At 41.7% G+C, this 72,089-nt stretch overlaps 1 protein-coding gene and 1 long non-coding RNA gene across 3 annotated transcripts; one reads left to right on the top strand and one right to left on the bottom strand.

Moving 5' to 3' along the window:
• Window positions 1-18,572: 18,572 nt before the first annotated feature.
• On the bottom strand, window positions 18,573-23,424 carry ptp4a1 (protein tyrosine phosphatase 4A1). The gene is made up of 5 exons (XM_072250597.1): window positions 23,135-23,424; window positions 22,177-22,269; window positions 21,756-21,886; window positions 21,051-21,125; window positions 18,573-20,146 (listed from the first exon to the last, which is right to left on the bottom strand). The coding sequence occupies exons 1-5, from the start codon at window positions 23,237-23,239 to the stop codon at window positions 20,029-20,031; spliced, it is 522 nt and encodes a 173-aa protein (XP_072106698.1). The 5' UTR covers window positions 23,240-23,424; the 3' UTR covers window positions 18,573-20,028.
• An 8,575-nt stretch (window positions 23,425-31,999) lies between these two features.
• On the top strand, window positions 32,000-41,472 carry LOC140193196 (uncharacterized). Of its 2 annotated transcripts, none has more exons than XR_011884663.1 (4): window positions 32,000-32,135; window positions 33,938-34,076; window positions 39,718-39,875; window positions 41,258-41,472. It is a non-coding gene; the product is annotated as an uncharacterized lncRNA (long non-coding RNA). The 2 variants fall into 2 exon arrangements; XR_011884661.1 differs by lacking the exon at window positions 41,258-41,472 and adding an exon at window positions 40,654-41,111.
• The last annotated feature ends 30,617 nt before the right edge of the window (window positions 41,473-72,089 follow it).

Below are 72,089 nucleotides of genomic sequence, written 5' to 3' on the forward strand. Positions count from 1 at the left end.
AGACAGAGAAAGTAAGCCCGCGCTCAATAGTACTTAGATTCAATAGTACTTAACTAAAAAGGCTATGCAGGGAGAAAAAATGAGGTATGAACGAAAGCTAGCTAGGAATATGAAGGAGGATAACAAAAGTTTTTTTAGGCATGTGAAGAGAAGGAAGATAGTTAAGAACAATGTTGGGCCCTTGAAGAATGAATTGGGAGAACTTGTTATGGGAAACAAAGAAATGGCAGACGAAGTTAATAAGTACTTTGGATCTGTCTTCACTAGGGAAGACACAAGCAATCTCCCAGATGTATGGATGGGCCAAGGACATAGGGTAACAGAGGAACTGAAACAGATTGACATTAGGAAGGAAACGGTGATGAGTAGACTGATGGGACTGAAGGCTAACAAATCCCCAGGTCCAGATGGTCTGCATCCTAGGGTACTAAAGGAGGTGGCTCTGGAAATTGCGGATGCATTGGTGATCATTTTCCAATGTTCCTTAGATTCAGGATCAGTTCCTGAGGATTGGCGAATGGCTAATGTTATCTCACTTTTTAAGAAAGGAGGGAGGGAGAAAACAGAGAACTATTGCCCTGTTAGCCTAACATCAGTAGTGGGGAAGATGCTAGAGTCCATTATTGAAGATGAAATAGCGGCATATCTTGATAGCAGTGGTAGGATTGGGCCGAGCCAGCATGGATTTACCAAGGGCAAATCATGCTTGACTAATCTATTGGAGTTTTTCGAGGATGTAACCAGGAAGATAGACACGGGAGATCCAGTGGATGTGGTGTACCTTGACTTCCAGAAGGCATTCGATAAGGTACCACGTAGGAGATTGGTGGGTAAAATCAGAGCTCATGGCATTGGGGGGAGGCTATTGACATGGATAGAAAACTGATTGGCAGATAGAAAGCAAAGGGTAGCAGTGAATGGGTGTTTCTCGGAATGGCAGGTGGTGACTAGTGGGGTGCCACAGGGCTCAGTATTGGGACCACAGCCGTTTACGATTAACGTCAATGATTTAGAGGAAGGCATTGTGAATAACATCAGCAATTTTGCTGATGATACTAAGCTGGGTGGCAGTGTGACATGTGATGAGGATGTTAGGAGAATTCAAGGTGACTTGGATAGGCTGGGTGAGTGGGCAGAAACTTGGCAGATGGCGTTTAATGTGAATAAGTGTGAGGTTATTCACTTTGGGAGCAAGAACAAGAAGGCAGATTATTATCTGAACGGTGTGGAGTTAGGTAAGGGAGAAATACAAAGAGATCTAGGAGTACTTGTTCATCAGTCTCTGAAGGTGAATGAGCAAGTGCAGCAGGCAGTGAAGAAGGCTAATGGAATGTTGGCCTTTATTACAAAGGGAATTGAGTACAAGAGCAAGGAAATCCTTGTGCATTTGTACAGGGCCCTGGTGAGACCACACCTGGAGTATTGTCTCTAGGAAGAGGTGCAGTCGACATTTCAGGCCGAGACTCTTCGTCAGGACTAACTGATGGAAGAGTGAGTAAGGGATTTGAAAGTGGGAGGGGGAGGGGGAGATCCAAAATGATAGGAGAAGACAGGAGGGGGAGGGATGGAGCCAAGAGCTGGACAAGTGATAGGCAAAAGGGATACGAGAGGATCATGGGACAGGAGGTCCGGGAAGAAAGACAAGGGGTGGGGGGGACCCGGAGAATGGGCAAGGGGTATATTCAGAGGGACAGAGGGAGAAAAAGGAGAGTGAGAGGAAGAATGTGAGTATAAAAATAAGTAACAGATGGGGTACGAGGGGGAGGTGGGGCATTTTAGACACCTCCCCCTCGTACCCCATCTGTTACTTATTTTTATACTCACATTCTTTCTCTCACTCTCCTTTTTCTCCCTCTGTCCCTCTGAATATACCCCTTGCCCATCCTCTGGGTCCCCCCCCCCGCTCCTTGTCTTTCTTCCCAGACCTCCTGTCCCATGATCCTCTCGTATCCCTTTTGCCTATCACCTGTCCAGCTCTTGGCTCCATCCCTCCCCCTCCTGTCTTCTCCTATCATTTTGGATCTCCCCCTCCCCCTCCAACTTTCAAATCCCTTACTCACTCTTCCTTCAGTTAGTCCTGACGAAGGGTCTCGGCCTGAAACGTCGACTGCACCTCTTCCTAGAGATGCTGCCTGGCCTGCTGCGTTCACCAGCAACTTTTATGTGTGTTGCTTGAATTTCCAGCATCTACAGAATTCCTGTTGTTTCCCGGAGTACTGTGTGCAGTTTTGGTCTCCAGGGTTAAGGAAGGACATCCTGGCTGTGGAGGAGGTGCAGCGTAGGTTCACTAGGTTAATTCCTGGGATGTCCGGACTGTCTTACGCAGAGAGGTTAGAGAGACTGGGCTTGTACATGCTGGAATGAAGGAGATTGAGGGGGGATCTGATTGAGACATATAAGATTATTAAGGGATTGGACAAGATAGAGGCAGGAAATATGTTCCAGATGCTGGGAGAGTCCAGTACCAGAGGGCATGGTTTAAGAATAAGGGGTAGGTCATTTAGGACAGAGTTGAGGAGGAACTTCTTCTCCCAGAGAGTTGTGGAGGTGTGGAACGCGCTGCCTCAGAAGGTAGTGGAGGCCAATACTCTGGATGCTTTCAAGAAGGAGCTAGATAGGTATGGATAGGGGAATCAAGGGTTACGGGGACAAGGCAGGAACCGGGTACTGATAGTAGATGATCAGCCATGATCTCAGAATGGCAGTGCAGGCTCGAAGGGCCGAATGGTCTACTTCTGCACCTGTTGTCTATTGTCTATTCCTTTGATTCAAGAGCAAGGCAGAGATTCTCCGAAGGGCCTGGGGTAAGAAGAGGGTGCTTTGGAACGGGAAGTTAATATATTTTGATCATGATTACCCCCTGGCGGTCCTACAAAAATGGAAGGAATATTCCGAAGCAAAAAGAATATTAAAGCAAGAAAAGATTAAATTCCAAACCCCATACCCTGCTAAACAGAGTATTTTACGAAGGAGAGATAAAGCTATATCAGACAGTGGAAGAGGCGACTACAGACATGAACAACAGAGGACTGCCCGTAAGCATGGTCAAACCAAGGGAGAGTCTGTCTGAGCAGTTGTTCCGATCTGCTGGGGAAATAGTAAGAGAACCGAGAAAGCGGGGAAAGGAGGAGGACGAGAGAAGGATATTAGAAAGAGACTGTGGGTTCTCCAAAGACAGCCCTCACCTCCTCCAGAAGAGCCATAATGTTTGGCTAACCTTAAATGTGCTGATAAACTAAACAAAAGCAAAAATGGACGGTGCTATACCTATCTCAAGAAATATGTATTATAATATGGATTTTATATTACTCAATTTACTTTATCATTCATTCACTCCTTTCTCCCCACCTAAATGAGAATATATGTGTGGGAGGAATACACAGGGAAATCATTGCTGTGTAATGGACATAGATTTTTTTAGCAACACACATCAAAGTTTCTGGTGAATGCAGCAGGCCAGGCAGCATCTCTAGGAAGAGGTACAGTCGACGTTTCGGGCCGAGACCTTTTGTCAGGACTCTTTTACTTACTTTTATAGGTACTGCAGCGGGGGCCCTCAACTCACAGGTAGGAGGGGCTATTGCCCACGGCTAGATGTTTCGTCTAGCTCAACCCAGGGTCATCTAGACACCCCAGCCTTGGAATCACACCTTTGTTACCTTTTTTATTATTCGCGTTTCTTGGTTCTTATTTGTTCAGGGAGTAGATCGATTAAGTTATATTCTGCAAATTTCAATGATATACCAGCAGATAAATACACATGGCTAAGGACATAGTAAAATTCATTTCTTTTAATGTCAATGGGCTGTTAGATCCAATCAAACAAAGTAAAATTCTATCAAAAATGAAAAAAAAACAAGCCCATGTAATATATTTACAGGAAACTCACTTAAGTGATAATGAGCATGGAAAATTAAAGAGAATGGGCATCACTAATTTGTTTTTCTCCTCATCCAAATCAGGACATTGAAGAGGAGTTGCTATTCTCATCTCAAGCAAGCTAAATTTTGAAAAAGTATTCAAAATGGGAGATAAGGAGGGCAGATATATTCTGGTAAGGGGGAATATAGATGGAAATCCAGTTATTTTATTGAATATATACACACCCCCAGGAAGTGATATTAGTTTCTTCCAGAAAATTACTAATATTATGGTAACAGAAACAGAAGGTCTCTTGATATGTGGGGAAGACTTAAATTTACAATTACAACCAAAGTTAGACTCTTCCAATAGAAAAATTTATGAAATAAAGTCCTTACATAAGAAAGTTAACACTCTTTTTGAGGATGTTGGTCTAATTGATATATGGAGGGATCTTTTCCCCGACAGAAGGGATTATACTCATTATTTTGCCCCCATTCCATATATACAAGAATAGACTATTTCATAACATTTGGAAAAGATAAAGACAAAATAAACACCTGTGGAATTGGGACAATAGATGTAAGTGACCATGCACCTATATATTTATCTGTTGACTTTGAGCTACATCCAAAGAATACTATTTGGAAACTAAAGTCAAGTCTACTCAATGATCCCTATCTTAAGGAACAAATTAAAAAAGAAATTGCTCTTTACTTAGAATTCAATGATAATGGAGAGGTTTCACCCCCCATTCTATGGGATACTCTGAAGGCTGTCTTAAGAGGGAAAATTACAGTGGTATCTTCATGTAAGAAAAAAATAAGGAATAAAACATTAGAGGAATTACAAAATAAGTTGAAGGAACTAGAAAAAAATACAAATTGAGTTTGGCACAGGATACACTAGAGGAAATTTTAAAAATTAAGAATGAACTTAATAGTTTGGCTACACAAGAAATTAGAAAAAAATTAATGTTTCTGAAACAGAGACACTATGAAAGTGGATCTAAATCAATGAAAATACTGGCGTGGAAAATGAATAAAAATGATAGCAGAAAATACAATTCATAGAATTAGGGATCCAAGAACAGAAGTGATAAAAAAATAAGCTAAGTGAAATTCAAGAAGCTTTTGAAATGTTTTACAAAACGCTATATTCCAAAGTTCAAGGGGGAAGCATAACCCAAATCGACACCTTCCTGAATTCTTTAGAATTACCCACTTTAAGTAAAGAACAAAATAGAACAATGACTGCTGACATAACTGAAGCTGAACTAAAAACTGAAATTAGAAGCCGTAAATCAAGCAAGTCACCAGGATCAGATGGATATATGGCAGAGTGGTATAAAGAGTTTAGAAGTGAGTTAATTCCTGTTTTACTCCCCAGACTGAACTGGGCTCTAAGAAAGGAGCAAATGCCACCCAGCTGGAAGGAGGCGATAATCTTAGCTATACTGAAAGAAGGCAAGGATAAAATGGAATGTGATTTATTTAGACCAATATCTGTTCCTAAAGTAGATTATAGAATATTTACCTCCACCATAGCCAAACGATTGGAAGAGTTTCTACCCACACTGATACATAATGATCAGACAGGTTTTATACAACAACGCCAAACACAGGACAATATACGAAGGACACTTCACATTATCTTCCATATATAAAAAAAATTAAATTGAAGCAATAGTGATAAGCATGGACGCTGAAAAGGCATTTGATTCGGTTAATTGGAATTTTCTATACAGAGTTTTACATTGATTTGGTCTACATGACACAATTATTAAAACTGTACAGGCACTATACGACAATCCTCCTGCCAGGATTAACATCAATGGATATTTATCTAATAGTTTTACCCTAGAAAGGGGCACGAGACCGGGTTGTGCATGCTTACCGCTACTCTTCGCATTATATCTGGAACCATTAGCTCAATACATCAGACAAAATGAAGATATCAGGAGAATTACTATTAAATGGACAGATCATAAATTGGCCTGTTACACGGATGACATTTTGATCTATCCAGGGCAACCAACATACTCTTTACCTAAATTGATGCAGTCCTTTAAACAATATGGCCAATATCAGGATACAAGATCAACATAGATAAAACCCAACTACTTTCAGATAACTATTGCCCACCAAGAGAAATTGAAAGTAGATATCCTTGAGCATGGCAAACAGAGTCTGTCAAATATTTGGGCATCATTATGCCAAAAGATTTGGCAAAATTATCAGAATGCAATTATCAGCCCATATATAAAAAAAATTAAGGAAGATATAACAAGATGGAACCTAATTCCTTTTCTTGGTCTCAATTCAAGGATTGAATCTATTAAAACGAATAAACTGCCCAGACTCTCTTTCAGAACTTACCAATGGAGATTAACCAAAATCAATTCAATGAATTGAACAGGATGCTATCAAGATTTATATGGCAAGGTAAATTGAATAGGAATAAGGAACCTTGGTTCTCAAGGGATATTGCAACTCTGATAAAGAAGAAGAGGGAGTTGTATGAAATGTATAGGAAACAGGGGGTAAATTAGGTGTTTGAAGAGTATAAGAAGTGCAAGAAAATACTTAAGAAGGAAATCAGGAGGGCAAAAAGAAGACATGAGGTTGCCTTGGCAGTCAAAGTGAAGGATAATCCAAAGAGCTTTTACAGGTATATTAAGAGCAAAAGGATTGTAAGGGATAAAATAAGTCCTCTTGAAGATCAGAGTGGTCGGCTTTGTGCGGAACCAAAGGAAATGGGGGAGATCTTAAATAGACAACACACATAAAAGTTGCTGGTGAACGCAGCAGGCCAGGCAGCATCTGTAGGAAGATGTGCAGTCGACGTTTCAGGCCGAGACCCAGGACGGGTCAGGACGAAGGGTCTCGGCCTGAAACATCAACTGCACCTCTTCCTACAGATGCTGCCTGGCCTGCTGCGTTCACCAGCAACTTTTATGTGTGTTGCTTGAATTTCCAGCATCTGCAGAATTCCTGTTGTTTGAGATCTTAAATAGGTTTTTTGCGTCTGTATTTACTAAGGAAGCTGGCATGAAATCTATGGAATTGAGGGAATCAAGTAGTGAGATCATGGAAACTGTACAGATTGAAAAGGAGGAGGTGCTTGCTGTCTTGAGGAAAATTAAAGTGGATAAATCCCCGGGACCTGACAGAGTGTTTCCTCGGACCTTGAAGGAGACTAGTGTTGAAATTGCAGGGGCTCTGGCAGAAATATTTAAAATGTCGCTGTCTACGGGTGAAGTGCCGGAGGATTGGAGAGTGGCTCATGTTGTTCCGTTGTTTAAAAAAAGGATCGAAAAGTAATCCGGGAAATTATAGGCCGGTGAGTTTAACGTCAGTAGTAGGTAAGTTATTGGAGGGAGTACTAAGAGACAGAATCTACAAACATTTGGATAGACAGGGGCTTATTAGGGAGAGTCAACATGGCTTTGTGCATGGTAGGTCATGTTTGACCAATCTGTTGGAGTTTTTTGAGGAGGTTACCAGGAAAGTGGATGAAGGGAAGACAGTGGATATTGTCTACATGGACTTCAGTAAGGCCTTTGACAAGGTCCCGCATGGGAGGTTACTTAGGAAAATTCAGTCGCTAGGTATACATGGAGAGGTGGTAAATTGGATTAGACATTGGCTTGATGGAAGAAGCCAGAGAGTGGTGGTAGAGAATTGCTTCTCTGAGTGGAGGCCTGTGACTAGTCGTGTGCCACAGGGATCAGTGCTGGGTCCATTGTTATTTGTCATCTATATCAATGATCTGGATGATAATGTGGTAAATTGGATCAGCAAGTTTGCTGATGATACAAAGATTGGAGGTGTAGTAGACAGTGAGGAAGGTTTTCAGAGCCTGCAGAGGGACTTGGACCAGCTGGAAAAATGGGCTGAAAAATGGCAGATGGAGTTTAATACAGACAAGTGTGAGGTATTGCACGTTGGAAGGACAAACCAAGGTAGAACATACAGGGTTAATGGTAAGGCAATGAGGAGTGCAGTGGAACAGAGGGATCTGAGAATACAGATACAAAATTCTCTAAAAGTGTCGTCACAGGTAGATAGGGTCGTAAAGAGAGCTTTTGGTACATTGGCCTTTATTAGTTGAAGTATTGAGTATAAGAGCTGGAATGTTATGATGAGGTTGTATAAGGCATTGGTGAGGCCGAATCTGGAGTATTGTGTTCAGTTTTGGTCACAAATTACGGGAAGGAGATGGGTATAGATAGAGTGAATGCAAGCAGGCTTTTTCCACTAAGGCAAGGGGAGAAAAAAACCAGAGGACATGGGTTAAGGGTGAGGGGGGAAAAGTTTAAAGGGAAAATTAGTAGGGGCTTCTTCACACAGAGAGTGGTGGGAGTATGGAATGAGCTGCCAGACGAGGTGGTAAATGCGGGTTCTTTTTTAACATTTAAGAATAAATTGGACAGATACATGGATGGGAGGTGTATGGAGGGATATGGTCCTTGTGCAGGTCAGTGGGACTAGGCAGAAAATGGTTCAGCACAGCCAAGAAGGACCAAAGGGCCTGTTTCTGTGCTGTAGTTTCTATGGTTCTATGGTAAGGTAAAAGGCCTAGGGTTTGTCTCAAAACTTTGCAATTAGCCAAGGAAAAGGGGGGATGGGGCTTACCTTCTCTTAGAGATTACTATTTTGCAGCACAGTTGAGAGCCGTGATATGCTGGTGCGACCCATCGTGTGACACTCAATGGAAAAACATTGAGGAGAGGATACTCTCCATCCCCATACAGGCAATTTTGGCTGATAACAACTTAGAAAGTTACATTAATACTGTTGATAACCCATGGGTGAAATGGTCTCTTAAAATTTAATTTGAATTTGCACAATACTTTAGAGACTGGAGGTCACACTTTCAGGGGTGATGCAAGGAGCACAAGCAAAGTGGAAGTAGTTTTGTTATTAAGGTTGTGTCGTATGGAGTTTTGAAGGTCAAGTATCACTGATTCAGAGACACTCTTTATGCTGAATAGAAATGTGTGCGTATTGCAACACGCCCAAGTGACCTATTGAAAAAGGCTCTTTTGTTGCTTTGAGCTATTCTGGCAAGGCCTTCTAGTCAGAAATGGCTTCCTGTGAGCATTTCTATTGAACACTGGCGTGTTGGTACCAGGGAAACTTGGGCTACAAGGTTACAGATTTGTCCTGAAAAACTCATCTGGTTCATTAGTGCTCTTTGGAGGGTGGGGATATATGCCATCTTTATTTAGTCTGGCCTGTTATGTAATGCCAGACCTTACAACCTCATTGTCTTTTGACCATTGTGAGATAGTCCATCTCCAGCAACAGTGCTGACCCGGCCTGTGACACCGCATCCTTTAATGATTGAACATAAAAATTCATATTTGATATTGATCTGTCCTGTTATATATATTTTTTTCATTTTATGTTAGCTTACCTTTTCCTGTTCTTAAGGACATTGAATAAAATGGCAAGCAGCATCAGTGTAAGTTGTGTATGGTTTCTTTGCAGAAAACAAGCCAGCTAATTGAATGGTCTTTCATATTCCATACATCTTCTGCAGGGCATCTGTTACATGGCTATACTAGTGTCCTAACCACTAAACAGCAACACTCCAGTCTTCAAATCAGTGGACCAAAGGGTTTGATGCTCTCCCATATGAATTTTGGACCAGCAAATATTTTTTAAAAATTAGATATTTGATTAGCTGAATTTAAATTTTGAAGGCTAGAGCTGCGGCTTTTAGGTCCGGGGATACCAGTCGCTACACGGAATCCAGGTGTGAACTCTGGAAAGCCATTAAGGGCGCCAAGAGGCAACATCGAGCCAAATTGGAAGCCCAGGCTAACTAGAGGGATGCCGGTAGACTATGGCAGGGTCTAAATGAGATCACTGGGCACAAAGAAAAGGCTGGAAATATCAATAACTGTGGCGCTTCCCTTCCTGACGAACTTAACGTATTCTAAGCAAGATTCGAACAGAAGAGGAGCATCCCGCTCCCTCCGGATGAACCAGACCTGGTGGCATCGAGATTCATCGTTACTGAGGAGGATGTTAGAAGGGCCTTTCTGAAGATAAATCCAAGGAAGGCAATGGGCCCAGATGGTGTCCTGGGACGGGTTCTCCGGGCCTGTGCAAGTGAGCTAGCTGGAGTGTTTGCTGACATCTTCAACTGCTCCTTGCTTCAGTCTAAGATCCCCTCGTGTTTTAAGAAGGCAACGATAATCCTGGTGCCGAAGAAGAACAAGGTGGCATGCCTGAACGACTATCGACCTGTGGCTCTGACATCAATTGCTATGAAGTGCTTCGAGCAATTGGTTATGGCACACATCAACCACAGCCTACTGGTCAACCTCAACGCTTTGCAATTCGCATACCGGAGCACCAGGTAAATGGCAGATGCCATCTTTCTGGCCCTACATTCCTCCTTAGAACACCTGGAGAATAAAGATGCATATGTAAGGCTCCTTTATTGACTATAGCTCTGCCTTTAATACCATCATTCCAAATAAACTGATTCCTAAGCTCCAGAACCTGGGCCTTAGCACTCAGATCTGCAGCTGGATCTTCAACTTCTTCACAGACAGGACCCAGGCTGTAAAAATAGGGGACAAGCTCTCCTCTACAATCACTCTGAGCACCGGTGCCCCACAAGGCTGTGTACTCAGCCGCCTGCTGTACTCACTGTACACCCATGATTGTGTAGCCAAATTTCCATCAAGCTCAATATATAAGTTTGCTGAAGACATAACAATTGTAGGCCGTATCTCGGGTAATGATGAGTTTGAGTACAGAGAGGAAATTAAGAACCTGATGGCATGGTGCGAAGACAATAACTTATCCCTCAACATCAGCAAGATGAAGGAATTGGTTGTTGACTTCGGAAGGAGTAGTGGACTGCACGACCCAATTTACATTGGTGGTGCACAAGTGGAACAGGTCAAAAGTTTTAGTTCCTCGGGGTCAATATCACAAATGACCTGACTTGGTCCAACCAAGCAGAGTCCACTGCCAAGAAGGCCCACCAGCGTCTTTACTTCCTGAGAAAGCTAAAGAAATTTGGCCTGCCTCCTAAAACCCTCACTAATTTTTATAGATGCACCGTAGAAAGCATTCTTCTAGGGTGTATCACAACCTGGTATGGAAGTTGTCCTGTCCAAGACTGGAAGAAGCTGCAGAAGATCCTGAACACAGCCCAGCACATCACACAAACCAATCTTACATCCTTGGACTCACTTTACACCGCACGCTGTCAGGGCAGTGCTGCCAGGATAATCAAGGACACAACCCACCCAGCCAACACACTTTTTGTCCCTCTTCCCTCCGGGACAAGGCTCAGGAGCTTGAAGACTCATACAGCCAGATTTGGGAACAGCTTCTTTCCAACTGTGATAAGACTGCTGAACAGATCCTGACCCGGATCTGGGCCGTACCCTCCAAATATCCGGTCCTGCCTCTCGGTATTTTTTTGCACTACCTTAATTTCCCTTTTCTATTTATGATTTATAATTTAAATTTTAAATATTTATTATTGATTTGTAATCCAGGGAGTGTGAAGTACAGAATCAAATACTGCTGTGATGATTGTACACTATGGTATCAATAGTTTGGCGACAATAAAGTAAAGTAAATTCCCCAGCTACTGTGGTGGGATTTGAACTTGCGATACTGGGTCATTAATTTAGGCTGATGGATACTAATTTAACAGTTTAACCATTCTACTACTTTGCATGACATACCCAAATAATATGTAATTAATATAACAGAATATATAGTAATAATATCATGCAATTTAATCTATCTCATTATTACATGAGGGCTTAAACAAGTGATATGATATCACCTTATCACAAACACCTCAAATTATGCAACATAGAATGCAATAGGAACTACCTCTTGGATAGTAATGACCCATCACAAACAATAACTGCAGTATAATACACAACATATTAAAAATTTTTAATTCAACCCTGAAGGTATTCGCACAAAAGCTTCGGGCCAAACAAACGGTACAATCAACATTCTTCTATCCTGTCAGTACTCATCTTGCAGATCAGTGCAAGACTGAATTACATGGCACTTGTTCAGCAATGACGTGTTTCTAGGGCACTTTCTGAAGTAGTTCTGTGGTGCAATCTAGCTGATGCTGTACAAAACATCATGTAATTTTAATGCTACTAATTTAAAAGCAGTTAAAATAATTTGGGAAATCCAAAAGACAAGGTGCAAGTGCAAAGATTTCAAAGTAATTATTTCTGTATGTTGCTGATTACAATGCTTCTGATTGTGAAGTCTTCTGCATTTGATTGTCAGCTAAATTGTTTTAAATGAGAGTGAATGTAGATGCTACCCATTGACTAGTGAATAATATTAAATGATGTGGAGCCTCGCCTCTGAAACAGAGGACATCATCCAACGTGCCCGTATTTTGGAACTATACAGTATTAGCTGCAGTTTATGCATTTAAATGCAAATGGCTTGCACCAGAACACAGGATGCCCATTGCTTTGTTTTGGCTGTGGGGACACACTAATTATGACTTTTGAACATCTTTCTGAAAAGGAATATTAAATTATTGGGTCAGACTGTATACACAAACTTGTGTAACCCTGAAGTAGTTTAAAGGGTGAACAAGCTGATTAGAGAAGTTGATAGTGGAGGTAGTTTCATTTGTGTATACCAAGTGCAAGCCAACAATAAAAATCTAACCTGGATGCCCAACTGCTTTACATCACCACCTTAAGGGTCACCATCAAGTAAGGCAGTTGAATCATGTGCATAAATCCTCTAGCTGAAAAAGTAGTCAGACACATGTCCTCTCTAATGAATGACTGATGCCTCTACAAATCAAGGGTGGGAGCAAGGAACTGGGGCCTGTTTTGCTGTTGTTTTGTTGCTTCTTGTGGTTTGTTTTCTTGTGTTCTATGTTCTGCCAAGCATTATGGGCATGCTACGTTGGTGCCAGAATGTGTTTCAACACTTTCAGGCTGCCCGCAGAACACCCTTGGGCGGTTTGGTTGTTAATGCAAATGGCACACTTTGGAAAATAGACTTGATAAATAGACTTGAATCTTCACTCTGAAGAAATACTCTGCACTTGGCAGCTTTGACTTTCAGGAAGAGTGCCTCTATCTCGGACTGACTATAGGCCATTTAACCCATGTCAGTCATCATCATAACCATTTACTCCCTCCAGTATGGGAAGTACCATTTACAAAAGCTGTTGCTGCTGCTCACCTAGGTCAATCCAAATCCAGTGATCTCCACCACCAACATCCCATAGAACATCATCAGATTCTCGTCCAATCACGCAATATCCTAAAATGGAAATAAATTAGCATTCCGTCATCACTGAGTTGAAATCCTCAAACTCCCTCCCTGGCAGCAAACTGGTTCAAGGTGGCGGCTCACTACCAGAATTCAAACACAAGGATAAAGGTCAAGTTGATAAATTAATATGACAGTCTAATTTGATAGCAGCATCATTGCTGATTGCTATCAGCACTGATTCCTGTAATGTCCTGAATTTTAAGTTCATGATCTCCCTGAACACCTGAATAATCTTATTTTCCAAAGAATGAGACAGTGTTTTGGAGTTGGACGGTATTTGGTTATACCACATTATATTTTAAGCAGATGGTAACCAAAACTCTTACCCTTTCTCTCCAATTTGCAGATTGGACACACAGCATGCTTTAAACACCACACAAAAGGATATTCAAGAAGTGCAGGGTAGAAACAGAATTAACAAGTACAAAACTGCAATTCTTTAAAAACATGTCTTTCTAATGTGCGTGTCTCTGACATGCCTACTATGTATTTCCCCCATTAAGCTGAAGATAAGCAGCCTTCTTGAACCACTGCTGAAACAACTGAAGGACTTGTCTTTATCAGAAGGCAGGCATGACTCAATCACAATGTTTTAGGAATGGAGTTACACACAGACCATCTCATGTGAGAATAGATTTCCTTCCCTGAAGAACTCCAGCAAATCTTACGACATTCAGAAGCCAAAAAAAGTTTTGTGGCTATCATAAAGGTTAGCTTTAAATTCCAGAGGCAATTAATTGAGGTGTGTCTTATGCAAAATGAGTGTGGCTGTTTTATCGCTGCTGCTGCATAGGAAATTCATATTTCCATGTGACGTAGGCAGATATTTGACCCATCAGGTCAATGCCAACTCTCAGAAATCCAATTTTCCATAACACAGTGGAGGAACTCAGCAGGTTTGACCCCAGCATCTGCAGATTATTTTGTGTATCTGATTTTCCATTCTGCATGTAATCTTTCCTACAAACTTACCCTTTCTCTCCAATTCTTTTACCATCAACCAATATAAGGGTAATTTCTTTTACAGTAAACAATCAATATGTAGGATGTGGGAGGAAATTCAAGCACTTGGAATGCATAAGTTAGAGTATGCAAAATCCACACCACACCAAAGATCAAAGACGTTTGTCACTGTTGTTATAAGGCAATAGCACTCCCTGTTCCTGCATTGTGCAAACTGATGATCTAACGTGTGGGACAGCTCACTAGTATTTCGAAATGCTAGAAATTTGACTAAAATTGGAGGCAAAGCTGATTCGAAGGAGGTGTCATGTAGGTTCATCACAAAGCTGAGACGCAAAATGTTCAAGATAGTGTTGGTATTGTTGTCAATGTTGAGAGTGAACAATCTGGGTCCTAGAGTGAGGCACTACCCGGTGCTTGGAGGATTTAAACGCCAGCCCAGGTGGTCTGGAAAGCCCGAGGGTCAGGTTGATTTCACTTGCTCTTTGATGACTCTCATTCCTCTCTGTGGCGATAAGGCTGTGAACCGATTCAGCAGCTGTTGTCTTGAGTTTTGCAGCATTTTTGCTCCACTAATATGATGAACTGAAATCGAGGCTTGGGCCTACTTCAGCAGCTCTGGGGAGTGGATCTGAAGACTCAGTCTGATTTGGAATGCTGTCATTTGCTTCTGTTTACATGATGCATGTACACCCACCCCCCCCCCCCCCCCGCCGTGCTGTGGTTACAGTTTTTACTTTTAAAATTGGCTTCTTCAGGTTTCTTGTTTTGTGGCTGCCTATAAGCAAACAAATCTATGTATAATTTATGCATTTTCGATAATAAATGCACTGGAGTATTTGACTAGTTTGTAAGGGTGGCAAGCAAAAATAGAGGATCAGTAATATTCAGGGTTTTTCACTTGTTGTATCCATGGCATATAACAGGTAATCAAATTATAGCCTAATATCATTGGGGCAGCAGACCAGTTAACTACTAAACTAAAAAATCTAAAGCACGTAATCAATAAACTTCCACAGCAACTGTGGAACTAAACTAAAATTCAGTTGTGGGTATGGAGGATACCACAGCACCCAGGGAGAACTGGGATAGTCCTAGTGAATGTTTAAACTTCACTTACAATCAGGACCGACCAAGTCACTTTTGATGCACTAAATATCCTAATTTTAAAAAGGAGAACCTTTAAAGGCACCAACAGTGTGCCAGTGTGTGATTTGAGTATCTCAAGCTGATCTGGGATTTTCATAGACAAGTCTCTCGTACTTAGAGCAGGGTGCAAAAAATGAACATCCATTGAGAGCAGTTCTGAGGGTGAAAATGCCTTGTTAATGAGAGGTCAGAGAATAGCCAGGCTAGATCAAGCTGACAGGGAGGTGACAGTAATTCAAATAACCACCTTACTATAAAGGTGTTACAGAAGGGCATCTCTGAATGCACACGTTAAACCTTGAAGTGCACAGACTACAGCAGAAGACCAGATCAGATTTCACTCCTGTACCTAACAATGTGGCCACTGTGTATGTTCTTAATTTAGACTTGTGGAGAAAAGGCAGTCCATGTAAAATCAAAGTGCTGGACAGCCACCTACAAGGCTATTACCTTAGGAGGTTGCAGTTACAAAATTTGTAGGTGAAACTTATGAAATGGCTTGTTTTGATCAATAAATACTTAAATACAGATGAACTTCCCACCCTAATATGCCTACAAACTATTTGAATAGCTTAAAAAGCATCAGGAAGGGTCCGTGTAAATTAATTTATATACAAAACATGTAAAATTGGTGAAGATGCACATTTTTTGGTCAAAGATTAGTCCACAGAAATGTATATGTACCCCTATTTATCCAAGCCACAGAACAGTAGAATACAACATAAAATGACTTGAAAAGTTATTGGCATGTAACTGTTGTTCCCTATGTTGCCTAATTAGTCATAGTCATACTTTATTGATCCCAAGGGAAATTGGTTTTCATTACAGTTGCCCAACCAAGAATAGAGTATAAATATAGCGATATAAAACCATAAATAATTAAATAGTAATATGTAAATTATGCCAGGAAATGTCCAGGACCAGCCTATTGGCTCAGGGTGTCTGACCCTCCAAAGGAGGAGTTGTAAAGTTTGATGGCCACAGGCAGGAATGACTTTCTATGACGCTCAGTGTTGCATCTCAGTGGAATGAGTCTCTGGCTGAATGTACTCCTGTGCCCACCCAGTACAGTATGTAGTGGATGGGAGACATTGACCAAGATGGCATGCAACTTGGACAGCATCCTCTTTTCAGACACCACCATCAGAGAGATAAGACCCATCCCCACAACATCACTGGCCTTACGAATGAGTTTGTTGATTCTGTTGGTGTTTGCTACCCTCAGCCTGCTGCCCCAGCTCACAACAGCAAACATGATAGCACTGGCCACCACAGACTCATAGAACATCTTCAGCATCATCCAATAGATGTTAAAGGACCTCCGTCTCCTCAGGAAATAGATGGCTCTGACCCTTCTTGTAGACAGCCTCAGTGTTCTTTGACCAGTCCAGTTTATTGTCAATTCATATCCCCAGGTATTTGTAATCCTCCACCATGTCCACACTGACCCCCAAGGAAACAGGTACCTTAGCCCTCCTCAGGTCCACCAGCAACTTAGTCTTTTTCACATTAAGCTGCAGATAATTCTGCTCACACCATGTGACAAAGTTTCCTACCATAGCCCTGTACTCAGCCTAATCTCTCTCACTGATGCATTCAACTATGGCAGAGTCATCAGAAAACTTCTAATTAGCACAGCATTTGGTGCAGTGGCAATGTTAGTGATGTTAGGTCTCTTAGAATACACGGTACCACCAAAGGAGCCATCAACAGACATTCATAAGTGAATTCGCGCCAGATATTGAGAACTATAACTTACATTGTGGTTGTCCATCAACAGCAGGCCCTCCAGGTATCCTCACCTGGTTTAGCCCAGCTGTTGAAGTGGGGTACCAAGGTGTGGCCACTGTCACATGCAAACAGATACTTGGAGCCACAAGTGAGAGGTTAGTGTCCAGTTGGGACCAAAGTGAGTAGCCCTAGAATAGACATGACAAGCCCCTTCAGAAGTGCTACCCCTCCCCAGACAGCCCATGCAAACTAACAGCACGGTGACATATACCATAGTGCAACTTAACACTAGAGACATAACAAACTGAAAGGAGGTGGAGCAGAGTAATGATGGTGCCAAACAGAGGCTCCTTTGCTTGCAACTTCTGAAACAGCTCTACTTCCATCTGTAATATCTTTATTTTTCCCTTTCAGGTCTCTTTTGAAGACCTGACCTGGAGTTACATGCTGACTTCAGTTCTTTGTGGGAATGGGACCTATGCTCAGGGTTTTATAACTGGCCGCTGTTTGGCACACCAAGCGCTTGGCCCAAGAGTCTGGCTCATATTCGGAAACCTAAGATCTCAGGGCTCTAGAGACAGGCAGATCAAGGTTCGGTGTCCCGTGTGTCATCAGGGGAGTCAAAACATCTACGGCTGTGTGCCTGGAAACCCAAGATCTTCAGGCACAGATCTCGAAAAAAGCGACATAATGGACTTTTAACATTGTGAACCACCAGGTTGTTTGTTATGTCTCCCCATTAGCTAGGAAAACAGAGGCACCTCCTTCTCCCTTATTAGGGAAAGAGAGCCTGTGGTATGTTGCATACCGGGTGAAAAACAAAATCTGTCTTTTCTATTGCTTTGCTCACGCTCGTGTGCTTGGTGGCAGTGCTGATGTTTTATTTGCCATTGGGATTGTTGCTTGCTGCCGCTTACATGTGGGGGGGGGTAGGGGACATTGGGGTTCTAACATTTAGCTGTTGTCATTCTTTGGGGCACTCCTGTTTTTGTGGATGGTTCTGAAGAAAAAGCATTTCAGGATGTATATTGTATACAGTTCTCTGACATTAAATTGGACCTTTGAACTACCATTGATATACCACTTGTTACCTGCAGTCAAAAGTTAAAGGATGAAGCAGATTCTTCCTTTATACAGAGACCCAAGTGCAATGTATGTATATGTGAAACACAGGCCCGACATTTTACATGAAATGCTTTGAAATGAATTTACTATGCATGTCACTGACCTGAACTTGATGCTGCTAGGCTTTGTCAGGTATAGTCAACCCATTTAAACAGTCTTCATCAGATGATGAAAGTAATGAAGAAAATCTAAAGAAACTGTTCAGTTTCTAAATTCAGAAACTCAAAATAACCAAATGCTAGTATCAGCATAGTTCAAGTTACCAGATCACAGTATAAAGAAGCTCACTTATTCAGGCTAAATCCTATAATTTTAACATGGAACAAAGTTCTCAAATCTTCCAATTTTGAGTTGCCTGGACCCAAAATAAATGCATCTTTCAAACATGAAGTAAACAAAATCTGCAAACAAAAAGGCCACTTACAAAGATTTGCTTTTTCCCCCACTTTATTTCAGATGACAAAGCTCTCGCACTAGATTTTAAACAAGCTGGTGAATGCTGGCAAATTATTTCTCCCACAGAACTATACCACACGCTCCCAAGACAGTATAAATATGGTTTATCTAACATTAATACAACATTGCTTCAAATTACATAATTAAATGATCAAGTATCCAAGTATTAACTTATGCAATCAAAAGGCATACAAAATATTACAGACATCATAGCCTGCATAGTTTAAGCAGAAACTCAAATTATGCTTCTGACAAGTTGGTAAATTTCCAATATTACATCAAGATTACAAGTTTCAGAAAGTTACTGTACAATATGAATTTAGCTACAACAAAGCATTTCTACCTTTAAAAAAACAATTACTCTGTATGTAACAGGCACACCCCAGTGTACATTTTCTGCACAACACAAAAGGCAACATACCAATATTAGATAGCACCCCGCCCCCCCCCCCCCCGCCAAATCATTGTCTCAGGCTCTCTCTTTGGATCAATTGTGGAGTGCCAGTAAGGCTTCATTTTGAAAACTTAAAACTCGTGTGTGCTTCTATATGCTGAGCTTTGCAAAATGCATTTGAGTGAACCAAAACGTTTGGGACCCTAGTGTGACAAAGGGACAGATTTGAATGAATGGTATATTTTATGATTCAACTAAAATGCATTAAGCCTTTTTGAAACTATAATATAGATAAGAGGGCATTCAAATGTACTGTTGACTCTTAAGTTAACAATTTCTTTTGAAGTAACGTAGACATCTGTTGTGCAGCAACTAGATCTAGTGCGACTGTGAGAGGGCATGTAAACAGTGTTGAAACATATCATGATCAGCCAGCAGAGTTAAATCTTTTGGCGTTAGCGTGCAGAACACTCAATTGAAGGATCTCTGTACACGATTCATGTAGCATTGACCAATTCAGGCAAACTTTCAATGAGATATCAAAAAGCCAACAAATTGTTTAGCAATGCACAGTGTCTCAGGGTGCAGGGTGGAAGTGAGAAGGGAGGTACTGCTCAAGAGGTTCCAACTTTTTACAGACATATGGAACATCGTAAATAAATTGTGGCAGCAATTTGTTGCTTAATTTAGCCACTCTACTTCACATCTGTAAACAGCAAAGGTATACATGCTGTATTTCACAGCTGTTAAAACAATTAATGTGGACAAGAGTCTATACTTTGAAACCAATTGTGGAGGGACCCTCTTATTCTAGTTCAGAAACATACAGCAGCAACTTTTTAAGCTCACAAGAAGTGGATTTGAAGGCAAGAATCTCAGGGTTTAAAACAAAACATCATCTTCGTCGCTCAACTCCTAAGGAAGCACCAGTAGACATTACAAAGCACATCTAAAAACTTTACGTTCTTCTGCTGAATTAGCCAAGCTGGCCATCTTCAATGCCTTCAAATGCATTAAGTGATCAATCCTCTGGTATTATTGGATGCAGCAGTTATTCCGATGACCATTTGAATCCTTGAAGCGCAGACGCATTTTGGGACGGTATTTCTCCAAGTACAGGAGCTGCTTACTATTAAAGGCCCCACGTCGTTTCCTGTTTTAAAATACAAAAAGCTTTATAAGTGCTTCCATGCAAGTGGCAGTTTTCTACCATTCAATAAATTGCCTAAAACAAAGTCCTTCAGTTATTCTACATTCTCCAATACTAACATTAATCACTGTATTTAGCTACTTATGCTTTATGTTCTAAAAGTACTAGATCAAGCAGTAACAATTCTGCCCAGCAGTAATAACAAAGTGGATAGATGATATGCACAGCATATGGGATAACTGCCATATTCCTAGAGCATTTGGGTTTTCTTTGCTAATGCTTAAGTGTCTTTTAGGAAAGGAGATGGTGGGGGGGGGGGGGCGGGGTGGTGAGGGAATACATCCAATGCTACCATTTAAGCAACGTTTTACAGTCTGTGAGGCACCAAAGAGGTAATTGGCACACATACTTCAAACTGTACACATTAAATGACAAGTAAAGAGAAGTTAAAGGTTATATTGGTAAGATGAGAAGTAAAATTAGCAGAGGAAGAGAGTGGGGAACTTGTGGTTCATGTTCTTTGTATGTTGCAAGAAAATTAATAGGAAAAGGAACTTTAAATGGTAAGACAAGCTTCCCCCTCTCTCTTTCTCAAAGGAATATTTAGCACAAACTAGTAATTTACTAGGGAGCATTTGAAAATAGTTGAAAATGCAATGTTCGGGAAGCAACATTTCCAAATTTCTTAAAGGGTGAGAAAACAACTGCTTTCATGCATGCAGTGATGAAATAGATATCAACTCAATGCATAGCATACATCAATACTTTAACACTAAAAGATCAGTTTCATATCTTTTGGTAACAGTGAAGTTCCTTGACAAGTTAACTCTTTGGAACTTATGATTTTTTTGCTGAAAATAACTTCATATCAGCACAGATTTTGCTGGACAATACAAACTTCACTTACTGTCGAATGAACTGAACGGCATCTTCATACTTCATGCCACATTCAATTAGCGCCAAGGCCACCAGAACTGGAGCTCTGTTTAAAAACATTTATTTCAGTTATCTTACATCATGTCACTACTTTAAAAATTGCTAGTGACATCCATCATGCTTCCAAACCTACCTGTTATAAACCCAGAAACTTATTCCCCATAAATCATAAAGCAATTCCCACTACAGAGTAGTTGAAATAAGTTATGCTCCACTAATTGCTTTATTGTTGGACCTTTCTCAGAAGAGATCTGCCTCAGAATTCTACTCTTCCCTGCTGCCTTTAAATCAATATACACCAGTCTTGTACCCTAAAGTCTCCAGGCATCTTATGACCCCTTGATAGAATTCCATGGAAAATAGTGAGATCAAACCAAATTTAAGGAAATTAGTGATTATTTGAGATGGTTGCATAAGATTCTCTTAGAACCATGTACCAATATTACTCCAATGTCAACAAAACATTCACAATGTCCGCATTCGAGTGCTTCATTATTTGGTCCTTGCTCCATCTTCCTTCCTGACTAGGCTAACATTTGGCTCAACAATTAATTCTCTGTTCCAATGACATTTTCCCCTCCTCTCTAGAACAAGGATTTCCTCTGAAATATTCTATACAAATGAAGAATATAGGCATTATCCAAAGACTGTGCATTAAAGAATGTAAAATACACACCGTCCAAGTCCTGCCACACAATGGACAGCAACACAACAACCAGGCTCTTCTCGGAACTTAACTCTCAAAAGGCTAAGCCAATCTTCGACAATCTGGTTGGAAGGTGGAGCACCATCATCAAAGGGCCAGTCCTGTTAAAGAGACAGTTCCGATTGTTTTAAATAAGCCAATTTACTAGTTTATATCAACATATCCATTACCCAAATATAGTTTGTGCCAAAGCTTTTGCTAATTGGACTTGTATTTTGGCATCCTTTATGTATCTATTGAGTATAAACCAAGGTAATTTGTAAAATTGTCTTCTGCCAATTAAGGGGAATTACAGGAAGGTTTAACAATGTGAGGCAATATACACCAATTTAGCACTTGAGAGTTATTAAAACAGAAATGACAATTGACAACTAAAATCAGTTTTACTCACCAAAAACTGAATGCCTTCTTTTTCAACTGGAGATGTATCATAAGTTGCTTCACATACTCTAACAACTGTGGTAACACTGTATTTCTTCAATTCCTGAAAAATCATTTGGTATGGTAAAAGACCCATGGTAGATTTGATAGCAACCAGCACAATGTATTGCTTTTATCCAAAATTTTACTAATTAGCCCCCTGGATTTTGCTCTATTCCAAGTCAAGGGTTTTAAGCCTTCAATGTTTCCTGAACTCACCATTTACTTTCAAACTGCAGTATTTGCTACTCAATGAGCACTTGCTCTGGAGTACAACTAAATACTCAACTAAAGATTGCAACTTTCATGGCTCAATTATCCAAGGATGTGCTTTAAAAGACACATGAAAAGAACAGTCTTCTATAAAGGACTGAATGGGGAAAGAACTTCAATCAAATTTTATCTAGAAATTTCTCAGTGTCAATGAGTAAACTGAATTAGTGTCATGGGGCAACTTAAAACTCCAAAGCCCAGACACAAATTCCATAAATAGAAACCATCTATTCCTCTATTAGCTTTAACTGCTTTAGTGTCCCAATCACCCATCAGCAGGCTGATGCAACTGTCAAAGAGCAGTGTCCTACAGCTGAACTATACCCAATTTCAAACAGAAACATTGCATATGTCAATGATTCTGATCTTCAGAAGATCAATTGTGGCAAATAATCTCATCAGGCAAAACTGAGATAAAAGAAAATCAAGAGCAACCCCCAAGAGCATTACATGGATCACAATGGCATCAATGATCATATGGTCTGTGCAAATTGCATTTCGACATTTTGTTGGTAAACTACATATCCATATAGAAACTTGAGACTACTATTTCTGTTAGTGGGACAAAAACACCAGGAAGAGGGCAAATCCAATGAGTGGAAAATTACCAGAATACTAAATGATAAACATTTAATTCCTTCAAAATGGATTCTCACCTCTATGAACTTATTTAAGGTTGCATTGGTAGGGTTGTGTGTGATCAGGAATCTCATGTTTTTGTAGGTAATTTCCACAGGTGCTGGGCGATTCATTCGAGCCATTTTCTTATAAAAATGCACAAATCTTAAAAAGTGAAAAAACTATCTGGCAAAAAAAAGCTGAAAATAAAGGTTCAGTTCTGTCTAATTCCACCGCCAATGAAGTGCTTACACTTTTGAAGGCTTTTGATGAAGCTCTTGACAAGCAGCAAATCTTCAATCCAGTAATACTGTGACCAACAAAAAATACAGCCCACTTGAGTTACCCCATCCAGATACAGTCTCCAATGAATCTTCTTCTATTACTCCCAGTTGCTGGTAATCTGCTCTTGAGGGGGTTTATTAAGTGGAATAGTAGTAGACTTCTACAGTTCACTTGTCTGCATAGATGTCGTGCTGTGCCTGGCAGTAGTCTCCACTGCCCTTCAGAAACTCCATAAATGTGTGACCTAGAACACCACAGAACTGCTGCAATGAAAAGAAAAAGACATTAACTAGAACATTTTATTGGACGTGTACATTTTTCTTTTCCTATATTAAGTGGAAGTAACAGTAAAATATTCAAAATCTTCCAATAAAAAGTTAGTAACTACAAATAAAAACATGTTGATACGATACTGGTCTGATGGAAGTTGTCAAGGCTTTGACTAATACAGTTAAATGTATCAAGAAAATTGAGTAACGATAATTTCAGAATTAGAAATACCATTTCAAAGCCAATCAATTCATCCAGGATATCTACTTGGCAAAAGCATTTTGTTAAAGCTACAGATTTTACTTGCTCCTCCATCAGAACTCTACAATTAGACTTTAAAATGCAAATCCACAAACCTGTCTACTTAAGACAAAAAAAGCTTTGTCTTGAATGTCCACGTATTAACTTCCAATTTAATAGTGATTTGAATTCCATGCAAATGACCAGTGAGAATGGACGAACGTGCACACACACACACGCGCGCGCGCTTATATACACAATAACAATGTTTGTTCCTCCAGCAACAAGATGTTGGAATGCAGATTAAAAGTCAGTAGGCAGGCAGAAACCAATGGAGTGTAACTCTGTGTACAAAGTCCTGTGTTTTTTATGTTACCATTAGGAAGTTCATTTCCAATCTCATTCCGCTTCAATACGCATTTTCAAACCACAGACTGCACTGAAGATTTCTAGAAGGGTTTTGAATCACCTAACACTAATACATTTCAAGTAGATGAGCTCGACTTCAACAATTCTCTGTTTCAGTACTTCTCCATTCTGTTAATGCAACAGAATACAAAGATTAGCACTGTTAAAGCAAGACAAGGAAATTAATTCCAACTGGATAACATAGCATTCAATTATATTAGATTGCATCAAATCTAGTTACAACTGATTTCATCACTTCAAACCCTGAAACCTTGCTGAGAATCTTTTAACTATGTACAGCAAAACAAGCACCTTACATGAAACTGAGCACTTTGATGGAAGTATGTAAATTTATAAAAAGAAATTGTCAAATGGAAGCAAAGTAGACAAGAAATAACTTTATGTGGCACGCCTAAATGTACTTAAACTCTCACTGAATGCTGTGCGGACATCTACATCTGTTCAAGAGATAAGCACATCTACAGCATATTCCAAATAATCTTGCCCAACATACAGCACTACAAGGAAATAGCTACCATCTAGATGATTAGATGAATCATTCAGGTTGGTAAGTCAACTGCAAGTTACCCCTTGTGTAAGGAGGTATCGCAGGTGGGGTTGGGGGTTTCAGTGGGAACACAGGAAAAGCATGACAATTATAATGTAGGATCAGTACAAGAGCATGCTTGATGACTTGAGCAGACTCAGGTGACCAAAGGGTTTGCTCCCATGTTGTATGACTACAGCCTTTAATATAAACCTCACTAACAAAATAGTGATTTTAACAAAGGGTACTTCTGCTTGCTGTCATGCACAGTGAACTTTGACGATAGAAGACTTTGCCTTCCAATCAAATGATAGAAAGCCTTAGACAACCAAGTGGTCCCTAACCAATGTTGATGGCTCACATTCCACTTCAGACACCAAGAATAAAATCAAAGTGAAGATCACATGCACCCCTGAGTTCTGTCTGTCTGTATCTTGTTTTACGGCGGTTGGCATCCAGCTTAATGGTGCATTACCGCCACCCTCTGCTCCAGAATGTGCACTAGACATACATTCTAAATCCCTTCACCCAATCGCGCGCGCGCACACGCGCACACATTTTTTTTATATATACACACACACACACACACACACATTATATATATACACACACACACACGCCTACACTTCCCCCTCCCATCTTTGACCATCCTAGTATCCTATTCCTGTTTATTCGTTATATTCTATAAAAAAAACCCTGTACCCCTTAAAAATGCTAAAAATACCCAGACTTGTGCTCTCTCACCCATGCCCAGCAACCCTCTTAATGTGAATTCCTGCATCCCCAACTCCCTTAATTTATTTCTCATCATCTCTCTCTGTATCCCATACTTCCTGCAACTCAGAACTACATGTTCTACTGACTCCTCTTCCTGACATTCCTCACACAATCCTGTCTGGTGTTTCCCTATCATTTTCAATGTTTTGTTTAATGCACAATGCCCCAGCCTTAACCTAGTCCACACAATTTCCTCTCTTCTGTTTCCATTACCTACCCTAGTAACTGCAACACTCTTTTGTATTTGATATAAATGCCTCCCTTTCCCCTCCCTGTCCCATCTTTCTTGCCACATTCGGTTGACTTTTTCCCAGATTACACACTTAACCTCTGCTTTACTGATACTAATGTGATACATTTTCTTTCTTTAACGCCCTCTTTGCCAACTCATCCACCCTCTCATTCCCCTTCACCCCTACATGTGCTGGAACCCATAGAAATTTTACCTGACCTCCCTGATTTGCAATTCTTGTAACTAACTGAAGGACTTCATAAAGTACATCTTGCCGACTGTTTGTGTGAAAAGACCTTAAACTTGCTAGAACTGAGGATGAATTTGAACATATCAATGCTTTGGCTTGTCTGGCTTTCTGCACCCATTGCAACGCAACCAACACTGCCAGCATCTCCACAGTAAACACCCCTAACTTATTAGATGTTCTTCTGCTGATTCCAATTTCTTTTGCTGGTATTACCACCCCAAACCCTGTCACTCCTGTTTCAGGTTCCTTCGCACCATCCGTATAAATGTGAGTATAATCACTATACTTTTCCATCACATGACAGTTAAATGCATTTACCAAATCTGTTTTATATTTTTCTTTCCTTTTTACCTCTAACAAATGCCAGTCTATGTCAGGCCATACAAGCTTCCATGGAGCTACAACCGGATAAACTACTGAAGAACTTATCCTCAGATCAAACACACCACATTCTTTTGCGATATCATTCCCTACCCAACTAAAGGTATCCCTCTGAAACCTCCCATTTTCCCAGCACTCCTGCAACACTCCTTTAGTAGGGTGAGAATCATTGTGCCCCTGCAAGTTAGCCCAGTAGTTTGCCATCAGTTGCATCCTTCTTAGTTCCAAAGGCACTGAGTTCCACGACTGAATTTTTGTGCATGACTGGAAAAGGAGGTCTTCTACAGCATCCTATAGCAAAATCTGAGGAGTTAGCATCTAACCAATGCATATCCCCAAATGAAAATAAACCTATTTTCTTCTGTTTGCGAGAGCACGCGCAAGGTATTTGCAGCGTACAATGAATTCTGAAAAAGGATACTTTGGTCACGGCAACCAATATGGAAATGCAGCAAATCATTATCAAATGGGATTAAAAGTTAAAATATAAAAAATAAATATAACAGTCTAATAGAGAAAGTACCGAAGGACCAATCACTGAATACAAATTGCGAAGCTCAAGAAAAGAACATGTTGTTTCCACTTTCATACCAGTGAAATGACCATGACCAACCTACAGGGGTCAAAAACAAGCCTTAAATGGCTCAAAGCTTCAGATCTGAATACTGGTCAAGAGTAGATTAGTCATGAGACACAAGATATGAAGCAATACATTGAAAAAAGGCCTACATTCGAACAATTGACAAAAGAATTAAACTGGGTGTAAACTGAATTATCTAATTTACATCAGGAATTTACCAAATTACAATACTAATCATTATTAAAGAGGACATCAACTACATGAAGGTCACAGAACTTGTGCCTGAAAAATGGCCATTCATTGGAACCAAACTACCTAAGGTGATTTGAACTTTTGTAAAAAGTTAAAATAAATATCAACTTGCTCACTGGCGGGTTAAAAAAAAATCAAAACATACACAGCAGCTAAATGAAGCCCAACTCACAGGTTGAGTTCGTGGCGATTTATAATTTACCAGTAATTAAATGCTGAAATAGTGATAGTAATCTTTTCCAGTATGTTAAATAGCAGTTTGTTCAGTACATACCTATTAGCCCAGTGCATTCCATTTTTGAGTTGAGCAACAAAGCAACCCAACCAATGAATACTGAAGAGATGCCTAGCATGGTATCATAACCTTCGTACAGTGTGAAACTCCTCTACGACCACTTGTGTTTCTCTAGTTGTGCTTTCCTCTCGTACCAAAGATTTACAGGATGGTACATTGCTGCAAATTGCTCCATCATGCAGTTGAGAGAAAGAATATTGGAATGGGAGTGGAAGAAATGCAGAGAGTATGGCTGGTTCTTCTGACAGTAACAATCCAATTAAGCAAATTGCACTGCAGACAAGACAAAATACTATGCACGTTACATGATTTTAGTGATGACAAGTGCACAGAAGTAAGGTGCAAACTCAGCTTCATTCAAACAGGTCATGTCTGACAATGGTTGGTTCTGATACATTAGAATCTTCTGAGTATATCCAGCATGTACTGTTTATATCACAGAAAGTTCAGACTGGTAAAATGGTATGAATGAAAACCACTTTGACCCCTGGCTTTACTGTTTGAAAGAGATTAAAAGGGTATGTGGCTGATGATAGGAGTAAAGAAAACAAATTGAAGAACTACAGTTTAGGAACAACCAAATCAAGTGATCAAAACAAGCACTGTAAAAGGGGAAAAAGAACAGCAAATGTCAGCAATGTAACACATCCTCTTCAGACAGAAGTGGTCAATTACCATGGTTGCAGTCTGACATGTATATAGAATGTATTGCAATTAGTTGCATAGGCCTTAAATTTTTGCTTGAAATTCAAAAAAAAAGGAATGCCAAAGATCAAGAGATATTTATTTTCAAATTTATCTGGTCATGCATTGCTTTGAGTTTAAATCCTCATCATAGTATTCATGTCCAATAGCAATTTTTGCCCTTTCCAAAACTGAATCTGTTCAAGCTCTAAAACTTGCTGTAGATAACATACCGTGAATACCACCATGTTTTCTCATGAACAGCTCCCCAGCTCTGCCCAATTCCAGCAAATACTTTACTTACACCTACAAAGCTAGTCATTATCATCCTTGCATTGTTCTTGAATCCTGTTCGGATTTTATTGCAATAGGTATAGTACATAAATATCTTGGCCTTTTGGGATTCAAATAGCTAAAACCAATTCTCACAAAGAACCATGATTCCCTTTATGGTCAAAGACAGTTATAATTTGTTTCCACTTTCACCTATATGCCAGAAGTGAAAATCATGTCAACAATTCTACAAATATGCTAACAAACCAGGTGACAAATTATGTTTGAACTCAAGCAACTTGATTTAAGCACCAAGAACCAAAACTAATGAATCAAGACAATGAACAAGTTTATTTTTTGTAAGAAGATAACTTGTGCAGTTCAGGTATTTCCCTTTAGACAACAGCTCCACCCAAACCCTGATCACATGTGAAAGATTTTGCAGACACTCTCAAAATCAAGTATCCAAGTCCATCTTTCTATAGTCGCAGTCATCAAGTTACTGCATCACTTGTCATTTGAAAGCACTGAAGCTCAAACACAATTTTAATGAATAAATATTCCTTGAAAACTGTGCGTCACAGGGAAATTCAAAAGGCAGGTCATGGCTAGAGGTTTCACGTGCAGTCTAATTTGTTTAGCAGAGCAGTACAAAAAGATACAGTCAGTGAAAGCAATCATCTCCTGGTTTTCCTGATGAGGTAAAAAAGTGCATGAGGCACTTGGAACAATCCTCTATCTTGCTGTTATTTTCAGGTTAACTCATCCATGTTCCTGAAAAGATGTCTTCACTAACTTCATACGGGCCAGAGAAAATGAGTTACTAATATAATAGCTCCTATCAATTACTTTGTTTTTGGAAAGGATTAATTTAGTCTGCATCTGAACTGAGGAAGCAGTGGCACCGAATTGGGACCACACAAGTTTTAGACTGAATAAGGACAAAGACCTCCTTCTAGGGTATTAGTGAACTAGATTGGTTTTCACCATAATCTGATCATCACATGTTTACTGTTACTAATACTGGCTCGCTCTAATTCCACATTTATTTAATCACTTGGATACAAATTCTCTAGCTACCTCATTGGGATTCAAATTTATGTCTCTGCCAAGGTGAACTCCAAATTCTGGCAGCAGGTTTATTCCCTTTACTGATTTTTTACACCCTTGTGCTTTTGTCTACGGAATAACCCCAGTCCCAATGTAAAATGCCTAACTGCATTTTGCTAAATTCTTAACATGACAAAGCTAGCAATTTAGATTGAAAACATTTTCTTGTACCAGATATCTTTCTTGAAAATTTGCACAAAGCATCACTGTAGCAAAGTGCAAAACTGCTTTTGAACTGTAAAGCAAGTGACTGATGCAGAGTGAAGCAGGACAGTAACCTTAAACAGATTAGAACAAGGTCCAAGATCAAGATTTTTTGTTCAGGAAGCAATGTTCCACTAATTAAGGAACAAAATACACAAATTAAAATTCAGATGTAGTGGGAATCTCACTTCAAACAAGTTTGCAGTTAGGAATTGGCATCTGTGGCAAGTGAGCAATCTTTGTAACTCAGTCAAATCTATTCAAACAATGCATAGCTGCATACTCTATTGCACATATTTTGGAACTACACCATAGAATTTGTTACAGGATAAAAGCAGCTTTCACGAAATATTACTTCCCCCATAAAGTTACTTCCTAAATAACATAAGGAACTATTTGGATACTTTTTGCATTGATGTTGGTTGTTTTTTAAATTAAGGAACTTTAAAAGGGATAAGTCTTTCACAATCTCTCCTTCACACTTGACAGTCATGCCTCAGAAAATGATAAGGGAATTCCACTGCCATAAAGTAAAAAGGCAAGGCAGCCAAGATTCGAGCAACAGGTGCACTGACTCGAGAGCTTAAAGACTGAATTTAAGGGATGTCAAATACACTCAATTAACATCACACATTGGAACACCAACATATACTAACTGGTTGGCATACACCAAATTAAACTGCATTACGGTACAAATCAAAGCCATCCATTTTAAACTGAACTACCGTTGGGCAAATATTGAAATCTTCACTCGGCCAGCTGAAGGTGGGGACATGAGTTAACTGAACACAATCTGACGGCCACCATGCGATTTTACACGTTGCGCGGAGTCGGAAGCCCACCGGCGAAATTTCCCAGAAACAATGAGCACACTGCCTGCACAATCGGCACAAAAGAAAACCACCCAGGCTGAACTTTCGATTGAAACGGGTCGCAGAGAACAAACGTGCACCTGCAAGGCGTCTCTCACGAACCAGGGACACGCCACGAACGCTTTGCCAGCAGGGAAGTGCACGGTAATGCGTCTCCGGTGTTGTACATTGCAGGAAACGTGGCAGCCGAAGGCGATGAGCATGGCAAGATCCCTGCACTGCGCCGAGCCAACAGAGGACCGTCACAACCGGCGGGGCAGGGCGCTGACCCGCCCAGGGAGGAACAGCCGATAGTGGAAAGCTGCAGTGCAGGCGCACAGCAAGACTCCACAGGCGAACCACCGGGACGGGTCGCAGGAAGAGGAGCTCTTTCAGGGGTGTGGGAAGAGGAGGGAGATCCTGCTTCCGGCCATGGTGTACTACTTCACCGTGCCACGGGCAGGGGAGAGGTGGCCCGGGCTTCCGCCAGCCAGCCACGTTATAAAGGCAGAGGAGCCATCTTAGCGGCGCCGGGTGTGCGCGGAGGGACCCGCACTCTCAACGCCACCGGAGTCTGGGGGCTGCGTGAGAAATCCGTGTAGTGGTTGGTAACGTAGAGGGGGAGGGGGAGAGAAACCTAATAATCCAACAAGACCCCCACCCCCACCTCACACACACGTGGACTCGGGACTTAGCCGGCGCCCTTCCCCCATCATCTACGCCGGGGTTTGACAACCCCGACCCGGTCGCACCCTCTTCCCCACCACGGAACAGGGGGCCACCGTTACCGGCGCTCCAATCCCCCACCCTCCCCCTCTCAATCCGCCGCACGCTGCACCTCGCACCCGCTCGGGAATGCGCGTGCAGCAAGCGAGGGGCGACGCGCGCCCCCCGCCCGCCCCGGACACGCGCTCGCCGCTTACACTTACAGGGATGTGCTTACTCATTGAAGTACGAGTCTCGCTCAGGCGCCCCGCTCCGCTCCACGCTGCCCAGGCTGGCCTTTATTTTTTACTTCTGTGTAGTTCAGCTTCCGCCGCCGGCGTTTCTCCTCTCGCCCGTGGCTTCGCGCAGCTTTCTCTTTTTTTTTCTTGTTCTTCGTCCTCTTCTTCCCCCACCCCTCTTCCGTAACAAACCTCCGTCCCAGGTTCCCGCGTCAACCTCCGCCCCCGCCTGCAGTTCGCCTTTTTATAACCTTCCCGGCCGCTGACGCCACTACTACGCTATCCAGTGCTCCGCCAATCATAGAGGCGTGCAAAAGTGAGAGAGGGAGGAAGAGGGGGGAGAACGCGGAGATCAGCCGGTGCGAGCCGGTTAGCGCGAGTTGGCCTGACCCAGGTTGGGACGGTCCGCCCGGGATCTCTAGTTTTGTAGGAGGGAGCTGTGTGGGTGCTCTACTGGTTAGTCATGCTGTGTAATGCTTTTTTTTTGCTTTAACATATTCGCGAGAAAAATATGAAAAAGAAAGAGAATGCCAAAAAAAACGCAGAATTACGTGTGCTTCGGCGCAGAGCTTATTATCTGAAAATGTCACTTTCGTATTTCTGATGTGGTCACGAGTGGTCCTAATGTTATAAATAAATGCCCTCATATTTTGGAATTGCAAGATGGAAAATATACTTAAGTATCTCCTAGCTTCCCTGCTCTTCCGTCCCCCCCCCCAAGCCCAGATCGTACGTGAACATTGTAAGCGAAAGTTTGCATGATAGAGTGCTTCCAAGACAACTGGATCACGATTTTTTGAGTTAGGTAATGGAATCGGGAAGATAGCATTTATCCCAACTCGATGAACATAAAATTAAGTGATAAAGGAAAATCTGAAGTCCACAGAAACATACAAATTACGATGTCCAATGAAACTTTGTGAAAATGAAAGTCAGACACAAAATAATTTGAAGTTTCCTTTGGAAATCTGTGAACACATTGAAACAGGTGTACAATGACTCCCCCTCCCCCTTTTGTTAACGTCTATTTCGCAAACTTATTGTGATAAAGTATGCTATTTTTAGGAGAACTCAGCGAAACATATTTCAAAATGAAAGGTCAACAGATTCTAAAGAATATTAAGATTAAATAAAACATAATGTATGAGAGACAACAATCTTTTGGAACGATACATCAAAATACATGCCAAATTAAACCCACCATAAATCTCAGAATGAAGCTTGCAGGGCTAAATTACTATCTACCTGAATAATATAATGGAAACTAAGAAAACATCTGCAAAAGTTACATATTTTTCAATTATAGTTTATGATCATACTTTCCAGCAGGCTGTGTTACATTGCTGTCTCTCTAAATAAAATATTTAGAAGTTCAATAATATTCAATTCCAATTGCAGATAAATATTTCAACTATTTGTAAATAAAAGGAAACATTAGATTATAACTTCCAAATGGAAATTGCAGATGGTAATGATAAACGAACTATGTTGTAGCTACAAAAGCAATGCTGGAATCACTATTTAAAACAGGAAGTGTCCCAATTGCTCAGGAGGTTAAGTAAGATATAAGGGTCAATGTACTTCTGCAATTTTTTATACTTAAAATGGTGACTTTCTTCTAGCCTAAGTATCACCAGAACTTTCTGTTCATAGACAATGCCCTTCTGCTTTGTCAGTCACATGATGCAATAATAATGAAATTAATAATAATCACAGCAATTGATCTTTTTTCCAATTAGGGGACAATTAATTCAGACAGGTGAGATAAACCCCAAGTGTGCAGAACTTTCAAAGCCAAAGCTTCAAAGTCACTTGTTGCTCCCAAGCACACTAGAATCACCACATGCATGTATCAACTTTCTTACATCCCAGAATATCCTCTCACATTAATAATAGCTCCTCCATCTTAAGTCCTCAAAGAAAACCGGCAACAAGCAGAGATTATGGAACTTTAGTACATAAGAAACAGGAGTAAGACCCCATGAGCCAACTCTACCACTATGTAACTTAAAAATGAATAGATGTATACAGTATATGGCTTATTGTTATGTCTTTGTGCATCTTCATATTGTATGTCTTGTTAAATGTATTGCACTGAGGAAAACTAACTATTCACTCCGTAACCATAGTATTTTATAATAAGTATAATGCAATTGACTAGTAGGATGCCATAACTGAAATAGTAACTCCAAACTGAAATATTAAATACAAACTGGGATTACAATAGTTGTATTAACTGTTTGACATTTGTTTTACAGCCTCCTGACAAACTTGAGGAAGTTTGCAGTGAAAACAAACCCAGTATCATTCTCCAAAGCTATTTATATGGAAAGACCAATTCACTCGTGAGGGTGATGAAAACAATCCAGCAAGTATAACTAGACTTGAATAAATTCAGTAAGGAATCCAGGATAATTTCCTTTTCCCAAATAATGGAACATACCAGAGAACTTTCTTTATCCCAGGAATGGAGCACACCAACATATAGAATAGTTGAGATGAATAGCATAGAGGCAGTTAAGAGAAAATTCGATAAGAACACAACAAAAGAAGAAATGGAAGGATCTGGTAATTGGATGAATTGAACAATCAGGAGGGAAGAGGCTCCTGCAAAGAGAAAAATAGTGAAATTATAACGCATACAATAAGCTGGAGAAACTCAGCAGGTCAGTCAGCATCTATGAAAAGGAATAGTGAATATTTTGGGCTGCGATCCTTCATCACTGTCATCTTCCACTGGAAAATTGTAGGTTTCTATCTGCTTGATAGACAGATTGTTGCCAATGCAAGAATAAATCCTATTCTTTCAAATTAGAAATAAATTTTCCTCAACAATGAGCCAAAAAAAGGAGGAAAAAAACCATGCTGCAGTGAAGATTAGGAACAAATATAAGCAGGAACAGGAGGAGCAAAATAAAATGTTTAAGAGTTATACAACTGTAGGAGACAATGAGCAGAAGGGCAATGGAGGGTTGTAAACAGGAAATAATAGCACTCTAATAACACTCAATATTATGCATTATAGATATTCCAACCTTGACTCATTGGTACCGCTTTCACCTCCGCTTCAGAAAGGTTGTGGATCCAAATCTCATTTCAGAAGTTTAACTCAGTCTGGCGCCGGAGGGCAGTACTAAAAGAAAGAAAGATGGATTTATTTAGTTCTGTTTGCAGTCTTAGGAATGAGCCAAACCACCTGACATGACCAGCTAGTTACTAGTTGCTATGTTTGGGAGCTGCTAAATTCAGCAGCAGCTCTGTGGTCCTGGATTCATTTCCCTTTTTCCAGGGATTTGAATACCTAATCCAGGGGACACCAGCCTGTGCTTGGGGGAAATCCAGCCACTGTCCTTGAGATCAAACATTAGAGGTGGAAGCAACAATATTCCTGGACGAACTCAGTCAGTGAAGCATCATCTTCGGGATGGCGCTGGGGGGTGGGGGGAGGGAGGAATTGTCCACCACCTTTTAGGTCTAGTCTACACCGGCATCAAGAGGGTGGGTGTGCCCTCTGTTTTCTCAAGTGGATGCAAAATATCCTTTGCCACTATTCTGTAAAGCAGGCGAGATCTACCTGACCCTTATCAGCTCTAAGTCAGCATCTTCATCGTATTTCCGTTTGTGGGGGCTTGCCGTGCGGGAACTGGCTGCTATGCTTTCTATCCCTAGCCGCCGAAGTTGTGAAGGGCGGTATATAAACGGGACAATGAAATGGTGCGAGAGCACATTGAGGCACCGCTTTGTGGAAAGGAATGCCAGCCAGAATATGTTGGCCGTAATGCAACACAAAGTAATCTCGAACAGGTAGTGTGATGTGAATGAGTCACTGCAATATTTTTATGCTATATGCTGTTGGTGTTGACGTGTTTAGTGCGTGATCCTGAGTCACCGCTTAATTGGCCAGAAACCCGATCGCTTAAGTTCAGAAGACTTTATTTCACTCACCCAGATCGGATGCAATAAATTGTTCCGTTGTTGGAGGTCTGTTACTTCCTCCGGCCCGAGTGCTTGGGATGGGATAACGAACTCATGTGGCTCGGCGCAGTTTGAGGTCAACTTCGGAAATGTGGCAATTAGTATTTCCCCAACTTCCAGCCGTAAATCAGAAACGTGATTGAGACCGTCGACAATATCGTTGAACGGGTGATGCAAAAGGGTAGTGCCGAGATCATTTAACAAGCAGCTGTCTTCTGAGCGGGAGGAGCAGGAACTGGGTGTTTCTCTGAACGTTTGGTTAATCTTGGTGGTTGGGGGGGGGGAAGGAACAATGGGAAAAATGAAAAGGAATGCATGGAATTTGTGGAATGAGTCATTGGTCGGTGCTGCATTATCCCTGCCCGGAAAGTCCAGGTTAATTTCGGGCCACCATGTATAATGTTAATCCCATCCTGCACAGTGTTGAAGGCATCTAGATTCTCCCCACCTCTTTCCCCCTCGGGGATGGGATAACTTTAACGTTCCCTCGTGGATTTAAATTTAGCAAAGGGTTGAAAGCTCACACGATGAGCCTGACCTCGCTTGACCTTCGCCCTCTCCATCTTCTTACTCTGGCCTCTTCCCCCTTCTTTTCCAGTCCAGATGTAGGGGTTCAGACCAAAACGTCAACTCGCTATTCCTTTCCCTAGATGCTGCCTTACCTGCTGAGTTTCTCCTGTATTTAGTGCGTGTTACTCAGGATTTTCATCTGAAGTCTCTCGTGTTCACCAGCTGGTGCGTATTATCTTTATTGCTCGGATACTAGCCCTCTTGCTCTTGAGTTGGATTTGTGAGATTCAGTAATGGCTCTAGGGAGGTGGGCATGTGGCCAAGTGGTTAAGGTGTTCGACTAGCGATCTGAAGGTTGTGAGTTCAAGCCCCAGCCGAGGCGGCGTGTTGTGTCCTTGAGCAAGGCACTTAATCACACAGTGCTCTGTGACAACACTGGTGCCAAGCTGTATGGGTCCTATTGCCCTTCCCTTGGACAACATTGGTGTGGAGAGGGGAGATTTGCAGCACGGGCAACTGCTGGTCTTCCATACAACCTTGCCCAGGCCTGCGCCCTGGAGAGTGAAGACTTTCCAGGCACAGATCCATGGTCTCGCAAGACTAACGGATGCCTAGGGAGGTGAGATGAGCACACCTTATCCTGGAATTGGTACTGGCCTTCAGAGGGGACACTTAAATCAGGTAACACACACAAATGCTGGTGGAACACAGCAGGCCAGGCAGCATCTATAGGAAGAGGTACAGTCGACATTTCAGGCCGAGACCCTTCGTCAGGACTAACTGAAAGAAGAGATAGTAAGAGATTTGAAAGTGGGAGGGGGAGATCTGAAATGATAGGAGAAGACAGGAGGGGGAAGGATGGAGCTAAGAGCTGGAAAGTTGATTGGCAAGAAGATACAAGGCTGGAGAAGGGAGAGGATCATGGGACGGGAGGCCTAGAGAGAAAGAAAAGGGGAGGGGAGCATCAGAGGAAGATATAGTGAGAGGGACAGAGGGAGAAAAAAGAGAAAGAAAGGGGAAAAAATAATAAATAAATAAATAAGGGACGGGGTAAGAAGGGGAGGAGGGGCATTAATGGAAGTTTGAAGTCAATGTTCATGCCATCAGGTTGGAGGCTACCCAGACGGAATATAAGGTGTTGTTCCTCCAACCTGAGTGACATCTTGACAGTAGAGGAGGCCATGGATCACTTAAATCAGGTGCCCATTTACCTCATTATTTTGGAAGGTGGCAAGAGGCTGCAGAGGACTGTAGATAGATTCAGCCAGCTCCATCAGGGGCATAAGCCTCCCCACCCCATTACAATTTGCATTTCCATCAACTTCATTGGGGAAAGACTTTGAGATGAAAGAAACAAGCATAATTAAGCATATTGAAGACACCTGCTCCATCATATTCCAAGTCATGATGACATGGGAACACCATGATCTTCATCCACGAAGTCTAGATCATGCCTAAGGATGCTAATGAAGTCATTGGGACTTGAGCCACTGAGATGACATGACAGAACAATGAAGCATTCACACTCACCTATGCATAAAAGCAAAATCTATTAATGTCAGAAGCAGTTGGAAAATGAGTAGATGGAGAAATTACACCTTTGCTGCCAGTGCTAAACACACAGGACAATTACAAATGCAGGTTCAATTTAGTTCTGTACTTTTGATTGCATTGATTTTAAAACCATCTGTCTACTCTGGGCATCTGATGTAAGGGAAGTGGGACTGGTTGGCAGTAAGGATGTTCTTCATTGAGAATCCTCCGTTAAGGAAACTTGCAACCTCTGATGGCAGTATGGACTGCTATAAGTAATGACCATAAAATGCTGGAGGAACTCAGCAGGTCAGACAGCATTTTTGGAGAAGAATAAAGGGCCTGTGTTTTGGTTCAGGATCCTTCATCAGGCAAGATGTTCTGTTGTCAGCAAGGGCCTTACCTTTGTCCCCCTGGGCCTGCAACTCCTTGAGTTGTGGGATCACCTGATGCCAAAACCTTCTTCTATTGCAACCCATTTCTTCAGCAATAATTCCACACCCTGCACTGTGACCCCTTCTCCCATCTTCAACCATCCTCCCCACTTGTCCTTCACCCCACTCTGACCTTCTACCCACTCTGAATCTTTCCATCTCTAATTGCTAAGGAGACACCAACCACCTTGACTTCAGCACACCCCACTTCTTTTCAAACCTTACCCCTGTCCTGATGAAAGGTATTAGCTCAAAACGGTGGCTCTTAATTCTTCTCCATGGAAGCTGCCTGACTTGACAAGTTCCTCTAGCATTTTGTTGGCATTACTCTGGATTTGCAGCTTTTTCACATTCTCTTGTGTTATGGACTGCAATAATGTGTCCGGATAGCAGATCAGGTGAGGAAGTGGAGTGAGTGAGTGAGTGTGTGTGTGTGTGCGCGCACGGAGTGAATGGAAAACACCTTGGTGTTGTTTGGAGCTGCACAGAGGGTGTTTCTGACCAGTCCTTGAGAAGAATTTCAGAGTCTAGATCTGATGAGTAAATTTTGAAGGGGAGTCATATCAGTGAAGATTGCCCCACACCATTGAGTCCGCTTGTCACTTACTGTAACAAGACTGCAAAGCCAGTTGATTGAAGAAACTTTTCTTTACCAACTCAGGAAACATTGCAATATCTCAAAATCTGATGACAGCATGGGTAAGTAATACACACAAAATGCCGCCCATGAGTTGGTAGAAGAAAATTTGCAAGGCTGTTGCTGGGACTTGAGAACCTGAGTTGTAGGGAAAGGTTGTGCAGGCTGGGATTTTATTCCCTGGAGTGTAGGAAAATGAGGAGAGATTTGATAGAGGTGTATAGGTAGGGTAAGTACAAGCAAGCTTTTTTACTAAGGTTGGGTGAGGGTGAAAGGTGAAATGTTTAAGGGGAACATGAGGGGGAACTTCTTCACTCAGGGGAAGGTGAAACTATGGAGTGAACTCCAAGCAGAAGTGATGGATTTGGGTTCGATTTCAACACGTAATATATAAGTATTGAATTGAATTGACTTCATTTATTACATCCTTCACATACATGAGGAGTAAAAATCTTTACGTTACTTCTCCATCTAAATGTGCAATGTGCAATCATAGTAATATGTAATAATTTATAATAAATAGAACAGTCAATGTAGTACACTCAAATTAGTGTCAGTTCATCAGTCTGACAGCCTGGTAGAAGAAGTCTGACGGCCTGTTGGTCCTGGCTTTTATGCTGCGGTACCACTTCCCGGATGGTAGCAGCTGGAATAGATCGTGGTTGGGAAGCTCCCAATGATTCTACAGGCCCGTTTTACACACCTGTCCTTGTAAATGTCCTGAATCATGGATGGAAGGAAGGAGTATGGAGGGCTATGGTCCAGATACAATTTGATGGAACTAGGCAGAATAATAGTTTGGCATGGACTAGATGGACCAAAGAGCCTGTTTCTCTACTGTAGTGCTCTATGACTCTAAGAGCTGTTGCCTCACACTTCCATTGATCTGAGTTCAATCCTAAACTCATGTGCTATCCATATAAAATTCTCATTTTCTCTTTTCTTTCAGGTAAAGGAACCTCTGCTTTAACTGTCTGTGCCACAGAGATAATACAGAAGTTGTTGGATCTGGAGATAATATTGTCCAGAAGGTTCTTAAGAAGTTGTCAATGAGGTGAAAATGTTGTGGCTACAGCTGTTTTATTACATGTGCCTACAGCACTGCCAGTAAGTAACAAGGCAACCTCACTCTACCCAATTCACCCTTGCGTCAGAACCTGCCTTGTGGTCTTTCTTTATATTGAAAACTGGTTCAAACTGGTCAGATAAGGACATTTTCTCAGATAAGAACAGTCTATGAAATCACAGGGCCAGTTCTGATTTATGCTCAGGCTTACAAAGAAGTTACAGAATTACAGAACTAGCTATAGTACAAATTAGTGAATATCCACTCAACATTTACAGACTATTAGGTGATTAAACAAACGCAAGCATAAAGGAAGTTAAACTACAGTTTACTCTCACATACCAAAGGCCAACTGATTAATAAATTAATTGGCCACTGTAATTTGCAACCCCTCCCAATCCCCAATTCATGTGAAGACAAGTGGGATATCCAAGGGAGATAACGGGAACAGGGGACAATAAAATAGGATTAGTGTCACATTAGTTTAAGTGTGCTTGAGGAGGTGGAAGAATTTAAGGCCTGATGGCAGGCAAATAACCTCTTCCTTAACGTCAACAAGACAAAGGAAATGGTTATTGACCACTTAAATCCCCTCCTCCCATTACATTTGCGGCACAGCAGCTTCAAACTCCTTGGAGTGTGCATCACACACAACCTCTCATAGTCCCAGAACACATCCTGCGCAGTCAAGAAAGCTCACCAACACCTCTGCTTTCTAAGGAGGTTGAAGAGAGAAGGACTTTGAACATCCATACTCACATCGTTCTATAAATGCACAGAAGAGAGTATCCTAACATGCTGCTTCACTGCTTTCTACAGAAACTGCATTGTGGCAGACTGGAAGGCTCTACAATGGGTGGTCAAGACCGCCCAGTGGATCGCTGGCACTAGCCTACCCACCATCAAGGGCATATATACAGAAAGGAGCAGGAAAAGGGCCAGTAACATCATGAAGGATCCCTCCCACCCTGATCATGGACTGTTTGTCCCATCCCATTCTCAACAGGGTGGATGCTATGTACTATCCATGCCAGGACCAACAGACTCAAATACAGTCACTTTCCCCAAGCTGATCTCCATCCACTAACTCCCCCACTACTTTATAACTTCTTGTTACAGCTTTATGTACCGCCTAGTGTCACTTTATGGATATACTTTCTGTATATAAGCAATCTTACGTATTTATATTTATTATTGTGTTTTCTTGTGCTTCATCAGATCTAGGGTAACAATGATTTTGTACTCCTTTACACTTGTACACAGGAAATAACATTAATCAATCCTGAATCTTGAATAAAATTGTGCTTTAGCTACTGTAGACTCAGAGGCTAAAGTGGCCGTTTCTGTGCTGTATGTCTTTATGTCTGTAAGTACTGATGAAGTATCGTGGCACAAAAAGATATCTCTTTAATGCTTTCCACAGATGCTGCCTGACCTGCTCAGTTCCTCCAGCACTATGTGTGTGCTACTCCATTTATAGCATCTGCAGAATCTCTTGTGAATCTCTTGACTCTACTTTTATTGAAGAAGGAAGTATTTATCCCTGGCAGCTAGAGCCTCGACCCCACCATTTCCCATTATGGATTTTGAACCTCTGTTGTTTGTTCAATTATTTTAGCTTCATAAATATATTTCAATATGTCCTAACGTGCTTTACACTCAATGATGTTCTTCTCGTGATGTTACTAAAAATGTACCCAGCTTGCCTGGATGAGTACTGTTCCAAAGACATCTCTTTAGAGATGATTACTTTGCAAATGAGGTGCGAATATTACTTGCTGTTTTCTTTCAGCAACCTAATCATTCTTGATTCATTGGATTGAATTCTCCCTTGATGTTGAGTCCATTATCCTTTCAATGGAATAATATCTGGTGGTGTAGTTTCTAAATGAGGTGCAGATTAACTGTATCACCACTTGTTCCGGTGTACAGCTTCAGTTTTATGGGACATAGGAGAGCTCAGAGTGTTCTCCCTTGAGAAGAAAAGATAAGGAGGTGCTCAAAATTATGAAGTGTTTGGATGCAACAATTATATCCAATGGAAGAGAGTTGGTAACCAAAGGACACACACACAGTGCTGGAGGAGCGCAGCAGGTCATGCAGCAAAGAGTATAAACCATTGATATTTCGGGCCGAGACCCTTCATCCAGTCCTGATGAAGGGTCTTGGCCCAAAATGTTGACTGTTCACTCTTTTCCATAGATCCTGCCTGGCCTGCTGAGCTCCTCCAGCACATTGTGTGTGTGTGTGTGTTGCTTGGATTTCCAACATCTGCAGATTTTCTCTTGTCTGTGGTTGGTAACCAACGTAGAACAGTTTAAGGTAATTTGTAAAAAGCTGTGATGGAAAAGTGGTGTAGCAGTTAGTATAACACTGTTGCAGTGCCTGTGACCTGGGATCAGTTCTGCCTCTGTAAGGATTTCTACATTCTTCCCATGACCATGTGGGTTTCCTCTGGGTGCTCCAGTTTCTTTCTGTCTACATTCCAAAGACATACAGGTTGGGGTGAATTTTTATTCAAAGATATAGGATGGTTACAGGCCTTTCTGGCCCAACAAGTCCACACTGCCGAATTACACCCATGTAACCGATTAACCTACTAGCCCTTACATCTTTGGAATATAGGTGGAAACGGAAGCACGTGGCGACCCTGGAGAGAATGTACAAACTCCTTACAGAGAGCGGCACGAATTGAACTCAGGTCACTGGCACTGTGATAATACATTAACTGGTAACATGTGTAACCAGGCAGCGTTGGCTCATTGGGCTGGAAGGGCCTGTTCACATGCTGTACCTCTTGACAGTAATGAGGGGGAATCTTATTGTGTGATGAATTGTTTGGATGATGGAATGTGTTACTGGAAACATTGACAGAAGCAGGTTTAATAGGAACTTTCAAAGGACAATTGGGCAAATACACAAAAGAAAATCGTATGCTAAGCATTGAAGGAGAGGAAGGCGGAAGGAATAATTTGGCATCTCTGTTAAAGTGCTGGCATGGGTATGGGAGGTCTAATGGCCTTGTGTTCTCTTTGATTTTATGATAATTTTGCCCTAACTGAGCAGGACGAATGCAGCCAATGCCACTAAATTGATACAAACAATGGGACATATTTCCACACAGGCAATGGTGGAAAATTACATTAAATAGTTTGGCTGTGATTGAACTGTGAACGTTGAAGTTGGAGTCATGCCCGCAAAATCAGTAGGCCTGAGAATAATGTTTCACTCAATGAGCAGAAGATCTGTGAATCTGCAGTGTAGCAGTTAGCATAACGCTATTACAACGCTAGTGACTCAGGTTCAGTTCCGGCGCCGTCTGTAAGGAGTTTGTATGGTTTCCCTGTGACCTCCTGGGTTTCCTCTCACAATCCAAAGACGTACTGATTAGTAGGTTAATTGGTCACATGGGCATAATTGGGTGATGTGGACTTGTTGGGCTGGAAGGGCCTGTTTTTTCTAAATTTTAAAAAAATTACAATAACATTGCACAAAAAGTGTTGGGCAGATGGAACAAGGGAATAGACTGTGATGAGTCTAGGTAATGAAGAGAAAGGATGAACAAAGAGAGGGAGATTGAGTGGACTGTTGGGAGTGGGAAAATGACACAAGTGGAGAGTGGGATACCTGAAATTGGAAATACAGGTATGTCCTTCACCCATGTACCTATATCCCTAGGTTTCTTCATCCTTTGTTCAACTTCCCAATCTCCTCTCCCACCTGGTTCCATGTTGCAAACTTCTGCTCTGCACTTGAATATCATGGAAGGCCTGGAGTAATTCACTAAGGTGTCATCAAGTCATCTTGGATTTCAGGAATCCTGGATGTCAGCAAGTGGATATTAAAGCTTAACATACAACTTTCATGAGAAATCTGCTGTTGCTTGCCCTGATTGCATGGCTGAGGTATCCAGAGGCAGGGGATCTAGACCAGGGCTTACAGTCTTAAAATAAGAGATTTGGCATTCAGGAGAGAAGTGGCCTGAATATTCTTCTCTCAGAGAATCTTTTGTACTTCCTAGGGAAGCTCAGTCTGTCAGTACATTCAATTCAGTGATTAATAGATTTTGGATTTTAAGGGAATCAAGGATTATGGGATTAGCACAGAACATAGTGCCTCGTACGCCAGGACACTGTATATCAACCAGCTCGGTGTTTAGAATGATCATCCCTCAGAAGATGGTGAGTAAACTGTCCCCATCACCTCCCTCTGTAACTGCATCCTTGCCTTCTTGACAGAAACATCTCTAGCCCCATCACGCTGAGTACCGGTACTTCCAAGGGCAGTGTGCTCAGCCCACTACTGCTTGTGCTGTTGATGCATGACTGCATTGAATGCCGTTCAAGCAGAATCATCAAATTTGCTGATGTTACAACAGTGGTTGTCTCATCAACAGACAGGATAGAGTGTCTGATGGAATGGTGCAAGCACAACAACATGAGTCTCAGTGTGGACAAGACCAAAGGAATGACTGTGGATTTTAGGAAGGTGCGGGCTGACCACTCCAAACTGTACATTCACAGCTCCTCCATGGAGAATGTTAGGAGCACCAGGTTGCTAGGATGATCTCACCAGGTCTCTCAACGCCACTTCTTTGGTTAAGCACAGCAGTGTCTCCGCTTCCTGAGAAGATTAAGGCAAGTGAGTGTATTCCACCCCACTTCTAACTAATTTTTACAAGAGCACCATTGACAGTGTCCTGACCAACTGCATCACCATTTAGTATGGAAACTGCAAGGCATCTGATGGCAGGTCTCTACAAAGGATTACTGAGATCATCGGGATCTCTCTTCCACCCTTCAAAGATACTTATTAGGAGCCCTGTGTATACAGGGACCTTAGCATTGTCAATGATCCAATCCATTGGTCCAGCAATGTCTAGGACCCCCCACCATCAGGCAGGAGGTACCGGAGCATTAGTATCAGAGCCATTAGGATGGGAAACAGCTTCTACCCCCGGACGTAAGACTACTGACTCCCTGCCACCAACCAGGTCTCATCACACATGAAGAACCAGTGGTGTTATCCTTGTACTTTTTAACTTCTGTTGTAAATATACATTATTTGTTTATTTACAGGTCGTAACATTACTTTATGGGTTATGTATGTGAATTATATGTATTGTGTTGTGCACCTTTCTTACTTCAGTGGTTGATAAGTTGATGAAGAAGATCCTGAGAGGCAGGATTTATGAACATTTGGAGAGGCATAATATGATTAGGAATAGTCAGCATGGCTTTGTCAAAGGCAGGTAGTGCCTTACAAGCCTGACTGAATTTTTTGAGGATGTGAATAAACACATTGATGAAGGAAGAGCAGTAGGTGTAGTGTATATGGATTTCAGCAAGGCATTTGATAAGGTAATCCACGCAATGCTTATTGAGAAAGTAAGGAGGCATGGGTTCCAAGGGGACATTGCTTTGTTGATCCAGAACTGGCTTACCCACAGAAGGCAAAGTGTGTGTTAGACGGGTCATATTCTGCATGGAGGTCAGTGACCAGTGGTGTGCTTCAGGGATCTGTTCTGGGACCCCTACTCTTCGTGATTTTTATAAATGACTTAGATGAGGAAGTAGAGGGATGGGTTAGTAAATTTGATGATGATACAAAGGTTGGGGGTGTTGTGGATAGTATGGAGGGCTGTAGGAGGTTACAGTGGGACATTGAAAGGATGCAAAACTGGGCTGAGAAGTGGCAGATGTTTAACCCAGATAAGTTTGAAGCTGTTCATTTTGGTAGGTCAACTATGATGGGAGAATATATTATTAATGTAAAACTCTTGGCAGTGTGGAGAATCTACACAGAGGGATCTTGGGGTCCGAGTCCATAGGACACTCAAAGCAGCTGCGCAGGTTGACTCTGTGGTTGAGAAGGCGTACGGTGTATTGGCCTTCATCAATTGTGGAATTGAATTTAGAAGCCGAGAGGTAATGTTGCAGCTCTCTAGGACCCTGGTCAGACCCCACTTGGAGTACTGTGCTCATTTCTGGTCGCCTCACTACAGGAAGGATGTGGAAAACATAGAAAGGGTGCAGAGGAGATTTACAAGGATGTTGCCTGGATTGGGGAGTATGCCTTATTAGAATAGATTGAGTGAACTCGGCCTTTTCTCCTTGGAGAGACGAAGAATGAGAAGTGACTTGATAGAGGTGTATGGGGATTGATCGTGTGGGTAGTCAGAGGCTTTTCTCCAGGGCTGAAATGGCTAGCACGGGAGGGCACAGTTTTAAGATGCTTGGAAATTGGTACAGAAGGGATGTCGGGGTAAGTTTTTTTATGCAGAGAGTGGAGGGTGCATGGAATGGGCTGCTGGTGGTGGTGGTGGAGCCGCAAACGATAGGGTCTTTTAAGAGACTTCTGGATGGATACATGGAGCTTAGAAAAACAGAGGGCTATGGGTAAGCCTAGGTAATTTCTAAGGTAAGGACATGTTTGGCACAGCTTTGTGGGCCGAAGGGCCTGTTCTACCTCGATCTGGAGAAACGTCTCATTTGGCTGTATGCATGTGTATGGTTGACTGACAATAAACTGAACATTAACTTGAAAAGTAGCACTAAGGTAAAAGGTTAGCCTCTCTCCTTCTCTGTATTATACAATTTCACCCCTTCTCTTCTCCTCACTTGCCCATCACCTCCCTCTTGTTCCCCTCTTCCTCTTTATTCCATTGCCCTCTCCTTTTCACTTGCTACTTTTTCAGTCCTTTACCCCTTTCATCTATACCCTCCTACCTTCAATCCCCTCTCCCCTGCCCACACACCTTTCCCTTCACCTGCCTTCCCCCATCACCCTTCCCTTCATCTCACCTTTTTATCTGGCTTCTGCCCCCTTTCCAGTTCTGATGAAGGGTCTCAGCTGAAACATCAAATATTTATTCTTCTCCATAGATGTTGCCTTCACCCACTGAGCTCCTCCAGTGTTTTTAGTGTGAGATGCTCAAGATTTCCAGCATCAGCATAATCTTCTGGGTTGATGTAGCTACGATCTTATTGAATAGAACAAACATGAGAAGCCAAATGGCCTCTTCCTGAATCTATTTCTAACATTACCATCCTAACCTTGGATATGGTCCAGGTCTTGCTGCATATGGGCACACATTGTTTCACTGTGTAAGGGCACACAGATAGATTTGAACATGTTAATTAACAGATCCAGTACTGACATAATGATGCATGGATTATCAGTTATCAAACAACGTAAGTTGGTTTGTTTGAGGACACAGCCGTTAAAAAAAAACTCCTACAACAGTATCCTGGAGCTGATGTGATTGGCCATTATTATCCATGACCTTTCTGCCAGCTGTGACTCTAACCAATGGAGAGATTTCCCTTTTGTTCCTGTTGCATCTAAATTTGCTAGGGTCCCACAGTGCCAAAGTTAATTAAATGATGCCATGATGTTAACAAAGCCTGAGATGATCAATGAATCTGAATGGTATGATGACATCTAAACTGAGTAAAGAGAAACAAGATTTTTCTGATTAGTTGCCATTTGAAGGAATTGTTAATAACTACACACATTCAGTAGACACTTTGTTAGGTAGAGCTGTACACCTGCTCATTAATTCAAATATCTAATCAGCCCATCATGTGGCAGCACTTAATGCATAAAAGTATGCAGAGGTTCAGTTGTTGTTCAGAAATATGATCAAGGTGACTTTGACGGTAAAATGATTGTTGGTGCCAGGCAGGGTGACTTGAGTATCTCAGAAACTGCTGATTTCTGGGGATTTTCATGCATAATATTCTCTAGAGTTTCTAGAGAATGGAGCAAGAAACAAAAAAAAAATCATGCAATCATGCAGTGAGGAGCAGTTCTGTGGGTGAAAATGCCTTGTTAATGAGAGAGGGCAGAGTAGAATGGTCAGACTGGTTCAAGCTAACAAAAAGCGATAGTAACTCGAATAACCACACATTACAACAGTGGTGTATGGAAGAGTATCTCTGAATACACAACACATCGAACCTTGAAGTGGATGGGCTACAGCAGCAGAAGACCATGAACGTACACTTATTTCCATTTTATTAGGTACAGGAGGTAGCTAACAAAGTGGTCACCGATGTGCATTGAACAGCTGATCATTGGAACACACACTAAATTATTTGATTTATCTTAGTTTTTGTGGAATGGGCAGACATCAATTTTGGGTAGCTGTTATTGTTTTTGATGACTGTGTTGTAACTTTTGCTTAACAATATGGAAAATAGGAATATCAACGTTGAAAATTCTAAATGGCAACATTGCTTTTGTTAGTTTAGAACTTGCCTTCATTTAATTTCAGTGAATGAGAATTGCCAGGCTTCCTTTCTTCCTTGTTTCACTTTAGGCTACACAAATACTGCAAGACATTAAATGGGTGATCTTAAAATTAAAGTCTGTTATAAGTAGAGTAAAGTAAAGGCATCCGTTAGTCTTGCGAGATCATGGATCTGCTCCTGGAAAGTCTTCACTCTCCAGGGTGCAGGCCTGGGCAAGGTTGTATGGAAGACCAGCGGTTGCCCATGCTGCAAGTCTCCCCTCTCCACGACATCAATGTTGTCCAAGGGAAGGGCATCAGGACCTATATAGCTCGGCACCAGTGTCATCGCAGAGCAATGTGTGGTTAAGCACCTTGCTCAAGGACACAACACGTTCCCTCGGCTGGGGCTCGAACTCACAACCTTCAGGTAGCTAGTCCAATGCCTTAACCACTTGGCCACGTGACATGAGAAGAAAACATAATTAAAGAAGGTCATAAAGTGAAGCCATCTGCATGCAGGATAATTCAGAGCATATAAAGATTAAAGATTAGCTTTATTTGTCACATGAATATCAAACCATGCAGTAAAATGTGTTGTTTGTGTAAATGACTAACAGTGTCTGAGTACGTGTAGGGATCAGCTGCAAGTGTTGCAGTGTTTCCGGCACCAGCATGGCATGCCCATAACTGACTAACCCTTCCTAATTTGTACCTTTGGAATGAGGGAAGAAAGCCAGAGTGCGCAGAGAAATACCACATGTTCGCAGGGAGAATGTACAAACTCCTTACAGATGGTAGCGGGATTTGAACTCCGATTGCTGGTGCTGCTACACCACCATGCCACCCCATAATATTACAATTAGAGCTGAATGGTCAGGTGCTATACTATGAAGCACTTCTTCACAATATCAAACTCTCTCATAAAAATAAAACTTGTTGATATTGGAGGCCATTGGAACATGGAACAAACATGGAAGAGTTGAGCATAGGAACAGGCCACTCAGCTCTGAATATTGTTCTGAACTAATTAAACAAATGATGCCTAATCTCTTCTGCCTGCACGTGGATCATACCACTCCTTTTTCTGCATTTCATGTGCTTAAGAGTCTCGTAAATGCCTGTATTGTATCTTCTCCACCACCATCCCAGCATCACATTCTAGGTAGCTATCACTCTCTGTGTATTCAAAAACTTGCCCCACACAAACTCCTCTGAAGATTTTGAATTGGCATTTTTGTGAGGCAATGGTATTATGGATTCCTGAATTGAACTAGGTAAAAAGGGTTCTGATACAGCAACAAACAAAATGCTAGAGGAACTCAGCAGGTCAGGCAGCACCTAAAGATGGAAATTCACTTTACGGGTCAAGATCCCTGCGTGTTAAGATACAGTTCAACTAACTGAATATTGAAATAGAATTCCAATATCTGAATGACTTGCCCTTATTCCTACTTCAAAAGCTTGACTTCTTTTCCCTCATTCCATTCATTGCTTTTATTCTGTAGAACATTTTTGTGACATTTCATTGTGTATTCTAACTAAAAGTGAACCAAGCTTGAAAACAAGTGATTATTATAATTTTGAGTGTAATGACATGGCTTTCATATACAGCCCAGGAGACTCTAAACTGCTGTATCCTTATGATGTCAGCATTGTTATTGACAAGTCAGCCAATGGACTAAATGTGAGGGGGAGGAATGGGGGCACAGTCAATTGAAACATGCTATTTAGTCTTTTCTGCAGCAAACTGTCCATTTAATTAGAAAACAAAGTCTATTTAATAAATAAAGGAAACTACACCAACTTCTTACAATGAAATCAAAATAATTATCTCTAGAAAAGACAGTGAGTGGAGGATAGTTACATATAAATAATACAATTCCAGCAGTATGGATAGCAAACTTGGTTGACAAGAGAATTAGCCAACTATCACCGTCCTGCATAACTATAGAATTATTCCTATTTGTAGCCATCCATTGTTTTATGGGCTGTAGACAAACCTATAACATAGTGCGAGATATCCATTTTCAGTTAATTCTATACAACACTCTGCATAAAATCGCAAACAACAGGAATTCTGCAGATGCTGGAAATTCAAGCAACACACATCAAAGTTGCTGGTGAACGCAGCAGGCCAGGCAGCATCTCTAGGAACTGTACCTCTTCCTAGAGATGCTGCCTGGCCTGTTGCGTTCACCAGCAACTTTGATGTGTGTTGCTTGAGTCTGCATAAAATAATCATTTTGTATTCAGTAACAAATTATTCAGTTATACCTTTAGAAATATCTGACTAGTCTATTCTATAATTCCACCAAATCTGAGTCCTCTCTAACAAAATCAACATAATGAGATCAAGAAACTGCCAACAATGGATATTGAAAATAAATTGAAAAGATCAAAGTTTCAAAATAAGATATTAAGTTGTTATATAAAAATAAGTGTTAACCATGAAAAGAAAACACATTTCACCATTTATTTCTTCTCGTTAAGAGCCCAGGAGCTGCTTTAAATCTCTGTGTGATGGCGCTGACCTTTCTAAGCATAATACAACAGGATTTTTTTCAAAAAATTTGTGAATAATGATGAACAAGAAAAAACTTAAGTGTCCGTACACTATGTTCCATAGAACTATAATTTAGTGTCATCCTTAGCCAAATTTGTCAGGAGCGGAAGGCCTCAAACCCTACTCCAGAGACTTGCTACCATTTAACAAATGGGGCAGTTTTCCTCAGTGTGCTGGTTAATAAATATTGATCCATTAAATCTGTTGGAAAACACATATGGACCTGCCAGTCAGTCAATTACTGTTAATGGGACATTACAAAAACAATAGGTTCTGTAGATGCTGGAAACCTTCAGCAACATACACACAAAGTGTTGGAGGAACTCAGCAGGTCAGGCAGCACCTATGAAGAGGAATAAACAGTTGATGTTTCAGCCAAGACCCATCATCAGGACTGGAAAGGAAGGGGGAAGAAGCCAGAATAAGAGGGTGGAGGGAGGGGAAGGAGTACAAGCTGGCCAGAGTTAGGTGAAACCAGGTAAGGTGGAGTATAGGTGGGTGGGGGAGCGGTGATGAAGTGAGAAGCTGGGAGGGGGATTATGTGGAAGAAGATGGAATCTGACAGGAGAGTGGACCATGAGAGAAAGGGAAGGAGGAGGGGCACTAGAAAGAAGTGAGGAGAAGAGAAGGAGTAGGCAGGAATGGAAAAAGAGAGAAGGGCAAGGAGGCACAGTGACCAGAAATGAGATAAATTGATGTTCATGCTGTCGGGTTGAAGGCTACCCAGACAGAGTATAAGGTGTTGCTCCTCCTACCTGAGCGTTGCCTCACCATGTCAGTTGAGGAGGCCATGGAACAACATACCAGAATGGGAATGGGAAGTAAAATTAAAATGGGTGGCAACCAGGACTTTCAGATAATGGACCTTGCCCTGTTTTAAGTGGATGCTTTATTTCCTGTATTACAATGATGACTACACTTCAAAAATAAGTTAATTAGTTCTAAAGCATATTGGATATCCTAAGGGCATGAAATGAGCAACTTAAAGATCTTTCCTGTAGACATTGCAATATTATACACTCAGCAGCAACTTGCCTTTTTATTTAATTGCCTTTAATGGAGGCAATTAAATTAACAAATACTTAAAGGCACATCACTGTTGGAAACCATGCTGGGGTAAAAGGCTAACCCCTGCAGCTCAGCCCTTCCATCAGTACTGCTGTCCAGTGTTTGCTCCCTGGAAAACAACTTGGATTAACTTTGCCTGCAACTGACCCACGCAACATGAGGAACTGCTGTGTGCTTATTCTTACAGAAATGTGACTCCAGGACATCATCCCATGCACTACTAATCTTCAGGCCATGTATTGTGCTTTATTGTGACTATTAGTGTTGCATCTACATGGGCCGTGTGTAACTATATGTACTGTGTATACTGAGAGGAACAATGTTTCATTTAGCTGTATACATATGTATGGTTAAATGACGATAGACTTCAACTTGAACTGAAATATTGTCAAATAAACTTGACTCCTGGGTAAATAGACCAGATTATCAATATTTTGTTCAAATGAGGTAGTTTTTAAGGAGCTTGTGAGAAAGAAAAAACAAAGTAGAGGACAGGTTTGGAGAGGGAGTAGAGGAACTTATAGATTAATAGCTGAAGGCATGACTGCGAGTGAATGAACAATGAAAATTAATAATGTTCCAGAAACCAGGATTGGTCAAGTGCTGAGATCTTGGAATGTTCCAAAGTAGGAAGAGCATCAATGATTTGGAAGAACAGGGACATGAAGTGATTTGGAGATTTTAAAACTAAACAATTGCAGAGTCAGGAGCTGATGTATGTTAGTGAGCACAGAACTGATAAGTACCTGCCTGAAGAACAAATCAATGATGTATAAATTCAATAAAATTGTAAAATATTTTTCATGGCATCAGAGGTTATGCCACTGAAGGATGTAAACAATTTAAAGTTGACTAAGTTGGTATCCAGCATGAATAGAAGTGAGAAACAACACTGACAGCTGCTTGTGTTTCATCTCACTGGGAGTGTGCAAGGACTAACAGGGTGCAAGGTCACTTTCCCAACTACCAGTTGTTTTAAGTTTGTCGTTTCTGTAAGTGAGGACAGAATCTACGTCACCATAATCAATACCACTGAAAATTCATTTGGTTTCAAAATCTGCACTAATGGAGTTAAATTGGATATGAACAAGTGAGTTAAATACTGTTTGATCATAACATTGTTTTTTTTGGAAAATTAAACTGATCTTTGTCAAACTTTCTGTTGAAAGTGTAAATATGAGTTTAAAGAAAAAAATTGGCATTATAGTGGCACTGTCTTTTGTTAAGATTGCTTGAACAAAATTTAACTCTAATACCTGACGTCAGGGAATAAAATGTTAACTTTAGTCATTTTAATTAATTACCTGACAGTAGGAAATTGTAGCTTCCCATTTTGTCATTTCAGATGAGGTTACTTACATACAATATAGAATCTGTTTTTTTTTGAGCAAGTTAGTAATATGCTTAAACTTGTTCATCTTCCATACTTTTCTGATTCACCCCTAGGTTATGATTTTGGTAAATTGTTTGCAATCTTCTGTTTTGCTAACTTAGCACACATTGCACATGTTTAAACTGTTGCATTTTGCCCTTGAAATTATGCTACGGGATATCACATGCCATGGGTTTTATCTGGAAATTACCTAATCTGCTTCTTTTCATGGTTATCTCGAATCTTTTAAAATAAACAGGTAAGTTCAGCAGCTGTTAAATGGAAAAAACTGGTTTCCAGCAAATTGGGCGTGTATCTGATCTGATGTAAAGAGTGTTGCACAATAAAGGATTAAAATCTAGGCTCTTCAGTGATCTCCAGCACTGTAGCTCCTATTGGACCTCTGTTGTTTTGTCAAACCCAGTGTTCATCCTTTTCTATTGGTGACAGTGTCTTCAGCTGGTAAGAGCCTAAGCTACAGAACTTCTTCACTAAACCTTCCTAACTCTCCTCCTTCCTTTAAGATGCTTCTTAAAAGCTCCCTCTTTAAACCAAGCTCCTAATTACATGGTCTAACAGGTTTTGGCTAATAAGCTTGTTGAGAGGCACCCTGGAGCTTGTTTCAAACTATGTTAAAGGTGCTATGTAAATAAAAACTTGTTACTTTATCCTGCCCTGATGCCTGCCCTGTTTTTTGGGACTACAGTATTTGTTGTAAATCACCAAACTCTGGAACCTAGAAATCAATGCTTCCCTCTGTAACCAGATCCTGACCAGCAGACCACAATCAGTAAGCATAGGCAGCAACATCTCGTCATGATTGATGTAAACACTGGTACTCCACAAGTTACATCCTCAGCCCCCTACTCTACTCCCTGTATATCATGACTGCATGATCAGATTTTGCTTTAACTCCATCTACAAGTTCGCAGATGATAACACTATAGTGGGTTATATCTCAAATAATGATGAGTCAGAGTACAAAAAGTAAATAGAGAACTTAATGACATGGTGACCTGACAACAACTGCTTCCTCAGTGTCAACAAACAAAAGAGCTGGTCATTGAGTTCAGGAAGGGGGACAGCGCACATGCTGTTGTTTACAGCAACAACATTGAGGTTAAGAGGGTTGAGAGATTTAAGTTCCGTACTGGTCCAACCATGTTGATGCTATTGTTAAGAAAGTTCACCTATGCCTCTACTTCCTCGGGGGGTTAAAGAAATTTGGTATGCCCCCATTGACCATTATCAATTTTTATCATTGCCCTGTTGAAAGCATTCTATCAGGTTTCATACCTGCTTAGCACGGCAGCTGCTCTGCACTTGACTGCAGGAAACTGCAGAGAGTTGTGAACACAGCTTAGCACATCACAGAAACCATTCTCCTCTCTATGTGCCCTGTCTATACTCCTCTCTGGCCCAGTAAAGCGACCAGCATTATTAAAGTTTCTATCTGCTCCAGGTATTCTCTCTTCTCCCCTCTCCCATCAGGCAGAAGATCCAAAAGCCTGAAAACTTGTATCACCAGGCTCAAGGACAGGTTCTATCCCACTGTTATAAGACCCCTGAGCAGACCTTTTATACAATAAGATGGGCTCTTGACTATACAATCTACCTCATTATGATCTTGCAGTTTATCGTTTGCCTGAACTGCACTTTCTCTGTAGCTTTTACATTTTATTCTGCATTGTTCTAGTTTTACCTTGTTCTACCTCAATGCACTACGTAATCTGTGTTACCAATATGCAAGACAAGATTTTCGCTTTATCATGGTACAGGTAACAATAATAAACCAATACTAACATCAATATCAATTGCCCATGTTTACAGTTTTATTTAAACAGATCCAGCAACAACAAAGTTAGCATCTTTGAGGATGCAAAGCATCTTGTTGGGCAAAAAGAACTACAAACGTTTGTAAAATCTGAAAATCAGTGAATAGGAATATGCCAAGGGTAGTGGAAGCAGACATAGCAAATGTCTTTCTTCTTGCCATGTGGTCGAAGCAATGGTGGCTGCCATTTTGTGAGACTGTTCTGCAGCCACTTTGTGAACTACTTAGTAGCTTGAGTGATCAAAAATTAAAACATAACAGATTGATTTGATAAGGAAAAGGAAAAGAATGCAAGATTCAAGAGTACAGGTAACATCAACTCTGAAGACCAACCATCCCAGAAGTAGATGACCTCACATTGGAAATGTGGAGATTACATTTGGATCAGGAGAAATGCTTGGACAGTGTAGAATCCTTTTCCAGGGTATCACCTTTTCCATTCTTTGATTGTTTATGGATGCTCATGGAAACTTAGTAGATGTGTGCACAGGCATTTAGTTCTGTAAATTAACATGCTTTTGTTAACCAATAATTTTATTTGCTGTTTAATACAGATTCTCTCCAAGGATCATTATTGTTGAGGGTTGATACCGGTAACAACCCTTACTGAAATATCAGGACTAGAAATAAGCATGTGGTCTAGTGGCACATTTGTGCAGCTAATAGAGCTGCACTTTCACAGCACCCGAGACCTGGGTTCATAAGAACATTAGACCATTAAACATAGGAGCAGGATTAGGCTATTCATCCCATCAAGTCTTCACTACTATTCCATCATGATTGATTTATTATTCCTCTCAATCCCATTCTCTTGCTATTTTCCTGTAATCTTTGATGCATAACTAATCAAGAACCTATCAACCTCAATGACTTGGCCTCTACAGCCATCTGTAGCAATGAATTCCACAGATTCACCACACTCTGGCTGAAGAAATTCATCCTAATCTCTGTTCTAAAATGATATCCCTCTATTCTGACAACACACATAAAAGTTGCTGGTGAACGCAGCAGGCCAGGCAGCATCTGTAGGAAGAGGTGCAGTCGACGTTTCAGGCCAAGACCCTTCGTCAGGACTAACTGAAGGAAGAGTGAGTAAGGGATTTGAAACTCTCACTCTTCCTTCAGTTAGTCCTGACGAAGGGTCTCGGCCTGAAACGTCGACTGCACCTCTTCCTATAGATGCTGCCTGGCCTGCTGCGTTCACCAGCAACTTTTATGTGTGTTGCTTGAATTTCCAGCATCTGCAGAATTCCTGTTGTTTCCCTCTATTCTGAGCTGTGCCCTCTCATCCTAGACTCATCCACTATAAGAAACGTCCTTATTTCCAAACAATTTCTAAAGCACTTAAAATTAATCTATAACCTAATAAATTAACTGTGCTTTTTGGAATAATTCCTCAAAATATTCATGGTGTTTCTGTGTCTGACCAGCATGTTATTGCATTTGTTACATTGATTGCTAGGAGGGCCATTTTGTTGAAGTGGAAGGATACATCAGCTCCCACTTTGTCACAATGGTTCTCTCAAGTGATGCTATGTCTTAGTTTGGAGAAAATTAGAAGTCAAACCTTTGAACCTTTATTTGATTTTGAGAAAAGATGGGGCTCATTTGCTCATTATTATCATTTGAGCTAATTGATAAATTTTTTCCACGATCTAGTTGTAAATTTTTTGGTATATTTTCTTTTCTTGCTGGGGGTTTGATGTTTATTTTTAGAAGCTTTTTGTATGACACATGGCTCTGGGGTTGTACACTTAATGGGTTTTTTTTTCTCACTTTTTCTACTTAGGTTTTTTTTGCTATCACAAACTTTTTTCAACCTTTAAGATAATGTCTTTTTTGAGACATTGTAAGTGTTGTTACTTAAATGTACTCATGTCATTTCTTTTGTATAATATAACAATAAAAAGATTTGAAAAGAAAAAAAGAAAGAAACATCCTCTCCACTTCCACTATATCAAGGCCTTTCAACATTCAATAGGTTTCAATGAGGTCACCCCTCATTCTTCTAAATTCTAGCAAGTAGAGGCTCAAAACCATTACATCTTGTCTTAGGTAAGAGGCCCAAAACTGCTCACAGTACTCCAAGTGTGATCTGACCAATGTCTTATACAGCCTCAAAACCGCATCCTTGGTCTTATATTCTAGTCCTCTCAAAATGAATGCTAACATTGCATTTGCCTTACCATCAATTGCACCAGAAATTTCCCTTTTAGGGAATCCAGCACAAGGGCTCCCAAGTCCCTTTGCAATTCAGTTTTTTTGTATTTTCTTACCATTTAGAAAATAGTCCATGCTTTTACTCCTGTTACCAGAGTGCATCACTATACACTTCCTAACACTATCTTCCATCTGCCACTTCTTTGCCCATTCTCTCAATCTGTCTAAGTCCTTCTGCCTGCCCCTCCAGCTATCAAACTTGGTAACAATGCCATCAATTCTGTCATCCAAATTGTATATTTATAATTTTAAATTAAGATTCAATCCTAACCTTGAGAGCTCTCTATGTGGAGTTTGCATGTTCTCCCAGTGCTCCAGATGCTCTGGTTTATACCCACATCCCAAAGACTTTGGATTGGTTGATTAATTGGGTTCTGTAAATTGTCCATAGAGTGGGTGAAATGTTGAACCTTATGGGAATTGATGGGATGTGGGAGAATAAAAAGAATCAGTTAATATAAGAATGTCATAGTAGTGCGATCACTAGAGTTGAGTATGATGTCCTCCAAAGGGGTTGTCTATTAGTGAGTCCTCAGTTGGCTGTAGAAACTAATCCGAGATAATCAGGATGTTTAGATAGATTCCCTTCATGGAGAATGCCTATGCGTGACCTAGTTTGACATAGTGAGGCTGATGCGTGGTCCTTGACAACTTGGGGTCAGTAGTTGCTGGCTTCCGATCTTGGAGCACTTGGACCTGAACTCTGACTTCCAACTCCTTACCCTAATTCTTCATTATTGCACCTGACCTATCACTCCCCACTTCCCTAACCTAACCCCTAACCTCCCAGACTGTCCCCAAAAACCATCCCTACAAACTTAAAAACATTAAGTTTGAGCCACAAACCCAATGGATATTGCAGCTTGGCGTAATACCATCATGCATTAAGCTGTCTTTGTGAAGCATGAAGCAGCAGGTTTCAGAAATTCCTGCTGAGTTCAATACTGTGGAAAGCATTCAAGCTCATTGCATCACTGTCTGGTATGGAGGGGTCACTGCACGGGATCAGAAAGTTGCAAACTCAGACAACTCCATCATGGGCATGAGCCTCCCCAGCACTGAGGTAATCTTCAAAAGGTGATGCCATAAAAAAGGCTGCAAACATCAGCCACCTAGGACATGCCCCTCTTTTCATTGCTACCATCAAGGAAGAGTACAGGAGCCTGAAGACGCACACTCAAAGTTTTAGGAACAGCTTTTTCGTCTCCACTGTCAGATTTCTGATTGGACAATGACCAATGTATATTGCCTCATTAAAGTTGCTGGTGAACGCAGCAGGCCAGGCAGCACCAGATGCTGCCTGGCCTGCTGCGTTCACCAGCAACTTTGATGTGTGTTGCTTGAATTTCCAGCATCTGCAGAATTCCTGTTGTTTATATTACCTCATTACTTATTTTTGCCCTCTTTTTGCACTACTCATTCTATTTATTTAATTTTATACATATATAATTCTTACTGTAATTTAGAGATTTTTCCTTAATTATTGCACTGCACTACTGCTGTAAAACAAAACTATTTCACGACATACAGGTATGCCAGTGAGATTAAACCTGATTCTGATTCTATCACAGTATTTCACCCTTTACCTAAATAGTTATTTTTATTACAAAAATATACTTCTTTCGCAGTACACATGGTAAATCCAATGGAGGTCTGCCTTTCCTCTATGTTCATTGTATTCTCATGTCAATGCATTCTCTTGCAATGAGTCAACACCACTCATGTTTCCTCCTTAAACAATGTGCCCGCGAAGTGTTTGAGAGCTGTTATGCAGGACCCAGTCCCGTGGTATTTGGCAGCAGCAGGGCCTTGGATTGCAGTCCTTCCTTGCAAAGCCTTTCAGTACATACTGTACATAAATGAGCTTCTCTTTATTTTATTTCAAAAATAAACTGTAATCACAAAAAATGGCAAGAAATACACAGTGCAAGGCTTTATATTATATGTCTTCCAGCCTATATATTCATAATGTCTATGTATTTGTAGTGTCTAAAAGTTAATACTTTTTATTATACAAATCAACAGGTTTTATAATTCAAAATATATTTTATAATAAGATACACACACACACACACACACACACATATATATATATATATATATATACACACACACACATATATATATATATACACACACACACACATATATATATATATACACACACACACACACACATATATATATATATATATACACACACACACACACACATATATATATATACACACACACACACACACATATATATATATATACACACACACACACACATATATATATATATATACACACACACATATATATATATATACACACACACACACACATATATATATATATATATATATATATATACACACACACCTGTATACAAAAGACGAAATAGTGCAGAATTTCTACATTCATAAAACAGAAGAGTTCAGTACACTGTAGGATTTTCAGCCCACAATCTTCTGCCAATCTTTTCACCTACTCCAAGATCAATTGAATAGTTCCCTTTCCTTGAATGATGTTCATGGTCATTATATTCAGTAGTATTAACTTATTTATAAAACTACAGAATCATCGCCACTTATGTGGTTCCCTGAAGTGATGCATCTTTTCATTGTTTGAGAGCGCTTTCCCACCCGACTCAACGTCCCATCTGCAGTAGGGAAAGGAACATGGAACAGCACTGGCTGCACCAAGCTTCAGTGCATCTCTCAGCCTTGAAGGTGTCAGTCAGCAGCACCCCTTTACAGATATGTCACTGTGCTGGAAGACCAACAAGTTTTGAACAGATGAAAGATAGTCTTTCACTGAGCTGATGATCTTCTGACAGCACTTGATGTCTGTCTCACGATGTGTCCCTGGTCATAGATCAGAGGTTCCTCTGTTACACAGCTGCTGGTGATGAACTTGAAGGCAGAGCACAGGTTAATTGCAGAATGCTTGGCAGTGTGGAGGAACAGACGGTTCTTGGGGTCCGCATCTATAGATCCCTCAAAGTTGCCACACAAACTGACAAGGTTGTCAAGAAAGTGTGTGGCGCATTGGTCTTCATTAGTCAGGGGACTTAGTTCAAGAGCCCAGAGGCAATGTTGCAGCTCCATAAAACTCTGGTTAGACTACATTTGGAGTATTGTGTTCAGTTCTGGTTGCCTCAGGATGTGAAAGCTTTAGAGAAGGTGCAGAAGAGATTTTACTAGAATTGAAGAGCATGTCTTATGAGGAAAGGTTGAGAGAGCTAGGGCTTTTCTCCTTGAAGGGAAGGAAGATGAGAGGTGATTTAATAGAACCTACAACATAGAACAGTACTACACAGGAAAAGCCCATTTGTCCAACAATGCTGTGCTGAGCCAATTATATTAGAAATCCAATTAAATAATCACATGCTGACACAATGTCCATATCCTTCCCAATTCCTCACATTCAAGTGCTTATCTAAATGTCTCTAATGTATTTGCATCTACCACTACTCTCAGCAGCGTATTACTGGAACCCACCACCCTCTGTGTGAAAAATTTATTCCTCATGTCTCCTTTGAACTTAGCTTGAATGCATGATCTCTGGTATTAGACATTTCAACCCTGGGAAAAATATACTGTTAGTCTACTCTTTCTCTGCCTATCATAATCTTACAAATCTCTGTCAGATCTCCCCTCAGTCTCCACCACTCCTGAGGAAACAACCCAAGTTTATCCAACCACTCATGATAGCACATGCCCTCTAATCCAGGCAACATCCTAGTAAACCTCGTCTGCGCCTTTTCCAAAGCCTCGACATCCTTCTTATAATGCGCTGAACACAATTGTATGCACTACTCCAGATGTGGCCAAACTAGAGTTTTACAAAACTGCAACATAACTTCCTGAATTTTGTACTCAATGCCCTGACTAATAAAGACAAGCATGTCTTATGCCTTCTTAACCACAGTATCAACCTGTGCAGCCACTTACAGGGAGCTCTGAACTTGGACTCTAAGGTCTCATCAATACAGTTAAGGATCTTGCCCTTAACTGTTTACTGCCTCTTTACATTTTGACCTACCAAGGTTCAACACTTCACATGATTCATATCCCATCACAATTGTTGCTAGTCTTCTATTCGATCCACAATACCACCAATATTGGTATAATCTGCAAATTTACTAACTCAGCCATCTACATTATCATCCAGGTCATTTATATACATCACAAACAGCAGAGGTCCCAATACAGATCCCTGTGGAACACCACTTATCAACAGCTAGAATAAGTCCCGCCAAACGCTACCCTCTGTCTTTTATTGGCAATCCAGTTCGAAATCCAAGTGGCCAATTCAACCTTGATCCCATGCATCTTAATCTACTGAATGAGTCTCCGATGAGGAAACTTGTCAAGCATCTTACTAAAATCCATGTAGACAACACCCACAGCTCTATCTTCATCAATCACCCTCGTCACCTCATCAAAAAAATTCAGTCAAGTTAGTAAAACCTGACTTGCTTCACACAAAGCCACAATGGCTCTCCCTAATTAGGCCATAGTTTTCCAAAGACTCGTGAATCCTATCCCTAAGAATTCCCTCCCTACCACTGACGTGACACTCATTGGTCTGTGTTTCAAGGATTATCCCTGGTTCCCTTCTTGGATAATGGAACAACATTAGCTACTCGCCAGTCCTCCGGGACCTCACCTGTGACTAGAGAGGAAATGAAGATATTTGTTAAGGCCCCAGCAATCTCTTCCCTTGCCTCTCTCAAAAACTCGGGGTATATCCCATCCAGGCCCTGGGACTTATCCGCTATGATGCCCTTTAAGAGACCTAACACTATATCTTCCTTTAGCTCAAAATGCCCTAACGTATTAATGTGCTTGGCACTGATCTATCTATCGTTCAAGTCTTTCTATCAACATAAAGTGCTCATTAACAACTTCACCACATCCTCCACATCCAAGGAAATGTTTCCCTTTTTATCCTTCAGTGGTCTTACCCTCTCTCCTTTTGCTCTTGATGTATGTATAGAATGCCCTGGGATTCTCCTTAATTCTACTTGCCAAGGACTTTTCATGGCCCCAACTGGCTTTCCTAAATCCTCCTTGAGTTCTATTCTAGCTTCTTTATAATCCTCAAGGGCTCTGTTCAATTCTAGCTTCCTAAGCTTTACATACTTTTGCTTTTACTTCTTGACTAAATTCCTCACCTCTCTTGATATCCAAGGTTCTTCTACTTTGCCATCCTTGTCCTTCCTTCTTACAGGAACATACCTGTCCTGTACTCTATGCAGTTGGGCTTTTAACACCCTCCACATGTCAGATGTGGACTTGCCCAAAAACAACTGTTCCCTGATTCCTGCCTAATGCTCTTGTAGTTTGTCCTGCTCCCAATTAATACCCTCCCGCAAGGTCCATACTTAACCATAGTTATAGTAACTTTAAGGAGTTGTGGTCACTGTTCCCTATCTGTTGGTCACCTGGCCAGGCTCATTACACAACAGGCCCAGCACAGCCCCTCCTCTTGTTGGACTATCTACATATTGATTTAAGAAACCCTCCTGGATGAACCTGACAAATTCTGCCCCCTCGAAACCTTTTTAGTGGAAAAGGTCCCAGTTTATATTAGGGAAATTGAAGGCCTGCGTGACAACAGCCCTATTGTTTTCACACCTTTCCTTAATCTGCCTGAATATCTGTTCCTCAGTGTCCCAGAGACTATTGGGGTGGGGGGAGGGTTGGTCTAGAGTATAATCTCATCAGCGTGATTGAATCTTTCCAATTCTTGAGTCCTATCTGTATAGGCTCAAAGGACGAGACCTCCATTATGTCTCCTCTGAATGCAGCTGTGATGTTGTCCATGATTAGTCATGTAACCCCTCCCCTCCACTCACCCCCTCTTTTTCCTCCCTCTATCTTTTATAAAATATCAAAAACCTGGGATAGTAAGCACCCAATCCTTTCCCTCTCTCAACTAAGTCTTTGAATGGCTACAACATCATATTTCCATGTACTGATCTATACTCTTTCATCACCTTTACCCATAATCTCCACGCATTAAAATGCAAATATTTCAAACTATCTATTACTTTGCCCCTGCCTGTTTTTACTGGCCCTGACATCTACCTTCCTCACCATCCCTCCACTTTTTGACCTGATGCTTTGGTTCCCATCCCCCCATCAAACTAGTTTAAATCCTCCTAAGAAGCGTCTGTGAACCTTCTGGCCAGGATATTGATTCCCTGCCAGCTTAGGTGCAACCTGTCCCTCTTGTAGAGATCATCCCTGCCCCAGAAGAGGTTCTAAAGATCCAAGAATCTGAAACCCTGCCCCCTAGACCAGTTGCTCAGCCATTCATTCATCAGCTCAGCCATCATCTTAATTTTGCCCCGACTAGCATGTTGCCTCAGAGATTACTACCTTGGTGGTCCTGCCCTTCAGCCTCTTTCCTGACACTCTATATCCTTTGCGCAGAATGTCTTCCCTCTTTCTACCTATGTCATTGGTGACAATGTGCACCACGACCTCTGGCTGCATATCCTCCCCCTTGAGAATATTTTGCGTCTGCTCTGAGACAACCGGATCCTGGCACCTGGGGGATAACGCACCATCTTGGTGTCTCTTTTGCAACGGAATCTCCTGTCTGTCCCTCTAATTATCGAGTTTCCTATCATTATCACTCTGCCTGACTTTACCTTCCCTACTGACCCTCAGAGCCGGCCACTATGCCACTGGCTTGGCTGCTGCCGCTGTGCCCTAATAGGTCATCACCCCCAGCAATATCCAAAGGGGTATACTTCCAGTGGGCCGGAAGGGCCTGTCCGTGCTATATCTCTGAATGGATATCATATTCCTTAAAACGAATAGAACTATTGCCACTCATGTGACCTCCCCTCAGATGGTAACACTACTACAATAATTGAGAGACTTCCTCACCCAACCCAGCGCCTCCCTCTCTGTTAGTGAAAGAATCCTATACTGTTGTCCTTCTCCACCAGGCCCTTGTGGTAGCTGCACTGAGCTTCAGTAGTCCTTCAGCATGTACTCCTGCAGGCTGGAATATGCCAGTGAGCAGCATTTCTCCGAGAATATCTTGATGTGCTGGCAAACCAGCAAGTTTCAGGCAGACCAAAAAATTTCTTTCACCAAGTTGATAATCTGCCAGCAGCAACTGATGTTTGTCTCCATATGTGTACCTGGGAACAGCCTGTGGATCAAAGAGTTCTCTGTTATGTAGCTGCTCAAGATGAAGAGTGCACCTTTCTCCACACCGTCTTCTCAAACCCACAGTCTGCAAAGAGGTGAGCTACCATCTCTTCCCCCCTATAGTCATCCCATGGGCAACAGGTGCCAAGAGCGAGGCTCCAGGCCTGCAGGAAGGATCTGATTGGGAGGACCCCACTGGCAACCAGCCAGGCAAAGTCTTGCTGCTAGTTGAAGTCTGGGAGTAAGACTGTCCAGATGGTCAGGAAATCACCCCACAACGTTCATCAGATCCTACTCCTGCCATATCTGCTAGACATTTCATGCTGTCCACTGCTTGATGGACTTACGGTCAAAGGTGTTAGTCTGGGAGAACTTTTCCAAAAAAGATGGGTAAAAGTTCAAAGTAAAATTTTATTATCAGAGTACATACATGTCACCACATATAACGCTGAGATTTTTTTCTGTGGACATACTTATAGAAAAATAACCGTAAACTGTAAACAACAGGAACTGTAAACTGTAAGAAAAATGTGCAAATGCAGATAGAAATAAATAGCAATAGATAATGAGCATGAAATAATAACATAACAGTGTCCTAAAATGAGTGTAGTTATCCCCTTTTGTTCAAGAGCCTGATGGTTGAGGGGCAGTGAGTCCTGAGGCACCTGTACCTTTTACCTGATGGCAGCAGCGAGGAAAGAGCATGGACTGTGTGATGAGAATCTTTGATGATGGATGCTGTTTTTCTATGGCAACGTTTCATGTAGGTGTGCTCAATGGTTAGGAGGGTTTTACCCATGGTGTACTGGGCCAAATCCACTATCTTACGTAGGATTTTCCACTCAGTGGCATTGGCGTCTCATACCAGGCCCCAAAGCAGCCAGTCAGTACCCTTTCCTCCACACTCCTATAGAAGTTTGCCAAGGTTTTTAATGACATGCCAAAGCTCCACAGACTCCTGAGGAAGGAAAGGCTTTCTTCACAATAATATTTTTATGCTGGGTCCAGGACAGGTCCTCTGAGATTGTGACACTCAGGAATTTAAAGTTACTGACTCTCTCCGCCTCTGAGTCTCCGATGATTACTAGCTCATGAATGTCTGACTTCCCCCTCCTGAAGTCTACCATCAGTTCCTTGTCTTATTGACATTGAGTGAGAGATTGTTGTTACACCACTTTCCCTCCTATATGCCGATTCATCAGCCCCTTTCATACAGCCCTCAACAGAGGTGTCATCAGCAAACTTGTATATAGCTTTGGAGTTGTACTTAGCCACACAATCATAGGTGTGTCACGATGTCCAGCTGATTGAGAGGCTGTGTGGCAATGGGGCCAGACCTATCCTTCGCAACACTGGGGACAGATTGAACCTCGAGAGATTGGTGCCCATGTACTTTGGTTTCACACATGAAGGTGGACATCAGGGTGAGAGTGGCACTGGGTACCTTTTTGTCCTATAGTTTATAAATCACCATTTTTTAATCCAAATAAACTTTATTAGCAATAATAAAAATTCTTTACATAAACAGGGTAATGCCTTTTCATTCTTTACATTCACAGTCAATGCTTTCTGTACTGTTCTATTCCATACCTACACATCAACAGCACTGCTGCCACACATGCAGCATCCGAGGGTGGTATACTGTCACAATAATTGAGGGGCTTCCTCACCCAACCCGGCCCCTCCTATCTCCAGTGGCAGAAGAACCCTACACTGTAGTTCTTCTTCACCAAGCCCTGGCGGTGGCTGCCAGCACCAACTCCATGCTTCTTGAGTTTAATTGCCTATGCTGCTCTAAGGATCCAGTGGTACTGAGCAAGGTTAAGAGTCAGGTTCCACTTCTTGCTTGTGGATTGTGTCTCCCTGCTTGAAATGGCAATACGAGGACAGGAGTGTGTGTTACACTTCAAGTTATCATTTGCATTGCTAATTTCAAAGCAGCAGCAATTTTGCTGGGGTTGCAACAAGGCCCATGAGATTGACTGCAGTGCTCAGCACTAAAGGGTTAAATATCCCTGGAGGACTGAAATTGAAACCCCAGGTGCTCCTGCCTTTGAAGCAAGTGCAAGAATTGGCTTTCCTCGATGCTTTCAGTTCTTGGAATCCGCTGATAGGCGCCTTATCAGAGTTACTCCCATGCAAATGGTGAAGGTCAATGTTGTTTGTTTTATATGCCGTATCATTCCAGACGCAGAGCAGTGATGCAGTGGCTTTATTTCAGCTTAAGTTTCCATCGGTGCCAGTAAGAGGCTGATCTATTTATGTCCTGAGAAAAAGGCAGCTTCTAATTCTGAAAAGGGCATTCATTCTAGATGGACAGGGTCATGTCACCTGCATGGGTGTATTGGAACAGAAGAACTTTGGGCCTAACAGGGACGGGTTGATGATATTTATAGCGTCCTAGAACACAGCTCAGAATCAGGCCCTTTGGCTCATCTAGTTGTAACGACCTGGGAAAGGTTTCGCTGCTAAAGTAATGGTTTCTATGTAGCGCAGTGTTTGGGTTATGACTAGAGATAATGTGGGCTTTGGAATGTGCGCTGGCCAATGAGGGAGATGTTCTCTTTTTTGTGTGCCCGAATGAAGGTTTTGCCGTCTTTTGTTCGACGGAAGATGGAGAGAGAAGATGCCAGAATCGGGAAGTCATAGACCGTAGGACAGAGTGGAATTGGAATGGGATCGGGAGTTGATGCCTGGGGAGAAAATCTATGGTGAATGAACAGATGGGAAAACCGTGAGCTCCAACATTTCGCATTAGACTGTTTCATGAGAATGGGTTCTTTTTCGTTGGATGCTGTGTGATTACCCTGAGCTTTGAACCAGTGGGGTAGACATTTGTACTCCAGGTGAATTGTTAATTCGCCTGTTAAGTACTGCTAAAGTTGCAATTATGGGCACATAGTCTCACGGATGGAGTAGCTACAGATCTGGCTAAGATAGAGGTGGTGACCACTTGGCCAAGGCTCCAGATTGTGAGCACTCTGCGCTTGTTCTTCAGGTTCTGTGGTTACTATCGGAGGTTTGAGAAAGGCTACGTAAGAGTGAGTCACCCATTGAATCAACTTCTGTGTGGTTACCCTCCCTTAGGGAAGAAAGCGGGGGGAAAGGACAGGAAGGTGGAGAGTATCTTAACCGTCACAGCCCTTTGGACTGGGGTGTGATGCAAAATGTGAAGAGGCCTTTCAGTCACTGAAGGAACTGCTGACTCAGGCGCCGGTGCTGGCTTTTGCGGTCCCCGGATTGCCATACGTACTGCATACGGATGCCAGCAGAGAGGGTTTGGGGGCATCCTGTACAGGATCAGGGCACTGGGTTGAGTCCCGTTGCATTTGTCAGCCGGAGTCTGTCGCCCTCCGAGAAAAACTATCCCATGCACAAGTTGGAATTTATGGTGTTGGAATGGGCAGTGATGGATAGGCTGAGTGACTACCTCTGTGGGGGATGTTTGAGGTGAGGATGGACAACAACCCCCTAGCTTATATCGTGACCTTGGTGAAAATGCCACAGGCCATCGGTGATTGGCAGCATTGTCCGCCTATGATTTTAGCCTGAAATGCTGACGAGAAGCCAGGACATTGATGCTGATGCTTTTTCCCGATGGGTACGTGAGGGACCGGACAGGGACGAGGAGTGGGAGAGTGTTCCTGCCCCAAGGGTGAATGCCATGCATCAGTTTGGCATCACGGTGAAGGCAGAGGGAAAAGAAGGGCAGGATCAAGCGGTGGATCAGTTGGGAACTTCTGATGACGCCATTCCCCAATTTTACTGTAACCTGACTGCTCTGAAGTCAAATCAGCTGCCGGAATTGAGTTTGGGGGAAGTGGCAGCTGCTCAGTGAGGTGACCTGGGCATTGGTACCATTTGGTCAGTGGTTAAAAAGGGAGACATGGCTCAGGCAGAGAAGATGAAACACGCGATGATGTCTCCATTACTGAGAGAATGGGTTGGCCTCGACTGGGGTTGCGGAACCAGATCCTATACTGGGTCACGTCACCCCCAGATCAACCTCAGTGTTGCCAGCTGGTTCTGCCGGAGAAGTATCAGAGGATTGCGTTGAAGTCACTTCATGATGATTCTGGACATTTGGGGGCTGAAAAGACCCATAGATTGCTCAGAGACTGGTTTTACTAGCCCCAAATGAAGTCGGAGGTCAAGGAATACTACAAGTCATGTATTCGATGCATACGGTGGAAGACGTTGCCTGCTTGGGCAGCTCCCTTGTCCCACTTGCACAGTGCGGGGCCCCTGGACCTGGTACGGTTGGTTTTCCTGTCCACAGAACCTGATGTCAGCAACACAGCGAATGTCTTAGTTATCTCGGACCACTACACTAGATATGCGCAAGCTTTTTCTATCAAGGACCAGAGGGCACCTACAGTGGCCAAAGTGTTATGGGAAAAGTATTTCATTTATTATGGCCTTCCCAGTGATCCATAGTGATCAGGGATTTTGAGAGTGGACTCATCCATGAGTTACTGGGCATGCTTGGAGTCGAGAAGTTGAGGAATACTCCCTATCATCTGCAGGGTGATTCCCAGCCCGAGAAGTTTAATCAGACCTTGCTAGACATGCTTGGGACCTTGGAGCTCAGCAAGGAGAGCAGGTGGAGTCAACATATTGGACATCTGGTCCACAGTTACAACTGTACGCAAAAGGAAACTATCGGGTACTCGCCGTACTATCTGATGTTTGGCCGCGAGGCGAGGTTGCCCATTGATCTTTGTTTTGGGATGGACGAGGGTGACTTACCACCAAAGACTTATCTGAAGTATGTGTCTGATATGAGAAGAGAGCTGAAAAGGGCTTATGAATTAGCTGGGGTCTTGGCTGCCAAGCAGAATCAAGGAAATAAGAGGAGGTATGGCCAGAAGGTGAGGTTCTCCCAACTCCTGCCAGGAGACTGAGTCCTCATAAGGAATCTGGGGCTACCTGGGAAGCACAAGTTGGCTGACCACTGGGCGGCTATGCCCTATGTGGCGGAGAGTCAGATGCCAAATGTATGAGTATTCCGGGTGAAACCAGAGGATGGGAATGGGCCTGTCAATATTCTCCATCGGAACCACCTTCTGCCTCTGGGACAAGAGGTGCAGGTGGACCCAGAGCCCGACTTGGAGCCTACACCTAGTGAGAGAACTCTGCGGAAACATGGGGCAACTGCAGGGCTCACAGCAGGAGAGGTTAAGCTGGCCCCCACCCCTGAGAGGGATACTGATTCGGAAGATGAGGACCTGGATGCATGGTATATGCTGCTTTTTGCTAACCCCTCTCTGTGGACAGTCTGGGTTTCAGTGGGACCCTGCAAGGGATGAAGCAGGGCTTGGCTACAGGACAGATGGGTCCGAGTTGCCAGTGGGCACAAGTGAGAGGCCAGGGGAGGCCTTGCTAGGTAGACCAGAAGTATCCCCAGTAGTGTCGGAACCTAAAGAGTGAGATGAGGAGGAACAGAGGTCTCAGAGAATTAGGAGACCACCAGATAGGCTGGCCTGTGTAGCACCAGGGGAACAGAATGTGGCCCCTACTGTTTTGGGGAGCTATGTCACTGCCTTTTACACCTGGGTTGGACTTTGTGTTTTGAAGGAAAGGTTAGCAAATTATCTCAAAGTCATGAGGACATGACTAAATTTGTTGTGGGGGTGGGTAATGTAACGAACTGGGAAAGGTTTTTAGATTATGAAGACACGTAGTCCTCTTTTATTGTCATTTAGCAATGCATGCATTAAGAAATGATACAATACTTCCTCCGGTGTGATATCACAAAACACATGACAGATCAAGACTGAAAAAACTGACAAAACCAACAACTGACAAAACAATAATTATAGCATATAGCTACAACAGTGCAACAATACCATAACTTGATGAAGAAGTCCATGAGCACAGTAAAGTTTCCTTGCTAATGTAATGGTTTCTCTGTAGTGCAGTGTCTGAGTTATGGCTAGAGATAATGGGGACTTTGGAATGCGTGCTAGCTAATGAGAAGAGACATTTTCTTTCTTGTGTGCCTGAGTGAAGGTTGTGCGGTCTTTTGTTCAATGGAGAGATGAGGATGCCAGAACCGGGAAGTCATAGACTGCAGGACGGAGTGGAATTGGAATGGGGTCAGGAGTCAGTGCCTGGGGAGAAAATCGATGGAGAACGAACAGATGGGAAAATCGTGAGCTCCAACGTTGCACATTGGACTGTTTCATGAGAATGGGCCCTTTTTTTGTTTCTTTACTAACCTATAGTCAAATTAAGAATTATAAAGCTCAATCGTTTAATTGCAAATTGTGTACTGTTCGTTGTTTTGTGGTACTGATTTGTAACAGGGGAACACATCAGGTAGCATCCATCTAAATACGACTTCTCAAGTTTGGCTGAGCTGGAGGCTGCCTTCCCCTTGATTAAGCCGCTAGCCAAACCTGACAGTTACATAGTTCATGTTGAACTATTATTCTGCCTAGTCCCAAAAATCTCTACCTGGATTGTAAACTTTCTTACCCTTCCCATCTATGTACTTATCCAAACTTCTGTTGAGTTGAAATAGAAACTATATCCTCCACTTCCACTCCTGCTGGCACAAACTGAACTCTAATCTTACAGCTAGCACTGGTAATAGCATTATGCTAAACGGTACACTACTGTGCCACGTGGAGAAGAGAAAGCCATATAGTCACTGGGAGAATGTGCAGAAGAGGGACATGCCCTCTTCCCATTCTTAGCATCAGGGAGCAAGTGCAGGAGTGAAGATCCACTGACAATATTTTAAGAACAGTTTCTTACCCTGCACCATCAGATTTCTGACAGTTCATGAACCTCATTACTCATGCTTTGCACTATACATTTATTTTTGTAACTTATAGTAATTTTATTTCTTACATGGTACTACTGCCACAAAACAACATTTTTCATGACATCTGTCAGTGATGATAAACCTGATTCTAGTCTATCATCTTGATGAAAAAATGTATCAGGTCCAAACTCCCCACATGTCATCCTTGGGTTGAGGAATAAATTTTGATCCGGGTATTGGACACAGTTTCAGTTTAGTTCCTTAAAATAGTAGAAACAAAAAATGACAGGGAGTAGGCCATTTGGCCCTTCAAACCCTGTTCTGCCATTCAGTAGGACCCTTGTTAATCCTCATCTCTGTATACCCGATGAATGGCCTTGTCCGCAATCGTCAACTCCTCTCCATGGATACTGCCTGACCTGCTGAATTCTTCCAGTATCTTGTGTCTGGTGAATACTTCATTCACCTCAACTCTGAACTGATTTCACAACCTACGGACTCACTTTCAGGGAAACTATAACTCATGTTCTGAGTATTAATTATTTTATTTTATTTGCACAATTTGTCTTTTTTTGCATGTTGGTTGTTTGTCAGTCATTGTTTATGTACAGCTTTTCGTAAATTCACTGGGGTCTCACTCCCCGCTATTTGTGATATTTACCACGAGTGTTGAAGGGTCCGAAGTATTTTTCAGGATCCTTACCACAATCTCTTTGACTGACGTTTGTCAGGAAGGAGGTACAGGAACATCAGGACTAGGACTGCCAGACTGGGTAAGCTGTGAGACTATTGAATACTGTACTATACGCTAATCTGTGCTGTGCGCTATGTTTTATGTACTATGTAATATATGTTTTGTGGGTGCACCATGGCCTGGAGGAACTTTGTTTTATGTAGTTGTATATATGTACAGTCAAATGACAATAAATTTGAACTTGAAATTCTACAGTATTTTTTTATTTTCCTGTAAATACCTGCAAGAAAATAAATCTCGTGTATATACTTTGATAATAAATATATTTCAACT

This window comes from Mobula birostris, chromosome 2 (assembly GCF_030028105.1).
Source record: "Mobula birostris isolate sMobBir1 chromosome 2, sMobBir1.hap1, whole genome shotgun sequence".
Classification (NCBI taxonomy): Eukaryota; Metazoa; Chordata; class Chondrichthyes; order Myliobatiformes; family Myliobatidae; genus Mobula; species Mobula birostris.

What these genes read in the sequence shown, in the direction of transcription:
- ptp4a1 (XM_072250597.1), bottom strand. Translation starts at nt 23,239, where the DNA reads ATGGCTCGAATGAATCGCCCAGCACCTGTGGAAATTACCTACAAAAAC. An exon ending in TGTGTGGCAGGACTTGGACG is followed by an intron (nt 21,126 to 21,755) that starts GTGTGTATTTTA and finishes GTTTTTAAACAG; the next exon opens with AGCTCCAGTTCTGGTGGCCT. An exon ending in GCCGTTCAGTTCATTCGACA is followed by an intron (nt 20,147 to 21,050) that starts GTAAGTGAAGTT and finishes ATTTTAAAACAG; the next exon opens with GAAACGACGTGGGGCCTTTA.